The sequence below is a fragment of the Cryptomeria japonica genome, chromosome 11 (assembly GCF_030272615.1).
Source record: "Cryptomeria japonica chromosome 11, Sugi_1.0, whole genome shotgun sequence".
Lineage (NCBI taxonomy): Eukaryota > Viridiplantae > Streptophyta > Pinopsida > Cupressales > Cupressaceae > Cryptomeria > Cryptomeria japonica.
In genome coordinates, this window is record NC_081415.1 from 495,503,051 (window position 1) to 495,575,139 (window position 72,089).

At 34.4% G+C, this 72,089-nt stretch overlaps 1 long non-coding RNA gene across 2 annotated transcripts; it reads left to right on the forward strand.

The window, feature by feature from the left end:
• Positions 1 to 30,768: 30,768 nt before the first annotated feature.
• On the forward strand, positions 30,769 to 36,928 carry LOC131068252 (uncharacterized). 2 transcript variants are annotated; one of them, XR_009111962.2, is made up of 3 exons: positions 30,769 to 30,940; positions 31,906 to 31,988; positions 36,656 to 36,928. It is a non-coding gene; the product is annotated as an uncharacterized LOC131068252 (long non-coding RNA). The 2 variants fall into 2 exon arrangements; XR_009359531.1 differs by lacking the exon at positions 30,769 to 30,940 and adding an exon at positions 30,980 to 31,298.
• The last annotated feature ends 35,161 nt before the right edge of the window (positions 36,929 to 72,089 follow it).

Consider the following 72,089-nt stretch of genomic DNA (forward strand, 5'->3'; position numbering starts at 1 on the left):
TTGATAATCTTAAATATTTCTTTATTCATCACTATAAATCTATTATGAATTTAATCTCAATATTGCAGAAATTTATTCTATTATGAATGCAATATTTAGGGATGTAATCTTTATATTTTTTTTTTAATTAGGAAAAGGTCCTAATAGAATCCCCAACTAATTAATCTAGAGAAAGATACCACTAAAGAAAGAAATTCAATCCTCACCACTATGGTCTTAAAGGCTTTTAAGACACTTGGATTCCTATTTTGGCCCGCTTTTCCTTGACCCTATGTTAAGATAGTAAACTAGTTTGAGAGAATCTATTGGGTGGGAAATTGTGTATGGTTGCAATTATTTTCATGCATGGAAAGTGATTTAAAGTTTGGACCAATAGAGGATAAGTATTTCTTGAACCTTCAAGGACATGTGTAGAGCACCACATGGATGTTTCTCCATTATTGAACTCTTTGAATATGTAAGTAAATTATTTTTGGTTGATGACACAGTAAGTGTGGTATTTGTATTTTCGATATGTTGTGGATAATATTAATCAAATATGGAATTTTTTTGATGCTATATACACTATGTTTTGGATTGAATTTAGGTAAGAAAAGAGGTAATGGAAGAATAAAAGAGGTACACAAAGGAAGAAGAGTGAAATATGTGGTTTGGGATGGAGGTTACAAGTATATATGATAATTCGTATGGATAATTTGTTGTCTATAAAGAGGCAAATAAGCTATCACAACTTCAACATGAATGAATGCCTCATCTACAGAAGCAAAAGGTACCTCTAATGGTTTCAAAATTTGTCAAAATAGTTATGATATACCAAATAATCAAGTGGAATATCCTTTAGGTAACTAATATTATCTTCAAACTATTTATTTTGATTTTCATCATATCCTTTCCATGTGCATTTCCCTTGGTTTTAGTCCCATTTTTTCTTTATTTTATTCAAAACAAAATTTATAGATGCCTCTACTTGTCTCACAACTCATTAATTGTTTGGGATTTTCATTCCATTCACCAAGGTTGGCATCTATTCTAAGACTTTGTGTCATGGCCAAGCTAAATGATTTGCCTCTAGTTTCTCTCCAATCTAGTCACCTAGTAGCATATGAAATCTATCTCTTCCTAATTATTATTCTCTCCATCTTGTTAATGACCATTTCATTAATGAATCCTTCCTCATAATTTTGGATAAGTGAGACAATGTTAGCTCAAGGAATCTTTTCAATCCTCTTTCAAGATTCTTTCCCAAGTAATAATCTTGCATATTGGAAAATAAATTACGCTTCTATTTTTCCAAGCTACTCTTCCTTATAATGTTTAGATTTATTCTAAAGTGCTCATTGTGACTCATGTTTACTACTCTTCCTATTAGTCTCATTCCAATATCTCCTACAAAAATATGGAATGATTACATTTATATTTTATTTGTGTCTCCTAAATATCCACAAGATTTGGAACAATAATACAATTTTTTAATAATATTTAATTGTAAAAGAAAAGATTAAAATGGAACTAAACACTCTAAATAAATTAATTAGGGTTAAAGGGATAAACTAGGATCAATTCATGAAGTCAAGATCTGTTATCTCAAAATTAATAGACTCATGCAAGAAAAGAAATATTAAATCTAGAGATAAAATTCTTGAAAAATTTAGCTAGCTAAAAGAGAAAGAATGCTGTCAAGCTCTCATTTTCGCACAAACTGGCAAAGGTTGTAGAGGAGAAATCACTATTGAACTTACCCCTGTCTCATATAACCATATGTTGGCTAGGCCCCACAATAATTAGAAGATCCTAATTACTATTGTCCTAAACCTTGCATTGACCGTCACAATTTCACAGTGAATTGAGTTAATTAGTGCATTAGCGAGATTGGGAAAGAGTTTGGTATTGAGTTAGGTGTTGGTGGAAGGTTTAAGGAGGTACACTATCATCATAATTAATGTTAGAGAGTGTTGTGTGAAGAAGAATGGCCACGAAAGGAGTGACTGTCCTAAGTGCTTGAGACTGTCAAAAAAAGTGAGTGTTGCAGTAGTGAATCTTCCTTTGACCTTTGTGTGTTTGGGAGGGTAAAGACCCATGGTGGTATATGTTGAGTGGTTTGGAGGGTAAAGACCCACATATCAACTATCTACTTTGACATCCTAGCATGGTGTCCACCTACTCTAAAACCTTGTGGGCACTCTCTATCTAATACTAACATATACATAACATGTGCCTCTCATATAACCCTATGTTGGCTATGCCCCACCATAATTAGAAGATCCTAATTACTAAAAACACTAGATTCTCCCCTAAAAGGTTGTTGAGTCATAGAAGGCCTAGCTTGATAGCCCTATAGTCTCTCATACCTAAAATATCCTTGTGTCTATGATAGTCAAATGTGACTACCCTATGGCCCCTACTATGCTCTAGTAGACCTATGTCCCTAATATTGATACTATTGGGTTTTTCTTTGTAAATCATATAGTAAGTCTAAATTATCCTTTGAAGGATGGGGAGGCCTATGGACACTTTATTCCCTTAATCAAGGTTACAAACTTCTCTCATGCCTCTTGTGTCCTCCCATGTACCTCCTTTTCCATAAGAGACTTTGCCATAGCAACCCTAAAGTCATTTGGACTGGCCATGTGTAGGAAAACTAAAATTTTGGGCTTTCCACCCCTAATGAAATAATTGACAAGTAACTTGTCTTGAATGTAATCTACAAACTACAAGAACTCCAAAAACTAACTCTCATGTTGAGCCACTATGAAACCTTATTATGTAAATTGTGAAACTCATCTATGCATCTATGTCAAAAATATTTTGAAATAGAACACACTTTGAAGCACTCCAAAATGGTATCTGGAGAGGGTTTCCAATGTGAGTTGGTGCATTTTATCCTCCCAGTACCACAAGGTGGAAGCAAGTCCTCTCAAAAATTGCATTGAAAATTATGCCTTTAGGTTGCTCACATATAGATGCAACCCAAAGCATAAGTCCAAGCTAATTAGTAAACAAGACTTATCCTCAACCCCATTTGTGGATCTTAAAAATGTAGAGGATTGGAGATGAAGCAACTCTCGAATATGATCCTTTGGCTCATGATATGTGCTTGCTATAGTCTATACCTCTTGTATTTATGCATGATGAGGCTAGGTAATGTGTATTGATCAATATTCTATCTCCTCTATATGTATTTCCCAAATTCAAGGCGAACTCCTAATAAGCTCCCAAGATGCAAGTATATGCTCCTCTACTACAAGTGGATCCTCATGGCTTGTAAGATTTCAGGTCCATACTCGAGCTACTCATCTTGGTGAAAACTCTCAAAGTGATACGACCCTTCCTTCCATTTCCTACACCCTATTTTCTAACCCACACCTCATAACCTTTACCTCACTTCCTATCATTATTACCTTCCATCTACCTTTCATATCCCCTATCTTAACCTCCTCCACTTTCCTACATCATATCCTACACCTTAACCTCATACACACTTACTTTTACTTCACCTACCTAACCCCATTCCATCCTTCACATCCTTTTATCTCCCCCCATTCACTTTCCTACCTTCCAAACCCCTAACATATCCTAACTTACTCTTTTACCATTACATCCTTCATCACTTACCTCCCTATCTTATCCTAACCCACACCTCATAACCTTATACCTCTCAGCTTCCATTTTATACCACCTTCCTAATGGTACACTTATGCTCCCCTCCAAAACACCGAGAAAAAATAGCACTCGATCACTACACATTCCTCTCACGATTCTGTAGCGGGGATTTTCTGTCACTACCATATATACCAGCATCCATAATTAGGATATATTTTACATAATGGCACTCGATCACGTAGATTTAGGTCATCCATCCCCTTAATTAGGATATATTTTAAATATAAAAAGTAGTGTTAATATGTTTCAGGCTAACTATATTGTTCATTATTTAAAATGCAGTGTTTAAATAATACATGATTGTAGGATTGTTCAACGGTTTAGGTCTTGTAAGAAATTATTCTTTTAAATCAATCATATCATATTACAGAAACCTCTCACCATCTCTGTTATTGCCAATTAATTTGATAAATATATAATAAAATTTGAATCTAAATATTTGAATATGTATAACAATGAATTTGTTGATTATACCCTACCTTTTTCCTGCAACGATTAAACCCACAGGGAACTATGTCCACCTCCCTCCTTCGTGTTCATCGAGGGACAACCCCTACCTGCATGTTCCCTATTGTGATCCCCATTGTGATCCCCTAATATGCCCCGAGACAACGTGAACTAAGATACCTTGGGAGGGCCTTTAGGTAGGCAGTCGTTCGCTCAACCGAGAAGGGACGCTTACGCGAATAGTTTTGGTTGAAGCCAGTGAAGATGGATAGAGATTCGATAGTGTGGTATATATGTTTGCAAAATGTGGAAGCATCCGCAAAGCGGGTGAGCTGTTTGATAGAATGCCTCAAAGAGATGTCATTTCGTGGAACACGATGATGGAAATGGTGAATACTCAATGCTAAAGGAAAAGAACCATAAAATTTATTTATCTACTTGATATTGGAGCACAAGTCTTAGGATAAAAACCTATCAAGAGCCTAGAATTGAGGGTTAATCATTTTGCCAAATCACTTGGAGTTGTGATCCAAGCTTCCTCTATTTTGAACTATTTTGATATTAGGGCCTTGCTCTTAGCCTCGTCAAAATACTTGATCCCAAATAGACTCATTCACCTCTAAACCAAAAACCCAATAACACTTCCAACATCATTAAATATTTAATAAACTTTTCAAAAGATCTTTTTGTTATTTATGGGAATTTTTTAACAATTACATAATTCTCATATAGACTGGAATAGAACAATAAACATATGTAAAAGATTTGTCCACAACAACATCTACTATTGAAAGTTTGCACCATTACATGCACCTGCAAATTCATATTTTAACATAAACACAATACAGGACAATAATAATTTGAAATAAATGTCCACCACACATCCGATCTCCTTCAAGATAAGCATTAAAATATGAAGTACACAACCTATCTTCCCTACAATGAGGAAAATACAAATTATCTAACACCAGAATATGCAATCAACTTCACTCCAATGGCTTCCTGAAAACCAAAGCAGGATCTATCTAGCCATAGTTGGAAATTTTTCATACCATTTAAAATAATGTCTCCCATTACCAGCGACTGATTGATCAATGTCGGCTAGTGTCTGCCTCCACTTCCACCGAATCATACTCCATCGCCACTTCAAGCCTGAGCTACAGAATCGGCTGGTTTCACACCAATGATCTTCCCTGCCATGATTAAACCCACAGGTTTGCTACAGAGGTGGGACGAATGAGAGGCAGGATTTTGTAAAGAGGCGGGATTTATGAAATGACTTGGTCTTTTCTTTTTTTTAAAAGTAATGCACGCGGTCATCAGAATTTCGATGAACGCAGGCACTTTTTCTAAAAAAACCCAAATGTCATTGCCAATTCCTTCTCTATCGAAACCAAATGTTGCATTACCGTCGAAATTCCGACGAAATCGAGCATTTTTTCAAAAAAAATCAAGTTTGATCACAATATACCTTCTCCATCAAAAACCTCCATCAGAATTTTAGGCTAAATGTATTAGTGACACTTCCCCTCACTCCATCTCTCTCTCTCTCTCTCTCTCTCTCTCTCTCTCTCTCTCTCTCTCTCTACATCTTTATCCCTCCCTCTTTCTCTCTCTCCCAATCTCTACCTATCCATCTCTTTGTACTTTTTTATATCTCTACTCTCCATCTCTTTATCAATCTAACTCCCAACCCACTCTATCTTTATAAAATTAGAGAGGGGGGGAGGAAGAGGTGGGTAGAGTGCATGGGAGGGGAGATAAAGAGAGTGATTGGGGATATAGATAGATAGAAAGAGAGGGAGATGGGAGATAGATATAAGTAGAGAGAGAGATGGATAGTTAGAGAGGGGGAGGTGAAGTGATAGAGAGAGAGAGAGAGAGCTAAGGATGTGAGAGAGGTAGACAAATAGGTCTAGTTTTTGGGAGTTACAGGAGAGAGTGGGATAGAGATTTAGAGAGAGGATAGAGTTGAGATAAAAGTAGATATGGAGGCAGGGAGAGGAAGGTAGAGAGAGAGAGGGGAGATACAAAGTGTTTGGGAGATAGATGGATAGAAAGAGAGGGAGAGGGGAGATAGAAAGAAGTAGAGAGAGATGGATATGTTGGCAACAATACAACAAACTGAGAGGGGGAGTGAATCAGTTTGCATAGAAACTCTACACAACTAAAACTTAAATTCAGATCTGATGATTAACAGTTAAAGCATAAATCAATACCACATCAATAACACACATAACACAAAGATTTTTGATGTGGAAAACCTGGTTAAGGGAAGAACCATGATGGGAACCTACCCACAATGAGATAATACCTTGTTAGGAGTAAATAAAATATTACAATGGGGAATGCATATGCATTCAAGCACACTACCTAGAGCTCACTACTCAAATCACAAAATAAGAAGGGCTACAACTCTGAGGAGGACTCACTATCTTACAAGAATATTCGGATTACATTCGAATGAAAAATTATGAACTGATGAAATAGCATCTCCTCATTCCTAGTTATAGTTCGGATTAAGCACATATGCTCAAACTCTTCTCTTTCGTACTTCTGCACACTTCTTCACACTTCTCCTCTACTACTGAAAGATCAAATCAATGTTCACATAGGTAGATACATCTCTCAAATGTATATTACATATATCTATACAAATAATCAACCTATGTTTCAAGGTTGGTTCAACCCTCAACACAAATTACAAAATAATAACCATACACGCTACATCAACACATGCAGACCAAAATAATGTCAACTAAGACATAGTCTGGACCCAAATCAACACTGCAAACATGAAACACCTCCAAAAATTATGCCTTGAACATCCACAACACGCTACAATCACCATAAATGTCTCATAACACGACAAAAACCACTGGATCAATAAAATGATCAATAATGGGCACAACGATCAATGCGGACCATCAATATGGATAACACATGATCTAGAAACATCCACAATCAATGTGAATCACCACAAAAACAACCACAACATCACACCTTACTAGAATCTTCATCATCATTATACCGAACCTCAAGAACATACATCGAACTGACTGTCAAACTAAAAAATTCACTTGCAAACCTCCAAATCATGAACCAGTAAAATTGAAGACACACCATAATGTCCCAAACACTTTTCCAAATACGCAAACCAAGATATTTCAATTCTGAAGCAATGCGAAGAAAAATCTAGAATATTAAATAACATGAACAACTAAAAACCAACCTGAATACTGGATCACACAACTTGATCAGATCACCATGTGGACCATAGAAACTTCTGCTAAATCAACTAGATATACTTATCTCAAAACCCATTAATTCACAACTCAACTGCAACACACTGGCCAAACCAACTCATTTAATCTGACTGCAACACTAGAACACACAGAAGAATATGTTGACATCAATGACAAAACATTATTCCAACAAACTTATCAACAATATCCACTGGGATAGGTAGAAAGCGAGAGTGAGGGAAGGAGGGAGGGGTAGAGATGGAGATAGGGAGAGGATGGAAGATAGATGCATGTAGAGAAAGATAAGTTGGTAGGGAGTGAAGGGAGGTGTGTCTAGAGAGAAAGGAGATAGAGAATATAGAGTTAAGGATGTGAGAGGGAGAGGTAGAGATATAGGTCTAGATTTTGGGAGAGAGAGGAGAGAGTGAGACAAAGAGGTAGAGAGGGGATAGAGGGGAGATAAAAGGGTAAAAGCATGGATCTGTGTCACACTTTGGGCTGACTAAATAGATTTGGCCAGAATATCATGAGATATCATAGGATGCCTTAATACATCCTGGGACATATTTTGACCCTGTAAGACACCTAAGACCCCTTAGTACATCCTAAAGACACCTAGGACCCCTTAATACATCCTACTATGTATCCTCAAACCCTTTTTTAACCTAATGCTAGACGTTTAATTGCTATACATACATGTATAGTTAGATGTCTAAATGCTTAAATTTCTTTCTAATATATTTAAATGTTATGTATATCTTCTAGATGTTTTCAATGTTATGTATAAATGTTACACATGTATAGTTATATGTTAAAATGTTATCTTAGGACCCCTTAGTACATCCTAGGACCTCTTAAGATACCAAGGGTCCCTTAAGATACTTAGGACCCCTTAGTATATCCTAGGACCTATTAAGACATTATAGGACCCCTTAGAACATTCTAGGACATCTTTTGACCCCTTAAGATACCTAGAACACCTTAGTAAATTCTAGGACCTCTTAAGAGATCATAAGACCCCTTAAGAGGACCTATTATGATATTATATCCCTTAGTAGGACCCGATAAGGGGTATTATGATATAATAGGACCGATTATGACATAATAGAATTGATTATGACATAAGAGGACCTATTATGACATGATAGGACCGATTGTGTCATAATAGGTCCTATTATGTTACAAGACCCCTTAAGGGAACCTATTATGCCATAAGACCTCTTAAGAGTCCTCATATTATGACTTTATACCCCTTAGTAGGACTTGTTAAGGGGTATTATGTCATAATAGGACCTATTATGACATAATAAGACCTATTATGTCATAAGACCTCTTAAGAGAACCTATTATTACATTATACCCCTTAGTAGGACCTATTATGACATAAGACCCCTTAGTAGCACCTATTATGACATATGTAGAGAAAATAAGAAGGTAGAAAGAGAGAGAAAGTATATTTAGAGAGAGATAGAGAGGTATATATAGAGGAATATAAGTAGGTAGGGAGTGAGGGGAGGTTTATAGAGAGAGAGGAGATAGAGAATAGAGAATTAAGGATGTGAGAGAGGTAGAGACATAGTTCTAGATTTTGGGAGAGAGGGGACACATTGAGATAAAGAGGTAGAGAGAGAGAGAGAGAGAGAGAGAGAGAGAGAGAGAGAGAGAGAGGTATACATAGAAAAAATAGACGTAGGTAGGGAGTAAGGGGATGTGTAGAGAGAGATGAGACAGAGAGTAAAGAGTTAAGGATGTGAGAGAGAGGTAGAGATATGTCTATATTTTGGGAGAGAAAGGAGAGAGTGAGATAGAAGGGTAGATAGGAGATAGAGGCAAGATAAAAGTAGAGAGGGAAGGAGGAAGGGGTGGAGAAGTAGAGAGAGAGAGAGAGGGGTATATATGTAGAGAAATAGAGGTAGGTAGGGAGTGAGGAGAGGTGTGTAGAGAGATAAGAGACATAGAGTAGAGAGTTAGGGATGTGAGAGAGAGATAGAGAGATAGGTCTAGAGAGAGAGAGAGAGAGAGAGAGAGAGAGAGAGAGAGAGAGAGAGAGAGAGAGAGAGAGAGAGAAGAGTGCTATGGAGAGAGATAATTCTTGAGATCAAGGAAGATAAAGAGAGCTAGAAAATGTTGATAGGAGCCTGTTGATTACTAAAAATTGATTGTCTAAACATTTATAAGATCTTCTAAAATGTAGAATTTGCATTATAACTCCTAGAGATTTGAAACTACTTTCAAACAACTTGCCAATATAGATATGGAGAGAGATGATTCTAGAGCTTAAGGAAGATAAAGAGATTGAGATAAAGAGAACTAGAAAATGTTGAATTGCTAATTACGAAAAATTGACTGTCTAAAAATTAATAAGATCTTCTAGAATGTAGAATTTGCATTATAACTCCTAGAGATCTGAAACCATTCTCAAACATCCTACCAATATATACATGAAATATAACTTAAAGTATAAGAAGGGAAAAAGAAAAACGGAATACTTTAAAATGTTTTAATAATTTTTTTTAAATTACTTGTTTTGAAATTAATATAGTAATGTTTCATGTCTCTTGATGTATTTGTAGGATTGGATCCCTTTTATGTCTATAAATTTTATCAAAATTTTAAATAAAGATCAAAATAAATGTTATTGAGTTCTTTATGTTAGATATATGGTCTACATGATCACATCAAAATCCCTCTTGGTTTATTATAGGCACACAATAAATATTTAATTGGCTCCTAAATGCATTCACCATTCTTGCCTTTCACATTTCTTTGTATCCAAATGCCATGAAATAACATCCCTTTGTCTTTTTCCTTTCTTATACTTAAATGTTATATTTCATGTTTGTGTATGTTATTTTTAATATTAAAAAAACAAATGGGATCCCATTTAGTTTTTGAAATGGGTTCCCGTTTTGTTTTCAAAACGAGATCCCGTTTCTTAGATTTAGACTCGAGATCTCGACGTGAAACGAGATCCCATTTCAAATTTTGGCTTGGGACCCTAAACCATAACGAGATCGTGTTTTGTTTCCCATGCACTCTATGTGATTTGCCATTTTTTTCTAAGTGTAAAACTTCCACACTAAGTGGACTCAATTTCTTGCACTTACCCCATTATAGACTATTAGAATTTTGTTTTCTAGTCAAAATTTGAGACATTATGTATTGTAATGATGAGTTTCATGTCAAACGTGTAATGAGATACTATAATTCTTGATGAGTAGACTAAATATGTAGGTTCAACATTATCTAAATATCTCTATGTACATAGTTTGTATTTCTAGATGTTATTCGTGATTAGTTACCCAACTAGATGATTATGAAATACTTAAAAATATTTTGTATAATATAATTTTAGAATAATATAAGCTATTTATGGGTTTATGCATGGATTAATAAATTATATTATCTTAATATTCTATAATTTTGTTACATTCTTTTTGTGTTTAAAATTCGATACTCCTTCACCTAGCTAGATATAAGAATCTGCTTCTACATCATGCTCAACCTCCCATTGATAACACAAGAAATAAATCAAATTTAACTCCATTTCATATTTTGTTTTAGATAGTATTTCTCACTAACATGTCTAGATGTGCTTTATAGCATTAGGCCAATCAATAAAGTGTCCTTAAGATCTTAATGCGGTAGTTTGTATACTTTATATAGGTGCAAAACCTACGTAAGCTAGTAAAACAACTTCCTACATTAATCTTGAGACCTAGAGGGTTATTCTAGAACATTTACAAAACCTAAACAAAAATAAACATAAATATCCTTCATACCACAACACAATGATTTATGTAGGAAAAATCCTTTCAAAGAATAAACCCTACACTTTAAAAGCCACCCAACTCATTATTCAAAAACCATAAATATTACAATATATTTATAGATAAAACTTTCATTGGGGTATCACCAACCAAAGATCCAAAGACAACTCGACATCTTTATGATTCTCCCACACAACCTCCATCTCAAGCACCTAATATATAGGAGATATGATACATGAAACTATCAAACAATGTTTACAAAACCATGTGTTAAAATAACCCAAAAAATGGTACCCAACTTATCTCTAATCAAATATTACCTATGATGTGTCAAAACACACACCAACACATGTAGCACCCCCTTCACAACTCTTTTCTCTAGCTAATAAATATTCATATTTTCCAATATGAGACACCCAACTTTTAGAGACCATAACTTTTGATTTGGGACTTTGATTGATGACAAGTTTGAATAGTTGAAAAAATCATGAAGTTCTTTGTCAAGTTATAACCTGATTAATTATCTATGACCACTTTGGAGCCCAAAATCAGCTTCTAAGAGCCTCAAAATCTACTTTGAGCTTTTTAAAATGAAAACTTTTCTATCTTGAAATCTAAACATGATTTTGGATCAAAAATTTATTGGCATTTTCATAGGAAATTCTCTAGCTCTGAGAAATTTTTTGAACATCTGCGCTCAAATATAAATTACTATAAATATTAACATTTTTTTAATTGCAAGGTTGTGACACTTTTTCTTAACAAAACCTTGTATTGTCAAACCAAAATACATATACAAAATGACAACCAAATAAGAGTAGACTTGTATAAGGTATAGTTTATGTCAAGATATATATTCATTACCTATGGTTATATATAAATTAACACATTAAGGAAATAAATTTGGCTTACCAGATCCTAAACCTAAAGAAAGTCTTAAACCCACCTTAGTAAGTAGGTTCGTTATTGTCCAACTTAGTCGTAAGTTTGAGATCTTTATCTTGAGTTTGACACTATTGGTGCTTAGGAAAAGATATAAATTTAAAGGGATTTGGGAAATACAACACTACACACCAACATCTTGGTGTCATTGCTAGATTAGAGTTACTTTATTACATTTTTCAAAGACCTCAGTGATTCACCACTTTTAAGTTGAATTGATATTTTCGCACAACTAGGAAGATGAAGTCCTTGGTTGATACCAATAAAAGAATTTTCTAAAAAGAAAAGTTTGTGTATCTTGATTAGAGAACGATAACTCCATGCAAGATCAAATCCAAAACAAGCTTTCACATTCAAGAATAAAACATAGAAAGAGGAAGGCAAGATAGAGATCGACAATGGAAAGAAGATGTTTCAATTTTAAGGTCAAAAGACAACAAGCTACATGGAGAGCTTAAAAAATTGGTAATACATCTAATTAGTCAGTACATTAAGTAGAAGGTGCAAATTCACAAATTTAATAATTCAACATTAATACATTTCTATTGATTTAGCTAGTAACATGGTTAGAACACATAGGGGAGTTTATAGGCCTAAGCATGGTACAAGATATTTCTAGATAGCAACATAAATTTATTAGATGGGTTTATGAGAGATTTCATATTATAGTATGGAGAAATTCAGTCAATCCTAAGTTTACAAACCATTAGCTAACTACGATAAAGAAATGAACAAATGAAATAGTTAATGATCACTTTAATAACAAGTTTGGGATGACAATGGAAAAAGTGTCTCCTTATTTAAGGTCAAAGTGATCAATATTTTTGGTCCCAGCTTGTGAGGCATTTGATAAAAGTTGGGATAAAACCTTTGGGATAAGAACCATCAAAGATTAAGGGAAGATTAGGCCATGACAATTAACATTGAGAGTAACGCGAAGGCTTCTGATAACAAAATTAAGATAGGTAATGTGAAGCTCTTAAGGTCTGATGCAATCCCTTTGAAACAAAACCTCTCACCACTAAAGATAAACTTAGCCTTGAGTTAATGGGGGGAAATAATGATCTCTCATATCAGGTTGCAAGAATGAAAAGGGATTACCTTTGAATGTACTATTGCCACACACTTCAATGAAGGTCAAAGATTGTGTGATAGGGCAAGTATAATCATGGCTAGCCCAAATAGAACGAAAATAAAATAATTTATAGACAAGAAAATAAATGACACCAAGAAAGATAGATTAAAATAATCCCTTAAGGAAGGATCATATTAATCTCCAAGAGGATTCATTATAGTGCACAATATATTCTACTTTACTTGTAATATAGTGAAGTGTGTTGTTGCAACAACACTCTAGAAGAGAAATAGATCTCAATTGAATATGGTGCAGCTAAATATTACGAATATGATGATGTGGACTATCTTTATGCTATCATATCCTCATTTGGTACATCCACCGTGGTTGTTAAAGGAAAAAAAATTGATAAATAAAACTACATAAATAATAAATAAAATAACAATCAAATGAATTTAATGAGGCAAGTAGCCACGATATGGGCTAACTGGAAAATAAATTAATGGGAGTATGGTGCTAGCATGGGAACCATGTGAAGGTATGGGACTCCATAGCCTTTACCAGCATTGTTTTATCTTGTGTGAGAGGGGAGGTTCCAAGAGGAGGAGAACAATAAAGAGGATGACAGATATGGGAAAAGGGGATTTCGGTCAAATGTTTCGACATGTATGTAAAATGTGGAAGTGTAGCCAAGACACGGGAAGTGTTCCACAGAATGCCTGAAAGAGATGTGGTCTCCTGGACTTTAATGATTGCAGGATATGCACAAAATGGGCATGTTGAAAACGCCTTAGAGATTTTTCAGCAAATGTAATTAGCAGGTGTAAATTCTAACTCCACAATCTTTGCCGGCGTATTGTCATCCTGTGCCAAGTTGGGAGGTTAGGAACAGGGAATGAATCTCCATCGAAGCATAATTGAGAGAAGATTTTCGTCTGATGTTGTATCTATGAGTGTCCTCATAGACATGTATGTGAAATATGGAAATGTACACAAGGCACAAAAACTGTTATGATAGAATGCTTGATAGAAATGTTGTCTCATGGACTACAACAGTTTTATGATATGATATGCATGACGAAGAGTGATGGAGGATAGAGGAACAAAAAGACACCCTGATGTAGCTCGATTTTGATAAAATTATAAGGCACCCTGATGTAGCTGGATTTTGATAAAATTATAAGGCACTGAGAGGGGGTGAATCAGTGCAAGCAAAAACTTAATAAATCTGATAACACCTTTCACCAACTTAAAAATTAATATGCTTCCAAGAAATATAACCACATAAGAAAACATCCAACAAAGCATACAAACCATAACAATGATTTTTCACGTGGAAACCCAACTAGGAAAAACCATGGTGGGAATTAATACCCACAAATATCAACTATCCACAATATAGAGATCTGATCGGTTAAGGTCATACAACACCCTATTAGGGGTACACCCGATTAAGAGTGTTTTAGCCTGGTTAAGAGCTATACAATAAGGCCTGTTAGGACCCAACCCTGATAGGAGCTACCCGGTTAAGGGATTTCAAAACACAAGCTAATGTGTCACCTTGTTAGAGGATTTCACCTTCAGACCTGCTAGGATCCTACTTCACCCTGTAAGGAGTGACCTTGTTAGAGGATTTTCTTGCCGCAATTGTTAGGAAGACAACGAGTTCAAATGATCTGAAGTTAGTACCTCTGTGCCTGATTAGATCCGCTTATGCTCTGCTTCTATCACTGACTAAACATCAAACCCTAACTTCTCCTTCAACTGCACGATCAAATTCTCACTCTTGATCTATAAAATCATACAACTTAGATCTCCTTATAAGGAACTCTGTTAAGTCGACTAAGAACCTTGGAACAATTCCCTAGATTCATTGAATCTAGTCACCTTTTACATTTTCCCACTCATTACACTTTTCTCATGTCGGCCAAACAATTCATAACTTAAAAACATAACAATAAGTCTATTGATTACCGATCAAAGTAACTCTGCTTTACCGATTCTCTATTTCTTTTTATCATAACTCGCTCAATACATTGAATCTATTGATGCGGTTTGGAACATAGGTGCATGTTCCTGTCTCCAACACTCCTGTAAAACCGCAATGTCTAACTCTTCACCAATCGTTCGTACCGGTTGCTTGATCATCTCACTATTCATGTTTACCGATTGACAACAACTTAACAGTTTTGTTGTCTAACAAATTTCAGTACTGGTTAGGCTATACCGGTTGGTCTAGATGACTCAGATGACTAACAAAACATGGTTGCCATCAATGACAACACAAATAAAGTCATCAAACATCCTATTATAACAATATCATCATCATCAAGTCCACAAAAACGATTCCAGGCAAGGAGGATGTGAGCTAAACTAGCTGACGTACTAAGGAGAGGATTTCGACACAAACACATCAACAAGCTTGAAGATATCAATAAGTAAGAGATTTGGCCAATTTTTTTTCAAAATTCATGTTTCTTTTAACTATTGAGTCGTGTATTCTTTCCTTAAATAATTAAGAAAAAAATTGTCTTAACTTAGTGTGCAGACACTTAATGAACACATTCTAGCATTTAGAGATTGTGCAAAAATAAATTAGAAAGAATTCGTAGGAGATTCAACCTTGTGCAATTTGTCTATATGAGGAACATGTGACGTTTAAGGGGAATACAAATTAATTTGATATTGTATCTATACATGGAATCTTCATAAGAATTCTTTTGATTATTGAACTACTAAGAAACCCTATTGTTGCATCTACCATAGTAGATCATGGCTATAGTGACATCACTGTTAAATTGCTATGTAATATTATTTGTGTGGTGATTTGAGAGTAGTAATATTAAATATGATGTAGTGTAACACCCTTTTGGCCTTACATATAAGAATTGTTTATAATACCATAGTGCATGTCAATGGTAAACACAAATGAGCATGTCAAGAATAAATTTTATTACATTGGGAATTGTAAATGTATAGGACATGTTCCTTATAAAATGTTGCAAGCGTATGCAACTCTCTCCTTGATATTCTAAACTATGCAATTAAATGTTCTTTAGGTAAGAATATATATATTAATTGATCATGGAATGCTACTATCATTAGAATCTTAGAAGTACTGTGAAAGTTAAATATCAATAATGGTTTTGGTTGGTTGAATAAATTGATTTACCTTCCTTATAATAAGACATGCCATGAAGGCATATCAAGGATTTCTTGATAGGGTTATTGCGAAGATAGTTTAGTTGTAGTTAAAATGTACTATGATATCCCCTTAGTTATAATATCTAGATATATAGGAAAATACTATTATTAGTTTGGGCCAAATATGTTGATCTTAGTTGAAGGAATTATATTGTAAGAGTTCCTTTAAAATCATGAGTAGAAAATGGGATATGGAATTGTATGTTATCATTGTCCATTAGATACTCATCAATATAGTATCACTACAGAGAAATTAGTAATCAATTATACTATATCTATGCACATGGTGGTGTGAGCATTCAATTTGGTATGATATACCAAATTGTGCCATTTGATCATGTATTTATACATTAATGAGAAGTTTTGAACTTGTGAATAATTTTTATGCTTGAACTTAAGAGACATAAGAGGGCATTAGAGTTATGGATCATATCTTTAGATAAAAGATAACCTTAAAACACGATCCAAGAGTAAGATATAATTAATATGAGCCTTGGCTCTTAATTGCATAATAGAGTAAGGTTGACTTGATTTGTGGTGCTACAACCACACTTCACTAATCATATCTTTAATTATGATAATATATTGATACCATGGTAAATACTTTATAAGATTACATGATGTCTATAACATTCTTAAGTATGAGAAACTCGATAGAAGAACTGTCATGGGAGCGAAGAAAAGTATACTATGATTGTGTAAAAATCATGGATAAGGCGAGGATAAATCTATGTTGTAAGGTCTAGGAGATTTCAAAAAATTGTGAAAATATTAGATGTAGCAATATGTGAAGATATCAAAATGCCTAAAATTATGGACTATTGTGAGTAATTATATTGTAAAGAAAATAGAGAACTAAGTTCCTTAACATCATTTAATCCTCCTTGTTTAGTGAAATAATAAGATATGCTATATAATTTTGAAATGGCATTTGGGTATTGAAGAAAAGACTTTTACATGATTGCAAGATATCTATTGACCCTTAAGTAAAAGAGCCTCCACATTGAACATATTATATAAAATTTTAAATGAAACTAATTCCCTATGGGTTTTTATGAACCAAGGTAACTTCGTGTTGAGTAATAAGTCTAGTTCCTTGTTCAATTATTTGTGACAAACCTTGGAAATGTGTGTGTTGGAATCCTTGAGAGAATTGGTAGGAGAACTACATGTGACTTTGACCTGTTTGGAAGTGGGAACGTAGGTGGTCCTTGGGCGAAGGATGCCCCTGTGACCTCAAGTCCATAGGCGTAGGGTCTAGTGGGGAATAACACTAAGGTTCAGAGCTGTTCCTAATGTTTTGACCTTACCTCTCTTGTAGGCTTCAAATGAGGCCGATTAGGCATTACAAGATTATGAAAGATTTAAGAAAATCATTAAAGTGTATATATTATGTAATGTGCCATCAAATAGAAAGTTCAAGGTAGTGAACATGGGTTGACTATCATATAGAAGGTATTGGCTTAAGGGTACAAGACGAGACGAGGCCATCTTTTGTTGGTTCTTATAATTATATCATGTGTTTGTGAAGCTAAACCCTAGATTTATAGGCTCCGCAATTACTTTATTGTGATGTACTTATCTATTTGTCTAGTATTGTGAATTTTGATGTTTATGACCCCCACAAGAGTGAACTATTGGGATATGTGTGCAGAGATAGGCAATCGTTGGACAGTGCAATTGGTTGATATCTGGGCTACTGCAAGGGATTAGTCGGCAATCACGCGGTTCACATAGGTGATGTTTCCTAGACTACCCTAGACATGATATGATAACAGATAGCAATTTGAGTCATTGGACCATGCCAATGGGGGAGGCTAGAGTTACTGTTGTAATGTTGGATTAGCCAACACTCACCAGGTTCACAGAGGTGAAGGATTGCTAAGGGCTATCTAGGATTTGATATGGTAATGGTTGCATGGGTAGTTACCTTACCATGCAGGTAGCAGTAACCGAAGCTAATCATCGTATCAAGAGGTAGCTGACAATATCTCTAAGGTCACTACAAGTTATATGTCGGAAGCTACTTCTTCCTAGATGGACGAACTCGTCGCCAGTGGCCTATAGGCGACTGAAGTTAGAATCCATTAGGTGGGGTTGGTTAACTGCTTGTGGAAATCCTTGGGATTGAGGACAGACCCATGGTGTAGCATGGGATGCACTGAATCCTCTTCCTGGTTGTTTGAATACTTGACCCTATTGGGTTGAGGATGGACCCACGGTGTATGGGATGCACTAAATCCTCTATGGGAAAAACTGTTAGTGCAAAAGACCAGGGAAAGGAATGGGACCCACAGTGTAGTGCGCAGTTCACTAACATTCCTTCTCCATCTGGTATGCACTATGGATGGGAAACAGTTAGCCATTGAGGATGATTCATTCATGTTGTTTTACAATGCCTATATGAGCCAGATGCTATTATCAGTGATACTTGTACTTGAGTCAATCAATATTATCTATTATTTAATGTACAAGAGCCAATCACTATTAACTTGTGATGCATAAATATGAACTGATCACTTATCTATGAAGCTTGTAAATGATCCAATCACTTATATCTTGTGATGTATATATATGAGATAGTCACCGTGATGTGTAATGCATGTATGAGAAAATCACTAATGTTTATGTGATGTATGTGTGAGCTACTCATTAGGTATTGATTTATGCTAGCAATCATGTGAACTTGTAATGTCTAGGAAATATTTCCTTGTTTATACGTGATTGTGATAATCATCGAGTGTAGGAGATGTGATATGACCCCTATGTGTATACGTCCATATTGTACACCAATTATCAACTACTCTTGATTATGCAACCAACACTTGATGGAAATGTGTATCTCTTCCTGCATTGAGACTAAGTTAATAGGTTCACTTAATTAGTTGAGAAGTTTTAGAGAGGGATCAAGATCTCATCAAGGGAAGAGAGAAAACTCTCTCTCAATTTTAACCACAAAGCCTCTGACTCCCTTTGAGAATATACGTAGGTTGAATCATTAGGAGTGAATCCTCAAGGCTTAGGCTTGATAAATCTAGAGGATCTGGTTAATACTGAGAGGGGGATGAATCAGTATTAACAAAAACTGAAACTTTTAACACCAAAACAGACTTATCTCAGATCTAAAAACATTCAACACTTAAACCAAATCTTCATAGCAGATTTCCTTATCAAATCTAGATAATCATTTCCTCTTATGCAAACTTATTAATCAGATCAGCCATCAATTCAATATCAGATCAACAAACATAGTTACCAACTTATTAACTGATCACAATGCTTCATCAATCACATAATCATCAATACCAAAAACAACTTTAAGATCTCTGATAAACAAACATAAATTGTCTTTACCAGTCATCAGAAATAAAACATGAACATCACAAGAAAAGCATACCACACATGAACACCATGTTTTTCACGTGGAAACCCAAATAGGGAAAAACTACGGTGGAAATTGGTACCCACAAATATTTTGCACTCTTTTGGAATGTGCCCTATTAGGAGCCAAGCCCCGTTAGAAGCTTACAATGATGCCCTCTTAGGAGAAGACCCTGTTGGGAGTCACCCGGTTAAGGGATTTACCTCGGCCCTATTAGAAGCTTTGATTTGTTAGGATCAACCTCGCAAGAGGATTTAGATCTCAGATATTGAATCACCCTATTAGGATATTTTACAATGTGAGGCCTGTTAGGGCCTACTCGGTTGAGGGATTTTAGCTACTGTAATTGTTAGAGAACAACAGTGAATGATCTATGTTTAGCACTCTACTGCTTGCTTGATCAGATCCAATTAAGTTCTAAGTTTGCATCTCTCTGGAAAATCTTCTCACACACATTGGTTTGGCTTCTCACACTTCTCAAAATCACCGACACTTCAAAACATCAACCTTGCTGACATAAACTTTTACAACTAGGTCGGCATCAAAACCCTAAGACTTACCACATAGATCATCATAGATCTTTACAACTCATTACAGATCATCATAGGGATCATTACAATCAATTACAAATCAATATTGGTTGTTGAATGATCATATATCGTCACAACAAGTCGATCTGGTACAAATTCAAACCCTTAGCACATCCCAATAAATTCAATCTCCAAACGTGCCAAAACATCTTTCAAACTCATCATGTGGTTTGTGTCGCATTATCATCAACACATGAACTTGATGTAGATCACCGCCAAACCAAAAATCATTACCGGTTAAGAGAATTCTTTACCGGTCCTTAAACCCTGACAAAACTTCATCAGAAATTCAAAACATGCCTTCTAATAACCATCATAGGATGTGGTTTTGGTTAAATAATCAAATCCATCATAAAAGATTATGTATCAAACCACAAGTCACCAAACATTGCCAATCACCCGATTCCATCAAAACTTATCTGCTTTACCGGTTAAGGCCCTAATTCACAGTCTTTTGGGTAAACTCTGTCAAACTATCAAACTCTTACTCTGGTAGACCAAATCACTTAGCCAACAAATCAATCACCAAAAACCAACTGTAAACATCATTAAACATTAGTTGAACCTGGTTTCCATCAGTGACAACATAAATAACTGATCATGCCATCTTCCTCTATCGGTACAGTCATCAACCATCATCTCATCTTCATCAGTTATGCCAAACATGCCAACAATCTCCCCCTTTGGCATTGTTGGCAACACTAAATATCAACATACTCAACTCATATTGTTCTACTCTGTTATGGACCTTCTTTGCAACTCTCCTCTTTTCTATTGCATCTCATCTGTCGGTTACACTATATCTACTCCAACTAATAATATGTCTTCTCTTAATCATATTTCTTCTTTCCCTTTGACATAAATGCCAAAGATGCATAAGCATCACAAATCATCAAGTCTACTGCAGTTGTTGTCTTCAACATATCTACAAACACATCTAAGCTACTGCCCTTGCGGTGTAGCCTGCATCTCATCAATCCCAAGAGAAAAATAGTCATGAAGCCCATTGGATTGATGCATCTTGCATTCTAGTTTTGTCTGAGTAGGGGTCTAACCCCTAATTTACCTTTGAGATACTCAAAGGTTGTCTTCGGCAATGGTTTTGTGAAAATATTTGCTAGTTGCTCTTTTCTTGTCACATACTCCATCCAGACTTGTTTTTCCTGTACTCTTTCCCTTAGAAAATGATATTTCAATTCTATGAGCTTTGTTATTGCATGTAACACATGATTTTTTGAAATATTGATTGCACTAGTATTATCACAGTAAATAGTTACCGGTTCAGACCTATCAAATCTGAATCCTTCAAGCACATGTCTCATCCAGATTGCCTGCGTGCAATTCATTGATGTTGCAACATACTTTGCCTCTGCAGTTGACTGAGAACACAAGTTTGCTTCTTACTTGTCCAAGCAACCAATCTGCCTCCAACAAGAAAATCTCCACCAGTAGTGCTTTTCCGGTCATCTACATTGTCTGCCTAATCTGCATTAGTAAACACATCCAAAGAGAAATTTCCTTTATAAGGATACCACAAACCATAATCTATTGTGCCTTTCAGGTATCGGAATATCCTTTTCACCACTACCAAGTGAGTCTCCCTGGGATCCTTTTAAAATCTAGCAACCAATCCAACAACATGTGCAATATCTGGTCTTCTATGAATGACATAATTCAATTTACCAATCATAGACCTGTATTCTTTCTCATCCATAGATGGTGAGTCATCTTGCTTAGACAACTTGCAGCCTGTCACCATCAGAGTACCAACCAGTTTAAAATCTTCCATGCCAAATATTTTCAACACCTCTTTGACATACTTACTCTGACAAATAAAAATTCCACCATCCAACTGCGGGACCAACAACCCAATAAAAAATTTAATCTCTCCAATAAGAGGCATCTCAAATTTCTTTTTCATCTCCTCAGCAAAATCCATGCATAATTCATCATTACCACCAAAGATAATGTCATCCACAAATACTTCAGCTATCAATACTTTCTCTCCATCAGTCTTTAGATATATGTTACTGTCCTCACTAGTACATTGGAATTGTATCTTGATTAGGTGTGCATACAACCTTTCAAACCATGATCTTGGTGCTTGCTTCAATCCATACAGTGCCTTATGTAGTTTTCAAACCATATCTTTGTCTTCAGACAAAGCAAATCCATCTGGTTATTCTATGTATACTTCTTCTTGAAGGATTCCATTGAGAAAAGTTGATTTAACATCCATCTGATAGACTTTAAATCCTTAAAATGTAGCATAAGTAAGTAGCATTCTTACTCCTTCCAATCTTGCCACATGTGCAAAGGTTTCACCATAATCTTCTCCTTCTTCTTGTGCATAGCCTTTGCAAACCAATCTTGTTTTATTTCTCACAACCTTTCCTTCTTCATTTAACTTGTTTCTAAAAACCCATTTGTTTCCAATCACATTCTTGTCTTCCGGTCTGGGAACAAGTGCCCATGTCTTGTTCTTCTCTATCTGATATAACTCCTTATTCAATTCACTAATCCAGTCATCATCCTTTAATGCCTCTCTTACTATTTTCGGCTCAATAGTAGAATTCAGACAAGAATTTTCTCTGATTTTCCTCCTTGTTTGTACTCTACCATGTTTATCTCCAATTATTTGTTCTTCTGAGTGATTTAACCTGACGTACCTTGGAATAACCGGTTTTGGTGTTGTGCTTCCTACTTCATGTTCTTCATCTTCTTCATCGCTCTCTGCATTTACCATTTGAGCACCTATTTCTACAACATTTTGCTCACCAATCTTCTGCACTTCCGGTTCTATGAACACAAGTCTTTCTTCATCTTTCGCAGGCTCAAATTTGGTGGACTCACCTGATTTCTCAAGGAGTTCATATATCTTCACATTAGCACTCTCAATGGTCTTCTTAGGTCTCTTGTTATAACATTTAAATGCCTTACTCTTTATAGAGTAACCAAGAAAAATGCCTTCATCACACTTAGCATCAAATATTTCAGTGTAATAATTTCTCTTAATATAACACTTACTCTCAAAGATTTTGAAATAGCCTACACTAGGAGTCTTTCCATGCCATAATTCATAAGGTGTTTTGTTTTTACCTTTTTTGACAAGTACCCGATTCAAAGTATAGGCATTAGTGTTGACTGCTTCTCTCCCAAACATCTTCGGTACTTCACCTTGAATCAACATGGTTCTAGCAGCTTCAACAACTATTCTATTCATTCTCTCTACTATCCCATTTTGTTGTGGAGTTCTAGGAGCTGACATTTGCCTCTTAATTCCCTGTTCATCGTAGAACTTCACAAACTCATCAAAAGGAAATTCACCTCCCCGATCAAATCTCAAACATTTTAGATTCTTCCCAGTATCCTTCTCAACAAGAGATTTAAATGCTTTAAACTTACTAAAATCCTCAAACTTTTCTCTCAGAAAAGTTGCACACGTCATTTTGAAATAATCATCAGTAAAGATAATAAAATACTTGTCACCAAAATAGCTGTTAGTCCTGATAGGACCACAAATATCAGTATGAACCAAATCAAGAATATTCTTTGAAGAAAAATACTTACTCTTAAAGGATACAAAGGTCATCTTACCCATCTGACAATCCTTGCATAACACATTGTCCGGTTTCACAAGATGGGGCAAACCTCTAACAATACTTGACTTACTAAGTTTAATCAAATTGTCAAAATTGACATGACAAATTCTCTTGTGCCACAACCAGCTGTCTTCAATCTTCGCCACCAAAAAATCATTTACATTAGTATTCAGATGAAATAAATTACCTCTAGTCTGCTTCCCAGTAACAATCAATTCTCCATTATTTCCAAGAATCCTGCACACCCCACTTTTGAATTCAAGTAGATATCCCTTATCATTAAGCCGTCCAACACTCAAGAGGTTATGTTTTAGTCCTTCAACCCAAAAGACATCATCTGCATTACCCTTCCCATTTAATGAAATTGATCCTTTACCTTTAACCATGCAGGGAGAGTTATTACCAAATCTTACAACACCTCCATCAAACTCTTCAAGGGATAGGAACTTACTTTTGTCACCGGTCATGTGGTGTGAGAAACCACTATCTATTATCCATTCATCGTTGTTATCCATATGAGACACCAAATCCTTCTCATCAGTCAGAAACAAATACTATCTCCTCATTGCCATCTTCTTTTGATTCATCATCGGTCACACCTTCATCCACTGCAACATAACAATGTTTCTTACTTTTTCCTTTGAATCTCCTAAACTTATCTTTCTTATCAGCATTAGGGCAGTAAGCAACTATGTGTCCAATATTACTACAAGAGAAACACTTCAAGGGTAATTTACCTTTATATTTACTTGTTCCTCTAGGGAATCTTCTAGCCACTAATGCCTCAAGTTCCATTAGATGATCTTCATAATCACCATCACCTCTGCTACTACCATGACCAGACCTGCAATCATGATTATGACAAACATCTTTTCCTTTCCTTGCTGATGTACCAGTTACTGAAGCCTTAAAGGAAGATTCGAAAGATTTGGAAACACTTATCAAAACTGTCAAGTTCAAATGCAATTAACTTTCCAATTAAAGAATCAACTATAACTTTATCTTTTGAAATGGATCTCAGTTCTTGAATAGAAGACACTCTGATAGAATATTGTGGTAAAAGAGTTCTAAGAATTTTGCTAACAATAGTATCATCTTCAATCTTACCTCCGGCGCTCTTTATTCCACCCACAACTTCCTTAATCCTTTGTCCATATTGAGTTATGTTCTTGCCGTCAACCATTTTCATATCATCAAATTTTCCTCTCAGATTCTCTTCCTTTGCCTTTGTACATGTTCATCTCCTCCATAGATTAAATTTAATTTCTCCCATACTTCATTTGCAGTTTTTAATCCATGAACATCAACATATTCAGAGTCAGATAGAGTACTTACAATTGCTTCAAGAGCCTAAATGTTTTCCTGATGTTCTTTGAGCTCATCTGGTGTCAAGGGACTGGTAGTAGGTGCAACATACTTGGTTATCACATGATTCCATTGTACTGTGAACCCATTCCTTTAATATAGATCTTCATCCGATCACTCCATATCCAGTAGTTGTCCTTGGTAAACTTGGGACCCTCCTTCTTCATTATCTTTCACAGACTCTTTCCCTCAAGCTGTTAGGCTTTCAGCACACAGAGGACCAACACTCTGATACCAGTTGATAAACCTAGAGGATCCAATTAATACTGAGAGGGGGGTGAGTTAATATTAACAGATAATTGAAACTTTTAACACCAAAATAGACTTATCTTAGATCTAAAAACATTCAACACTTAAACCAAATCTTCATAACATATTTCCTTATCAGATCTAGATAATCATTTCCTCTTATGAAAACTTATTAATCAAATCGACCATCAATTCAATATCAGATCAACAAACACAGTTACCAATTTATTAATTGATCCGAATGCTTCATCAATCATATAATCATCAATACTGATAAACAAACATAAACTGTCTTTACCGGTTATCAGAAATAAAACATGAAAATCACAAGAAAAGCATACCACACATGAACACCATGTTTTTCACGTGGAAACCCAAATAGGGAAAAACCACGGTGGGAATTGGTACACACAAATATTTTGCACTCTTTCAGAATGCACCCTGTTAGGAGCCAATCCTAGTTAGAAGCTTACAATGATGCCCTATTAGGAGCAGACCCTGTTAGGAGTCACCTGGTTAAGGGATTTACCTCAGCCCTATTAGAAGCTTTGATCTATTAGGATCAACCTTGCAAGAGGATTTAGAACTAATCAAATATTGAGTCACCCTGTTAGGGGATTTTACAATGTGAGGCATGTTAGGACCTACCCGGTTAAGGGATTTTAGCTGTTGTAATTGTTAGAGAACAACAGTGAATGATCTGTGTATATAAATCTATTGCTTTCTTGATCAGATCTAATTAAGTTCTAAGGCTGCATCTCTCTGGCAGATCTTCTCACACACACTGGTTCGACTTCTCACACTTCTCAAAATCACAGACACTTCAAAACATCAACCTTGCTGACATAAATAACTTTTACAACTAGGTCACCATCAAAACCCTAAGACTTACTACATAGATCATCACAGATCTTTACAACTCATTACAGATCATCATAGGGATCATTACAATCAATTACAAATCAATATTGGTCATTGAATGATCATAAATCATCACAACAAGTCGGTCTGGTACAAAGTCAAACCCTTAGCACATTTTGCTAAGCACTTTGCACATTCGCAAGAAATTCGTTCTCCAAACGTGCCAAAACATCTTTCAAACTCATCTCGCGGTTTGTGTCGCGTTATCATCAACACATGAACTTGATGTAGATCACTGCCAAACCAAAAATCATTACCGGTTAAGAGAATTCTTTACCGGTCCTTAAACCCTTCTTAAACCCTGGCAAAACTTCATCAGAAATTCAAAACATGCCTTCCAATAACCATCATAGGATGCGGTTCCAGTTACATACTCAAATCCATCATAAAAGATTATGTATCAAACCACGAGTCACCAAACATCGCCAATCACTCTATTCCATCAAAAATTATCTGCTTTACCGGTTAAGGTCCTAATTCGTAGTCTTGCCGGTAAACTCTGTCAAACTCTTACTTTGGTAGACCAAATCACTTAGCCAACAAATGAATCACCAAAAACCAACTGTAAACATCATTAAACATCAATTGAACCTGGTTTCCATCAATGACAACATAAATAACTGATCATGTCATCTTCCTCTACCGGTACAGTCATCCACCATCATCACATCTTCATCAGTTATGCCAAACATGCCAACAAGGATTGGGTCAGGGAATGACCCTAATTATGGAAGGTTAATACTTTGATTGCAAGTATATAATAATGTTGTGTCATTGGGTTGTTACCACTGTGGTGAATGGAGGAGTAGTAGAATTGACGCTATAATAAACGAAAGATGATCATTTGATCAATTTTGCAATGTATGCAAAGTGCAATTAAAAAAAAAAATGTAGTGCCCAAGGGGCGGATCTTACATATGCTTATCAAGAGGACATGATTTAATTATATAAGATCGAAATAGCTATCATATTTAGTATGAGTTTCCAAGTAACAACAACTTAAATAACTTGTGTAGTAGATCTATAAAAAAACTATTTACCTTCCCATGAGGATATGAAATATCGTAACAATGTATCTATCTTGTAAGTATAAGTATATACCAACTACTAAAAGGGCAAGTGGTTGCCAACGGTCACATTAGAAATGCTACTACACCTGATACATTTGTTGCCTATACTAGCAAAAGAAAAGATAAGAAAGAAAATGCTAAGAGAAATATGAATATATGTCCGGAAAGAGGTTTCAACCAAAGAAAAAAGGTGCACATGTAAGAGGCTTCTCTACAAAGTCCTAAAAAATAAGTGTTTGTTAACTAGCATTATGAAAAGATAAGTTGATACTCACTTGACTTATTTTTAATGTCTTTGAATCATTAAAAAATGTAGATTTCTTTTGCCACCTCAATTAATATTTTATTAAAAATTTGGGTCCTTATTTGCTAAATTGATTAAAAACAAGAATGAGTTTTGTTTTCTCGATTGCCCATAACTTATTTTCAAAATTATATTTTAATCAAAAATAGCCACCCACTCTATCACTTAGGGTCAATTTTAGGTGTACATTGTCATTAGGATTATGTCTCTACATATGGAATTCACAAGTTTTTTTAGAATTTTCTAGCGATCAATTCTTGTTTAAGTATAGCTTGTTTTATCCCTAGATTTTATATATAATTTCCTCTCCAATTTCAACAAATGTCTTTAATTATGATTTTATATCTTTTTTGAATTTAATACCAAGTCATCATTTTACGCTCCTCAAACTACCCATTCTTGATTTTCTTTCATGCCATCATTATTCTTTGGACTTCTTAGATACTGTAAAACTTTTTTTCCTTTGTGAATCTCTATTTGTAGAGGTAACTTCTTATGTTGTTATTGGCACTCTACCACTTTCTTGGTCCTTTCATATTTTAGTTGACCTTCAATCTATTTTTATGTTTTCTTCAACATTTAATTATCTGGGTTACTATTCTTGATTTCCTTAGTTCACTATTCTTTAATTTCCTGCAAGGGAGGAAACTATTGCATTGAAGAATTTAAAATTTTAGACAAAAATTCTATAGTTTTTATTTGATTTTTATTTTCAATAATTTTAAAATTTTGTTTTTCTATATTTTAATTGATTATAGTAGAGAATTTAATTTATCTGCCAAAGAAAAAAAAAAATACAACTTATCCAAAAGACATTTTAAAAACGAGTACATTTTATGTTTTTTTCCCTGTTACCTTCGTACATTCCCTGACCAAGGCCCCCCTTGCCCTGTCAAAATTGGAGAAAAAAATAAATGCAACACTTCTGCTGCGAAACCCACCTCTAAGAAACCCATAAAGGAGCCCAAAATCCTCCTTGTTGAGTCTGATGTTGAGGAGACCATCAAGGAGGATATCAAGAACACCTCCCCTCATTCTAACACTTCTCTGCCCCACACCTCTAAGGGGGATGGTAGACACTCTGACGGCGGGAAGACTGTTGCTGAAGAAGGGGAGAAGGAAGAGGCGGTGCAATGTTCGGGTTGCAGTGTTATCTCTGAAGATCTAAATGGTGTTAAGAAAAAGCTGGAGCACCTGGAGTCCTGTGTCAACAAGATTGGGAAATTTGTTGTCAAAGTGATGCACTCGTCAGCTACCTCTCTGTGCTTGCTCCACCATTATAAGGCTGATTCAGAAGGACTGGGAAGCGACACCACTAAGGAACTGTTCCAGTTCCTGGCTGATGACTGAATTGGGCTTATGCTCTCTAAGCACACGGGTGCTGATAATTAGGTTGTATGTTTGGTTTCCTTCCTTTTTGTTTTAGTTTTTCTCGCTGGAACGCCTGTTTCCATGGTAATATTGCTACTTTTAACAGTTGTTATAGTATTGACATTATGATGGTTTGCTGTTGGTTATGGTGCTTGTTGGACGAGATTGGTTTCAATCTCGGGTTATCTAATAGCAACAAACAATTTTTGTTTTTGATTACTAGAGTAGGGATTGGTTGACTGTCGTGTGTCTACAGTGTGTGCTTTATAATAAAAAAAACATTTCAATTTTGTACACGTTCATTTGATTCATATGTTTCAATTATAATAATCCAACTTCTATCATACAGGTGATATTTTATTTATTTTATTTTTTCTATAATGTTTTTAGTGTTCATTAACTTAAATTAGGTTATAAATTTAATTTTTTAAGTTAAATTTAAACTTTTAAGTATAAATAATTTTAATATAATATATAAAAAATGTTTTTGTAAAAACCAATTTAATTTTAATTTTTAATTTTTATTATGTTGTATTTAATTTTATAATAAAATTTTATTTGTTAATATCAATCAAGTTTATGTTTTAATTTTACAATATAACAAGAAATATACTACTAAACATCAATAAATAATATTCTTATAATTTCATATAATATATATTACAATAAATTAAAAGTAAAAACTTTAATTTTTGTTGATGTTTTTACATACATAGACTTGCAAATTATTTTTAAAATAAAAATATATTTATTTTTATAATATCTGTATTTTTATATAATTACTCTATCTATCAATCTTCTTATCTATATCTCTCTATTTTTAGCATTGACTCTACCTCTATTTCTCTCTCTTCCTCTCTTCTCTATCTTTATCTTTATTTTTATCTACTCTAAACTAATCACCTTAATTATATTGCATGTTATTTTTCAATTTATTTAATTAACCATGAAATTTAATTGGAGCAATTCTTATTTAAATTAAACATAATAAAAAATTCTTTTGCATTTGAATTAAAATGAACAATTTGGAAGTAGATTTTAAAAAATTCTTTTGCATTTGAATTAAAATGAACAATTTGGAAGTAGATTTTTGAAAGTGTTCAAATTTACAGTTAGTTTCAAATTTTATCCTCATCCCACAAAGGGAGCGTTTCCAACGGCTCTCAAACTACAGGCATGGAGATAATGGCTGTTATTTTTTCTCTGTTGGAAAAAAGCAGATTTCGCCTCTTTTAAATGGGCGGATTATCTGAGAAGTAGCGCAGACTGTTCTTTCTTTGTTTTTGTTTGCTTGTTTAATTTAGCCTCTGTTTTGAGTTTTGCTCTGTTCTGTGTTTTGGTTTTAAATTTTCGTTGTATGTTAATTTTCATGTGTTGTATGTTTTTGGGCATGGCCATGCCTCTGTTTTGAGTTTTGCTTGAGTTTTGGTTTTAAATTTTCGTTGTGTGTTTTTATTTTCTGATCCTTACTTTTTCTGTTTGTATTCTATGTTTTCATTTGTTTACATTCTTATGAGCATAGCTGCAAACAGACTTGAGCAGGCCAGACTGTGTGTGTTACAGGAGCAGCAGGAGGATTTGTTTACATTCTTATGATGAATGAGCAATCCAGGAGGATTTGTTTTCATTTGTTTACATTCTTATGAGCATAGCTGCAAACAAACTGGAGCTGGCCAAACTGTGTGTGTTACAGGAGCAGCAGGAGGATTTGTTGCTTCATGGCTTGTGAGGCTGCTATTCCAGGTTTAATTCTTCACACCCATTTGATCATATTCTATTCTAGACTTGAATTTGGATATATTGACAGTTTTTGCAATTGGGTTTCGAGATGCACATTTTCCTGTATGTGGGTTTCAAGTGACAGTTTGACACAATTTGGAATTCATATTTTGTATGCACCTGTTTCTCTTAACAGTGGGTTTCATATAGGCATCAACATTTGCATAGTTGCTTTGCTTCTCATGATACCTGTTTTGAATTTCATATCCCTCTCTATGGACAGCTGTTTCGATTTTCATATTCTTCTCGATGCACAAGTGTTGATTTTCATAGATGATAAGACTTTTCCACAGCTTTTACTTTTCTCTATATAGATATCTGGGTATGTGGCATCTCGTTGTCCTTTACATGGAACATATTTGGATTATAGCACTGAATTTCTTTTGTTTGCATATATTGAGTGGGCACAAAAAGTTTGGGGTTCAAAGTAGCGACTACTTTTCTACAGAACTTAACAATTGGATAGGACCATCGACCATGATTCTGCTTAATCTAGTTTTCATCCATTCTTAACCAGAAAAAGTGAGATTTCTTATTTCTTTCTTCATCTAGTTGCCAAGTTCTTACCTAACTTGTTTTGTATAAATAATCTTAAAATCATGCTGTATTCTGATTTTCTGGCAGTGAAATCTTGCTTGGGTAATCGATGACAGATTCATTTCAATGATTTAAATGAATGTTTGGAATGTTCTGTTTACCTCTCATTCAATATTGTTGCTTTCTTTGTCTATTATTCTATTTTTATTTTTTTTTGTTTGTCATGCCTCTGTTTTTATTTGTCTGAGAGCTCTATTTTTAAATGTTTGTTACATTTTTTTCTTTAGCAATTCTTGTAATTCATGTGTAGATTTTTTTTCCTTTTTTAAAGTTTTATTGGTATTATACTATTATGCATTTATCTCTCTCTATGGGTCATAATTGTTCAATAGGGTACATTATAAGCACTGGCAATGATAAGGAGGAGGAGAAAAGAAGCATATTTACACATCACAATTATCAGGAATTACACCAGGTACCAAGTTGAATCAACATTTGAATTTGTATATTACAACCACGATTTAGATTGAGCAATGAAATTTCCTTCCACAATCAGTTTTAAATGCTTTGATTCATGTAGAGTTATCTATTCAAGGTCAAACTTTTGAAATTAATCTACCATATTTGCCTCTTCATTCACTTAATTTAGTTCTATTTAAAACATTTTTTTTTAAATTTATCATATTTTCTTTTATCAATTGGGTTTTCAATTATTTGAAAACCCTTCCGCACCATCCCTACAGATAATATAATTTTTGATGAAAAATGATAAATAAATAAATGCTTAGTACAATGTAGGTTGGGTAAATAATAGGGTTTCTATAATTGCTGTGTTAATTCTTTTTTAATGGTGGTGCATAAGGCTTGGCATGATGACCTTGCACTTTACCTTTTACACTATTTTTTCTGCTCTTAGCTGAAATCTTATAGTGACCTGTAAAAGGCAGCATGATACTGTAGCAAATAACATCCTCATCAAGAAAATTAGATAAGAGACATGTTTTCAATCTACTCCCCTTTTTGAATGGAAGTACTTTTTGATGGGAATGGTTCTCCAACCCATAGAATGCATCAAAATATCTATTATAATGTATTTATAATATATAAAGGACAATAATGTCTTTGTGCATTCTAGGGACTGGATAACCATCTCCCTTTTTGAAAGTCTCATGCATTGATGTTTCCAACCACATCAAGAATAGAGTGCTTACAGAGCAAAGAATGGCAGCATGGATCCCACATGATTTTAGGATGAAGCAATTTCATGCACCCATTCCAAATTCCATAGAGGATAATGCATGATTAATTTGAGGCAAGATTTGTGGTTATTATCACAAAGTCCTAGTTGTAATTTTATGAGAACAAATTCAGGTTGTAGTTGTAGTTTTTATCATGAGGTTGAATTGAGGTCATAGCTGTAGTTCTTAGTATGAAGCCAAACTGGTGCACTAGTTATTCTTATTATGAGTCCAAATTCAGAGCAACATTAGAATAGATGATGTATTTATTTTTAAAGGTAAGACAAAGAAAGATCCAAGAAAAAGCCTATTGCTATAAAACATAACAACGTGCATTACAACATGAACTAGACATGTTCTCTTACCCTCTTTTCTTATTTTCAAGCTCCCATATTCTAATGAACAACAAATCAATAATGATACAGGTAGGAATGTACATTGATGTTCTAGTCTGTCAGGAGATAATTTAACTTTACCCTAAGCATTCAGACACGGAGTAAGTGGGAGCTGGTCCTTTTATCCTAGGAACAGCTATCAGGATGTGGCTTACCTTAGGAACCCAGTTCACAGCAACAGTAGAAGAAGTGGAACCTTTTCCAACAATTCCAACAGAATGAAGCAATGAACGTGTGGTAAAAACACTCATTGCTCCATCAAAGAAATCCTGCAAGTTTTATAAAATAAAACAATAATGAATTTCATCATAGATGGTATTAAAAAACTCTGTAGGCCACCAACAAAATTTGAGGAAGAACAGATACAAACTACATTTTAGCATGCACAGTGAATTCATGCATGCATGAAAAAAATGGAAGTGGGAAATGCATACTTTAAGAGCCCTCCATTGCATGTAAGGCGCATACGAAGAAGTGACACTCTCTGGATATACATCTAGTACCACCCAGGATCTTATAAAGGTGCTCAAGTCCTGCAAGATAAAGTTATAAAAAAATGGTTTAAAACATTATAAACTCCAACCATATCCTGCTTTGAGAACATCTACATACTATAAAATGCTATCTGACGCACATCCAGTGGACCAATGTTTGATCTTATTACTATGGCAATTGGAGACTTTTCACAGGATGTAAAAACCCTAAAATTTAAAAGTGGCATTACAAAATCATAACACTGTCCAAATTGATGAACTTGCCACAGGATCGGAATCATTGTAGAAATACATGTTGAGGTCAATAACAGTGTAAACATAATGCACACTTTCTAGTGCAAAAAAATGTAATTGGAAATTGATCATAAAATCTGTGGCTAAGTAGGCTTAGTGCACCACGCACTGTAATCAGAGTGGGATTTCCCATATATAATTTGATACCTATACTTGCAGTTAGATCTAAAACTGATATTTAGAAACCAGCATACATCTAATGATATGGTTAGGAGCTTTAATATAGTCAATTACGTATTTTAAAAAAATGTTAATATATAATAATTTTGAAAAATACAAAGATAAAGCTAAACTCAAAATAATCAGAAGTAGTAACATTAAAGAGGTAAATGACAAAATTTGAAGATTGTGTTTCTTATTGTAGAGAAAGTGCACTCCCTGACACACTTGCACCTCTTGTTTTGTGTCACTTTGGGCTGACAACTTAGTCATGTTTCTAGCACATTCTAGCACATTTCTGGACTCTATTGGTGCATGCATTGGCCAAAACCCATTTCATCACTTTGATATGCCTCATTAGACTTCTCAGAACACTTTTTTACATCACATTGCAACATTCCCCATCCCAGAATGGATCACACCAGCAATTTTGTCCCCTAAACAGAATCGCAGCTGCAATCTCATCCGCCTTTCCCAAATTTCAATATTCCAATTTCATGGCCAACATTCTCAAAAATGACTGTTGCCCGTTGTCAGCTGCACTAAACAATTAGATTCAAATTTGGTGTCTATAGGGCATGTATTGAACGAAATAATCCTTACTATCATTTTACAAATGCCAATGCATCATTGATCACATTGAAAGGATAGCACATTTACACATTTGTCTCTAATTCTGTTATATTTTTTAGGTTCGCAGTGACCTCTATGTCTACATCAGAATCAGCATCCAACTGCACAATCTATCTCTTTCACTTTTGTTGTCAACTTAGTCTGAGTATTGCCTAAGGCACAAACAAGTCTTGTATAATAACCCTTGCGCAACAAACTGTTGTGCTCCTTAACAACATCATCTTCTTCCTTCCTTCAAATTCCAGTAAGCGAACAGGTCGTGACAAGTAATGCAGATCAAATTTCAAACAAAACTCTATTAATTTTATTTCAAACTCTCATCTTTTCATAATGCAGTTCCAGAGTTAAATTTTCAAAGTTGTGTCAGCATGTCATCAATTGCAATTAACGTTTCAAGGTACACAATCATAACCCTGTTATATTTCAGCACATGTCAATTTATCAGATGCATCCCCAATACCTAAAGCGATAATTATGTTTAATCAATTTATTCCTTTGCTAGATTTGTAGTGTGTGCGTTTATCCCTACATAAATTGGTGAATGCATAACTTACATGCTTATCCCTTTAAGTTTGGATCTCTAATTTTTATTATCATTATTTTTCAGTTTTGCTCTTTGTGCTTCACTAAGGGCTATGCCCTTAGCTGAATGTTATCTTTCGGTATTCCCTCCCACCCTCCATTGATTGTTTTCGAGAGAAAGCCCTTGTCCTTAGGCTTCCATTTCTACTTACCTCAAGGATCTTATGGTGTTTTCACAAGCCCATCAAACCCACCCTTCAGCCTTTAAAGATCTCATTTACTTTTATCAAAATGAAAGTGCTCTGTGTTTTCTAGAGATACATTGGATATTAATTTTGATTGATTGCATAACTCAAATCCACAGTTTGACTGAGGTTTGATTGAGCATAAGTTTGTAAATGTCCTAAATCATAGAAGTCATAATAACCATATTTCAAACTCCTAGTAAGCCTTTAGCAAGTGTGGAATATGGCTATGACCTCAGGGCTAAGAAGTCTAATCCACTTAGCTGATGGGGTGAAGTCTAGTTATTTTAAACTTTAAGTACATAAATGCCATGCCACTAAGACTAACACAGTCTGCAGAGTGATGCTTAGAGTCTAGATTAATGAATGGAGAATAAGAGATTTTAGTGCGGTTAACACAAAGAAAAATTTTAGTTTTCATTTTCAGATTTCGCCTTGCTTTCCTTTTTCCTATTCAATTTTTTGTTGTCCTGTTTTGGACTGTTACTGGAAAAGATACAATTGCATCCTTTAGTTTTGGTTTCAAATATTTCATTGGAGGCATAAACTAGGGCCATTATTATCAGTGCTTGGATTGGTCCTCTTAAGAAATTAGCTGATACTGCAATCGAAGTGGACGGATTGCTGTTGATAAGGTTTAAATGCACTTAAGTTTCTTTGTGTTTCAGTTATAAACTTATAATTTACTACTGTAAATTTTTTTTTAATTGCTCTTCTTCTGTAGATTGCTTTAATTTTATTCTCGTGTAATGCAGCACAATGATATTTTCCTTAGTTAATCAAAGATACTAATGTAAATTATCTCTATGTAATTTCAATGGTTGGAAAAAATGAAATTGTAGGACCCCTTGACATTAGTTATGTTTTCAAATACTGCATTGTCATTACTATCTTTGGAGTCATAAACTAAGGCCATTAAAACAGTTCTTCTCAGAAAATGATACATAAATTTATATTTTACTGCGGTAGGATTTTCAATTGTAAATTGCTTTAATTTTACTCTCTTCTGTAATGCTCTTAAACTTTCTTTGCTATTGCTTTAATTTTTCTCTCTTCTTTTCAAAGAATGCTATGACCCTTTCTTATGTAGATTGCTTAAATTTTACTCTCTTCTTTATTTTGAATGGATTGCTAACACCATTTTTTTTTGTTTCTATTGTAGGTGTTTATTGTGTAGGTAAGTGTCTATCATGGGATTTATTATCTAGGTAGGTGAAATTTAACTGTATACTGTTAGGTGGGGTGTGCTTAATCATAGAGAAGTGCTGTTTTAGAGTTGCATTTGTATTAGAAGATAAATGTTTTGGGCAAGTACTCATATATTTCTATTAAAATTATTGTTTGAATCTTTTTTTTTAGTTTTATTTTAATAAATATTTAATTGTTGTATATTTTATTGATAGAGAAATTGATATAAATTTAAATCATAATTTTGAGTGCGTGACAATGTGGTTCCCAAATGTTTGGAAAATTGATGAGTATGTTGAAGTCAAATAATAAATATAGTGTTCAAAGTTTTTTTTAAATGTTTGAAATCTTGTAATTGAGTATAATATAATATTTAATATCTAGCAGTTGTTCAAATAGGTCAACTTCAAAATGTAATTGGTAAATTGATATGTAAATGGATTTGTAGTTTAATATAAAAAAATTATTTGGAAGGGGTTGAATTGGCCTCATCCCAAGGCTAAGGGGAATGGTCATTGGCCATGGCCATTCTTCTTAGTCTAATGTCTTTGTGCTAATTTTATATTATTTTTTATGATATAAAATTTGACATTTTTTTTTTAATTTTTAATTTTTATTTCCTCACATTTAATGATTTGACATTTTTAGTGTAATGTAATTATTTAAGCATTACATTAATCATTTTGAGTGTAGTGTAATGATTTGACATTTACCCTTTAATTTTATGTAATCTCGTAACATCATAATAAATAGTGTTGTGTTGACAATTGCAATTGAAACATGTCTATATAGTGTGTTTTATTTTGGGAATCCATTTATTGTTTGTCTAAATTGTGTTTTTGAACAATGATTCACTTATTTTTTACTAGAGTATGAGCTTGAATTTTGGCAAACTTATATTTGATTCATTTTGAAACTTGCTTTGCATGTTTGAACTTTGAAACTTTGGTATTCACCTTGGTTGCATTTATTGTTTATAGGAGGTTTGTGTTTCAGCTTTGGCATACATTAAAATTATTTCTTTGAAGTGATTTCCAAACGTGTTTGTTTAGTGTGTTTTGGTATTTATTAAAATTGAATTAACATTTTGACATTCACTTTGTTTGTATTTGTTATTTATATGGTGTTTGTGTTTGAACTTTAGCATAGATTAATTGTTTGTTTGAAGTAATTTTCAAACTTGTTTAGTGTGTTTTACTTTAGCATCCACTGGTTGTTTGTTGGAAGTGTGTTTGAACTATAAGCATTTACTATTTGACTATTTGAGCTTTGAGATTCAATTTGTATACATTTTTTAATTTTGACATCCTCTTATTATATTTTTTAATTTTGTGTGAAGTGTGTGAGTGAACATTGACAATCCCCTTACTGTTTGAATGAATTTTGACATCCCCTTATATTATTTGTTGGCATTCCTTTTGTGTGTGTGATAAAGAGTGTATTTGAATTAATTTCCCATTCACTTGTATTTTTGGTAGTTTGTATGGGTGAGTGAGTTTTTTTGAACTTTGAATCTCACTTTGTGTTCTAAATTTTGGCACTCTCTTTATGTCAAAAACACTTCACTCAAAGTGCATGTTTAAACTTTGGTGTATTTACTTTGTAATCGTATGAAGTATGTATGTGTTTCAACAAGTTTTGTGTGAAGTGTATTTTAACTTTTCACATTCACATTGTGTGTGTTTTTGTTGTATTTACATCATGTGTGGTTGAGCTTATTTTATGTGAAGTTTTTATTAATCTTAGCATTTACTTTATGTGTATTTGAACTAACTTTGTGTGTGATGTATATATATTTGAAATTTCGCATACACTTTGTGTAAAATATTTACTAATTGACATTCACTTATGTGTGAAATGTGTTTGAACATATTTTGGCATGTGTTGTTGAATTAATTTTGTGTGAATTTTTTTTAACTTTAGTGTTTACTTTGTGTGGGATGTGTTTACATTTGAAATTTCACATTTGCTTTGAATAAAATATGTACAAGTTGACATTCATTTATGTGTGAAGTGTGTGTTTGAAATTTCACATTTGCTTTGTATAAAATATGTACAAGTTGACATTCATTTATGTGTTTACATTTGAAATTTCACATTTGCTTTGTATAAAATATGTACCCATTTTGAAAACTCTTTTTGAGTACCCATTTTTATGACCCACTTTTATGATCCATTTTAATGACCTATTTTGATGGTCCATTTTTATGACCATTTTGAGTATCTTTTTTTTGACCAAATCTAATGATTCATTTTTAGTACTCATTTTTATGACCCATATTAAGTACCCTATTTTGATGACCCATTTTAGTACCAATTTTTTATTATCCATTTTTTAACACTCATTTTTATGACCTTTTTTTTGACCCATTTTCGATATTCATTTTTATGACTCATTTTGATTACCTATTTTGAGAACCCATTTTTATGACCAATTTCAAATGAATATCCATTTTAATGACCTATATTGAATACTCATTTTGACTCAAATTTATGACTTATTTTGAGTACGCATTTTGATAACCTATTTTGAGTGCCCATTTTTATGACCCATTTTTATAACCTATTTTTAGTATTTTATTTTTATGACCTATTTTTAGTATCTATTTTTATGACCTATTTTGAATAGTATTTTATTTTTATAACCTATTTTTAGTATCTATTTTTATGACCTATTTTGAGTATCCATTTTGATGACCTATTTTGAATACTTTTTTTTATGGCATTTTTATTACCTATTTTAATGACCCATTTTTAGTACTTATTTTTATGACTCGGTTTTAGTATCCGTTTTTGGTGACCTATTTTGAATACTCATTTTTATGACCCATTTTGATCACTCATTTTTTATATCCATTTTTATGACCCTTTTTATTGAATCATTTTTAGTATCCATTTTTATGACCCATTTTAATGAACCATTTTTAGTACCCATTTTGATGAACCATTTTAATGATCCATTTTTAGTACCCATTTTTTGTAACCTATTTTGATGATTCATTTTAATGACATTTTGATGATCTATTCTGATGACCCATTTTTTGTACCCATTTTTTGAATGTATTTTTGCAACCTTTTTTGATAACCCATTTTTAATACTTAAAATAGCCACCAGTTTTTATGATTCATTTTGACAATCCATTTTGATGACCTATTTTAAGTACCCATTTTGATGACCTAATTTTATGACTCATTTTTAGTACCCATTTTGATGACCCATTTTTAGTACCAATTTTGATGACCCATTTTTAGTACCCAATTTGATAACTTATTTTGAGTGCCTATTTTGATGACCCATTTTTAGTACCCAATTTGATAACCTATTTTGAGTACCTATTTTTATGACCCATTTTAATAACACATTGAGTACCCTATTTTGATTATCCATTTTAATAATCATTTTTGTGACCCATGTTTAACACCCATTTTTATGACTCCTTTAATCACATTATTTTAGTATCCATTTTTATAACTCATTTTAATGATCCATTTTGAGTACCCATTTTTTATGACCCATTTATAATCAAAGTGAGTTCAAAGACATACCACACAAAGTGAATTCAAAAGTTCGTTAAAAAACACACTACACAAAGTGACTATCAAACTAACTTTCAAACACAACACATGGAGTTTGTTCAAACATGTCAAATTAAAAAAAATATGCACTATACAATGTGAATGTCAATGATATCTCAAACACACAAACATGATTCATATAAAATGAATTTCAAAGGCACAACACATTTCACACAAATAAAAATGAACATATTTTAAACTACACATGAAATAAATAGACAAATTTTCTCAAACACATCCAGATTTTGATCAAATATACCATATTCAAGTATGTTTCACAATAATTTTCAAACACACAAAGTAAATACTTGATTTCAAACATGTTAATGTAGAAAACACATACACAGTGAATCCTGAAGTTCAAACACACTTCACAAAAAGTGAATGTGAAAGTTTAAACATGCATACACATGCAAACGTATAAACACAACAAAATGATTATTAAAGTTAAAATATATTTCACATAAAGTTTGTTCATTTCACAAATGGTTTGTTCAATAATACACACTAAAAAGAAAATACTAAACTTTAAACACACAAAGTTAAAAAATACCAAAGTACAAACACAAAAGAGTGAACACATGCCCAATTTATAAATATTGAACATAAAAAGTTACTTCAACCACAAGTTAAAACTAAACACAAATATGTTCAAACACAATTATTTTATTCAAACATGCCAAATTTAAACATGTTTCACAAAAAATACTTCACACACAAAGAAAATACAAAACATGCACAAAGTGAATCCAAAATTTCAAACACACTTACCCAATAAAAAAATAAAGATTTCAAACAAACTTCACACTAATGTTCAAATATACAACACAAATGACTATCAAAATTAGTACACTTCACACAAAGTGAATTTGAAAGTTAAAACATGCACACATATGCAAGATTATCAAATTTAAAACACATTTCACATATCGTTTGTTCATTTTATACATAGTTTATTCAAACACACACTTTGCACATATATAAAATAAATGCTAAAGTTTAAACTTACAAAAAGTTAGTTCAAACAAACCAAAGTACAAACACACAAAGTGAACACATGCCCAATTTAAAAATGTTTCATAAAAAAATATTTCAAAAGAAACTAAACATTTAAGTTCAAACATGTTAAAATGTGAATGCTAAAAGGAGTCATAAAAATGGGTTCTCAAAGTGGGTCATAAAAATGGTTACTCAAAATAGGTCATAAAAATATGTCATCAAAATGAGTATTAAAAATGGGTACTCAAAATGGGTCATCAAAATGTGTTATCAAAATAGGTCATAAAAATGGATACTAAAAATGGGTACTAAAAAGGGGTCATCAAAATACGTTATCAAAGTCAGTAATCAAAATGGGTACTCAAACTAGGTCATAAAAATGGGTCACAAAAATGGATCAAATTGGGTACTCAAATAAGTCATCGATATTCAAAATGGGTCATAAAAATGGGTACTCAAAATAGGTCATAAAAATGGGTACCCAAAATGGCTACTAAAAAGGGATATTAAAAATGGGTACTCAAAATGGGTCATAAAAATGGGTACTAACAATGGGTCTAGGGCGGTGATGAGGTTTGAGGCAACAAGAGAATTTGCAGGCTAGGGCCAAGAGGCCCTACCTATTAGCAGGGGTTTGTTTTTGGGTTGCATGCATAGGATCAGATGTATTATAGCCAATAGGGGGTGCATGTAAGGGGTGAAGATCTTATTACACCCCATTTTGACATTACTATTTACTTTTACCTGTTTTGGTTAAAACAATGTAACCAAATGAATATGCTTTGAATATATTTAGAAATTGGATGAATGAATGTGCAATCATTCTTATATTTTGAATATTTAAAGATGAAATATATGATGTTTTAATAACCGTTGACTACTGTTGTAATGTGTTGAGTTGGATGCAAGAAATGAACGATCCTCCGGAGGGGAGGAAGAGTATCACTTAGGAGAAGAATTTGGTTTGATAATCTTGCATATGTGACTTATTGAGCTATCACACACACACACAGCCTAGTTGGTCAAGTTGAGTTAGAATAGATGGTGTAGCAATAAGATGTCTTTTGTCGTTTGGATGATGTTTTGTATTAGTGATGATTAGTGAAGTGTTAGTATGTCTTGGTTTAAGTATCCTTGTTTGGAATATTGGGTTGAAATCTCTTTGATAGATCTTAATCTTTGTGCTTCCGTATCTACTTATGTTTATATATATCATTCGATAATTATAAGTACTATTTGAATTATCGAATAATAAATTATATATATATATATAATGTTATTATCTACCTATTGGCTTGCATGTTTTATTTCGCACGTTGCAGGTTGACTCGGTCTTTTCCCATTCACCTCGACCTCTACATGGAGGGAGGGAAGTAGCGAAGAGGGGCAACGTCTACCCAGCCCCTAGGATGCACCAGCATGCAGGTATGCAGTTAGATATATATGTAACATGTAATGTATGGGTAACATGTATTGTATGCATAGGATGTGGTAGATGTAGCCATGCAATTATATGTATGTATAACATTTAATGTATGTATAACATGTAATGTATGCATAACATGTAATGCATGCATAAGATGCCAGTGCATCCTAAGGGCTGGGTAGACGATGCCGTGAAGAGGAGGGGTGCCCACCATGGAGGGTGGTGTACCCTACTCTTAAGGAGGGTGGCTCGATGGTAAAACCACCACCTCTCCCTTTTCTTTGTTAAATGCATGCGTTGTTTGTAAAGTGCGATACATATATCAACCCCCCCTTCCACTTTGTAAGGTGGTGAATATAATGGATCGACACCTTGGATTATATCGACCCATTCCACATTGATGATGAAAACATAGGGAGACTTGGTCGATAGGAATATATTAAATAGGATAGAAGTTGAAACCAATTAAGTATGTGCAAGTTAATTATATTTGACTTAGTCGACCCCATATTTTAGTGGGAGAATGTGTGTAAGCGCTATCCAAGGGGAAAGCGCGTGAATATTAATATGCCAAGTGTTATCGACACCCTTTAATAAGAGAATGGTAATGTGAATACGTCAACTAGGCATCGACCTAGTTAGTAACATTTGTATTATTTATAGGAATTGAGTTCTATTTGATAGGTAATTAATCAATGGTAATTAATTATTGTGACTTGGTAAGGAGGTGATTCATAGTACCATTTTAGTGAACTCTTATGTGTCGATCATAGGATAGTGAGTTAATCAATGGTGGCAACCTAGTGAGCTTAATTTTAGCCTTAGGTTTCTCGTATTTAGTATAAATAGATGAGTGAACTTGGAGGTTATGCACTCATTTTCCATTCTCATTCGTTTTCAATTTTATTTAGTTAGTCTCATTTCTTCGAGCTCATATTTGTTGAACAGAAGTGTTAGTGTGAGGGAGAATTAGAGGAATATTTGTAGTAGGATGTGGAGAATTGTATTCCATCCCATCCCATTTTATTTGTCTTATTGCTTAGAGATTATATCATCTCTTGCATTTTTCTCCCACTCCATCTCAGTTATCCATTGACATAATATTATTCATTATTTATTGTTCTTGTTTCAAAGTTCTTCATTGAGAGAAGAAGATAGTTCAAGAATTGTTAGGAAGTGGGCTAGTTTCTATTGGGAAAAGCTTTGAAATGTCTACATTAGTGGATATGTTGTGAAGCTAGAGTCATGGAGGAAGGAATCAGAAATGCATGGTAGATATAATCCAGGAATGAGTATTCTACCTCTCTTGTATATTGATATATTATAAATAGATTATGATGTTGTGTAGGATCAATTGAAGCCATGATAGTAATTGTGCACTTGAAGTTCATGTATTCTTGTGTGATGCAATTTATAATCTTATGATTGGATTCATTTATATGATTAAATATGCTTTCTTAAAGCAATACTTGAAATTGAGATACTTATAGGATATACATTATGGAGTTGATAGAAACTCGATAATCCTTAATATTAGATATACATTATGTATGGAATAGCTAAGATAGAGCTAATCTATGATATGTATCTATAGTACATAGGAGTGATTGATTAGTTAATCCTAGGGATAAGATAATCCATAGATGGGAATAAACCTAGATAGACATTCTATTATTTGACCTTATGAGAAAGGTGTGTATCTATAGTATATAGGAAGGAATGAGTTGGTAATCTAGGGTTAGATTAAATAGGGTTGGGAGAAACCTAAATGTTTCCTATTAGAAATCATGGGATAAATATGAGATAGTTAAATGGTCAGTTTACCAATTAGAGCAATGAAGTTGGTGGACATACAACTCTCACTCAAAGTACTGGGTGTGAATTCTTAGGCCTAAGTAGTGTAGGTTGCCACTGTCTACATTGTCGGTTCACTATGATCCAGGTTTACATACTAGGCGATGTCATCCATGTAGGTTGTAGCCTATGTATGGTAGCTCTTGTTATGTAGGACACAACACTATGCTCAGAAGGCTATATTATATTATGAGGTTACCAAACCAAACTCTTCGTCGAAGGGTCGGGTTGCTTCAGTTAGAAGAGGCACGAGGGTTAGAAGAGGCACGAGGGACTGCTAAGTCTTGGTTGGGTACAAAAGCACTTAAGTGATGCTCTTCCTCATGTAGTTGACGACCAATATTTGAGGATGTATGCCATGAAGGACATCTAGACCACTATGTTTTACTTATGTACTCTTTAAGCTCAGTTGAAGCTTTATTGTTATCAAATATTCCTAAAGAAAATGGAAGTTTGAAAAGGATATTGTAAATGCATTTATATTTTATGAATATGACATTGTATATGTATTCATGATGATTGAAAAAGAAAAGTGATTTATTTCAATTATGTATCTTGAATTGAAAAGGAAAAGAAAATTTTATTATTGGTATTTTGGCAATGTATATCTTTTTACTTGTGGGTTAAAATTTTGTAAAATGAAAGGGTAGAACAAAGGTGATGTTACATGTGGTATCAGAGCTACCAAGTTTAGCACTGGAACCTATGAGCTCACTAAAATTTCCTTCCAACATTAAAAGAATATAATGTTGTGAATTCTTGTGTCAGGATGGTGTGTCTCAAGAAACTGCTAGGAAGTCAGTAATTGGGAATGAGCACTACCTTAGGTCAAGAAGGAAACCATTGTCAAAACCATAGAGGGAACCAATTATGACAACCCAAATTGGCTAAGTGACACTGAGACTTTTTGTTGATGTCTTACCTCGTGTCCATCAAAGCGGATGCATAAAGAAGATAACTTCATACCTCCTATCTCTCCTATCAAGTCGGACTCTTGACCACTTTCCAAGGAAATGCCTATGGAATGGAGTATTGGTCATATGATTTTGTAGGGACCCTCGTTTACCCACATTGTCTAAATTGATTGTTAAACCATCAAGTGATGAATCAAAGGAATATAATCACCATGATTATGTATCAGAAAATGAGTCTATAGGTTATATACCTTTCAATCATGAGTGTGAACGCAAATATGAGGGATATGTTCCACTAGATCATGTATCAGAAAGTGAATTCAAGGTATATTCTTCCCTTGGCTATCTAGATAGTGATTTTATGAAAATATAAGGATAGTTGAAATCCTCATGAGAGTAAATAAAATCATGATAAGGCAAAAACTCGTGAAAAAGTTTCTTAAAACTTTTATGATCGAATATTTATATTTTTCAGAAGATTAGACAATACAAATGAAACCTCCAAGAGAAACAAATGATTAGGACAAGACCCAACTAGGAGGTTAGCCAAGAGAAAGTCCAAGGTGAGGAAAACACAAAGCGAAAACTAGATTGAATTTTGGCTATGATGAACGAAAGTAGAGAGAATTGAGAACCTAGAGATAAAGGCAATAGAAAGAAAATGCCAATGATTAGAATAATCATGAACAATCACAAGGAAGTGATCATGATAAAGATAAAGCACAAAACTTGAGAAGGAATTAGTACAAGGAAAAATCTTGCAAGAAAATTATGAAGAAAATCATTCCTCTAAAGTTTGAAGGAACCACTAGAGGTGATGTAGCTGAAGCATGGCTCACTGAAAAAGAACACACACACACACACACACACACACACACACACACACACACACACACACACACACACACACACACATATTGAGATTAGGAATACCAATGCTATTTTGGAAGTTTATCAATTAGCTGGTGAAACATCCAATTGGTGGATGAATAATAAAATAGAACTTGAGTTCTTTAAAGCCTTACTTGGAGTGAGTTTATGAAAATATTTCATAATTGATGGATACCACAACTATTTTATGATCAAAAGTTGATTGATTTTTAGAGATCAAGGCAAGATGATTCTTTTGTGAATAAGTATTGTGAAAAATTTATTGTCTTTAGAAGTATGTACCCATGTACTAAAAAGATGACCAGTTTTGCATAAGAAAGTTTATGATGGGATGTATATGGTCCTACAACCATGGGCTTAGTGAATAAGAAAACTACTAAGAAAGAGAAAAGGCTTAGGTCTATCTCAACTATCGAGAAAGGAGTCAAAAAAGTTTAAAAGTCATCACAAGATAATTAGTTTTCCAAAAAGCTAAGTGGAGGTCAAGATTATCAAAAAGAAAGGAACCAAAGGATATTGTAACAATAAGAATGAAACAAGAAGGGGTTACAAGGGATATTTTTTTTCCCTAGAATATCTAGTAAGATTTCAAGTTGTCTATATGGAAAAATATTGGATTGATGAATATGGAAGCCAAATAAGAGACTAAGGTGTAAGAAATGATTATTGAAGCTAGAGTTGAACTTCCAAGTTATCATACGTAAGTGAACTTGTTTGAAGTCCTAGGTTCTTATGATGTTATTTTAAGGATGAATTGGCTATGCAAACATAGAGTCAAAGTAGATTGTCATGTCAAATCTATAGAATGTCTAAATGATCAAGGGAATTGGGTATCTTTTCAAGGAACCATAGAGAAGTTAAGATATGATAAATATTTATCGTACAAATTCTTAAGAGCCAAGAAGAAAGGCTGTCAAATTTTCGCTAACAAGATGGAAAAATTTGAGGCAAACAAAGAGTCTATAACTCAACATGATGTAAAGTATTATGGATCCTAAGACCATGTAGAAGTTGAGGATGGTAAGATTGAGGAACTTGGAAAGACAAACATGGAGAAGTATACCATACTTAAGGATTATGTGGATGTAATTCAAGAAGAGTTACTTGGACTGCCTCCTAAAAGAATGTTCGATTTCTCCATTGACATAATCGGAACCAATATCAAAGATTCCTTATATGATGCTTACAACAAGAGTTAATGAAGTTGAAAACTCAAATTGAGGAACTATTGACTGCAGGATTAATTATACCTAGTGTTTCACCTTGGGGAGCATTAGTGATCTTTGTGAAGAAGAAAGATGGTGCATTGCATAGATTATCAGTTTCTCAATAATTTAATGATAAAGAACAAGTATTCATTTCCACATATTGAAGATCTATTTGATCAAATGCAAGGAACGAAAGTGTTCTCAAGAATTGATTTATGATCAAGATATCATTAATTAAGTATCAAGGATGAGGTCATTTTAAAAATAGATTTCAAAACTAGATATGGTCATCTGTGTTGGATATTGTTGGCATATGATGAACCGATATGTTGATATGATGATAATGTATGTTATCATCAATGTCAATAAGTACAAGTAAACTGGTATACAGATTAAAAGAAGTTAGTGAACCGGTATGAAGAGGTATGAAGAGATGTTGTGAACCGGTGTCTGGGTTTCACTAAGTGTGACTACTGGTTGGTAGTCTCAGCTCTAGGGTTACCGATTTGGCAATCCATCTTGTGTGATGTAACCGATGATACTCTGTGATGAGTCAGCTAAGAAATAAGAATGAGATTGAGGTGCCACGTCAGTTTTGTGCGTGCGAAGGATTTCCTTGAGGATCTTGCATATGAAGATCGATTGCATTAAATGTCTACCTCGAGAATGAACATTCTTCTTAGCGGTATGAGAAGAAAGCATGAAGGGTTACTGATTCCCATATGCGATGAAGAATGAATGATGTAGATTGTCTTGTGATCTGCTTAAGATTGTATTGCTCTATGCAAAGTGTTTGGATGGTTAGGATTGGACCGCTTGTATTGTAAACCTAAGATGCTTAGGGTTTAGGGTTTATGCTACCGACCTAACTCTTGTCTATAAGGTCGATGACGTTTGTTGTTGTAAGTTGTTGGAAAATGTTGTGTGTGTGTATCCGAGTGATGAGATACTTTCCAGACTAGTAAGAGCAAAATTGCAGAGTAGAGGAATTGAAAAGGATCTGCCTTGGCATGTAGTGCTTCTATCAGATCAGAGTTTTACCTATTGTTTTCTAATCATTTCAACAGTTGGAAAATCCCTTTACCGGGTAGCTTTAACAGGCTTATTGTAAATATTTTAATAGGGTAACTCAAGATCATTCAGTTCTTCAAATCCTCTAGCGAGGTAACCTTTGACAGGGTTTCAACCTTTAACAGGGTATATAGCCATCCCTTAACCGGGTGATCTCTAACAAGATCAGTTCCTAGCAGAACCTTATTGTAAAGTCTTTAACCAAACTAGGATCCTAACAAAGCGAGCTTCAAAAGAGTTCAAAAACAAGCTTGTGGGTATTCATCCCCACCGTGGTTTTTCCCATTTGGGTTTCCAAGTGAAAAATTTGCATGTCATGATTTATGCATTTTCCATGAGATGATTATGTATTCTTTGTTTGAAAGATTATGCATGTAGAGTTAATAGGTTATGGTATTACTGGTATACCACATGCATATGTTTATGGGTGAATTTATTATCAAGTATTGAATGTATTTGAAGTGTTCAGACTTATCAGTTTATGGTGTCTGAAGTCTTGCTGTGTTTAACCGGTATTGCCATGGTTAAGTTCAGTATTGATGACAACCAGTTGGTATTGCTTTAACTTGATAAGTTGTTGAGAAAGTTTTTGTCTGTACTGATTCACCCCCCCCCTCTCAGTACCAGTTAGGGTATCTGTTGTTCATCATTATTCATCAATTTGGACTAACAAATATACCTACAACATTCATGAACTTGATGAATAATGTGTTTAAGGATTGTTTGGATATATTTATGTTAGTCTTCTTGGATGATATTCTCCAACATTTGGGAATTGTCCTATAAAGGTTATGAGAGAATAAGTTGTATGGGAAACTCTTTAAAATATGCATTCTTTCATAAGAGAGTACAATATTTGGGACATGTGATTTCAGTTGATATATTAGCAGTTAATCCTCCTATGATTTAAGCAATACTTGAAATGGCCAATCCCAAGAATGTATTAGAAGGGAGAATTTTTATGGGACTAGTTGGGTACTATCGTAAGTTTGTGGAAAAATCTTCTAGGATAGTTTTTCTCATTGCAAAGGAAAGGGAATAAGTTTGAGTGGTAAGAAAAATGCCAAGTAGCATTTGACCAACTTAAGGAGAAGTTGACTACAACACATATATTAAAAGTACCAAATCCAAATGGTGATTTTGTAGTTATCACAAAAACATCGGGAGAAGGTCTAGATGAAGTATTGATGCAAGAAGGATGAGTCATAACCAATGAGTCAATGAAGTTAAAGCTATATGAGTAAGATTATGCTTCACATGATCTGGAATTAAATGCGGTTGTCCAGTGGTGCAAGAGCACCTACATATGAAGGAATGAGTCAAAGACAAGATGATTTTCTATTAGTCCAAGACAAATGTAATAAGACACCATGGGTCCTTTTTTGTATTTCACTGTCCTAGGAGTATGACAAGTTTGTCCATGTTTGGGTCAAATTGTCATCTAGGGTCTTGTAGAGCAAATTGAGTCAATAAGGGTCACAATGGTCTAAATTGAGGGGTCAAATGGCCAAAGGTTTATTTGAGTCATTTTTGATGTTTTATAATCAAATGTAATCATTTTGGGGGACTATGATGGTCAGGAGTCTAATTTGGTTGAATAATGCAAAAAATGTCATATTGTCAATTTGTTGTCATGACAATTTTGCACTTTTTGTAAGTTGTGATTCTCCAATGGTCTGTTCAGTTTGAAAAACAGTTGGAGGGGGTTGTGTTCATTTGGGGTGACACCTTTAAGGACCCCAAACACCAAAATATGTAAAGGGTGTTGATTTGGTTGTTTTTGAAAAGGAAATTGAAGCATCAAAACTATTGGAAACTCATATAACCGTCTAATTTATGTTGATTGCATACTGAAGATGGATTGGCAAGAATGATCATCACATAGATCTTGAAACTAGATCATTTTAACTTTGTTTTTCATTCAGTGTGAAGTCTTGAAGTGATCGATGCCCCATTCTACAAGCAAATCTCTATCGAGTAGCCTAAAACCCTCAAACCCCTAGGGTTTGACTGCAATAATGTGTTTTGGCCTATCAATCTTTAACTAAACACTCTACCGTTATAGGAGATGATAGGCCACTATATCATATTTCAATTCCAAAATATATTAAGAGGACACAATAGGACGAGGAGGATGGAGAACTAACCCTACGTCTGGCATCTCTATGTGACAGATCGGTTTGATGAGTGTAGTGCGTGAGAATTGAGTGGTAGAGCACTGGAAAGGGGTTTGAATGTGGTAGAAGAGTACTTTGGAGGTCTACATAAAATTTCATGGTCAGTGATGATCACCAATTAGGAGAACCAAACAAGTTTGTGAAAGGCATTTAGTCAAATAGGTCTAATAGCCTTATTAGGTCTGTTAGTGCAGTATTGGTTGGGATATCTGCAAGTTGGTCTAGTACCGAAAAATTGAGATATTGTTGAGAAATCCCAAAAGGGTATTTGAAAATATAATTTGTTTGCCTAGATCCTCAGGGTGTCAAAAGTTATCACCCGATTCCTTCAAATGGAGGTCTAATTGCAACCGGTTTTGTTTGTGGGCAAGTGAGTCAAAATTGGTGTTCTGGTGGGTCTAAACCATGAAATCCTATTTCGTTTGTGTTAAGGTGTTGTGAGAACACCCCTTCAAGGGTTGTGTATTGAATTGGTCAAGTGGGTCATTCAAACCCCTAAAGCCTAGTAGGAGCCCACATATAAATGCAAGGGTACGTGTAGTCACACAAGACTTGAGAGTGTTAGTTGTTTGTAAGTGGATATATTGGATCCTTTGAGTCTTCCAAGGTATTTTTTAGTATCTTTTGAAACATTGTTTGACTTGGTGTTGTATAAGGATCTTTGGAAGTAGGGATTTGGTTGAGTTTGTGAGCCTTAGAGGTTGGTTGGTTCAAGGTTATCCTTCCAGTCTGTTGCCTCCTCATCATCCAGGCATTATAAATGTGGAGATGCTATCTTTTGAAAAATCCTTTGAATTGAAAACCAATCATCACAGTTTTAAGTATGTATTTACCGATCAAAAATTGAATGTTCAACAAAGAAGATGGTTGGAATTGATTTGGATTTCCACATCGATTACATTAGAAGAATGGAGAATAGAATTATAGATGCCTTCGTAGAAGAAGGTATATCTGCTCAAAAGATATCTATTCAAACTAACTTCAAGGATCAAGTGATACAGAAATTCAAAGAGTGATGAGTACCATGAGTAAGTCGATAAGACACTCTTTGATAATATAGAGGAGCCAAAGTATGAAGGAGTTCATTTTGAACCAATGAGTTATTAATGTTTAAAGGAAGAATCTATTACCTAACTCAAGGGATACAATAAGAAGTTAATCCACACCATATTTTGGACATTATGGAATAAAAAAGTTGTTGGCTGATGCTAAGCCATTATATTTTTGAAAAGAGATGCTACAAGATGAATAACAAGATACTTAGAATGCTAAAGGGTAAAATCAGAACATCATTTTGTTGGATTGATGTATTTACATGAAATTCCAGAAAGGAAATGGAAAGTCAATAGTATGGATTTTTCTCAAGTCTACCTATGTGAAGGAATAAGAATTGTCATTCTAGTAATAGTGAACAAGCTTACCAAGGTAGCACATTTTATTCTAGAGAATTTAAATGATAGAGTTGTTGATATAGCACAAAAATTTATTAAAGAGGTGTTTAGATTACATGGAATCCTTGAAAGGATTATTTTTTATAAAAGATGCTTGAGTGACATCTAGGTTTTGGTAAACCTTATTTTCTTCACTAGGGACTTAGTCGAATATAAGAAAATATGGTCGAACTGAGAGGGTAAACCAAGTATTGGAAGATATATTGAGAATGTATTGTATGGATTACCAATAGAAGTTGGAAGATTACTTACTTTGGGTAGAATTTATATATAATCATTCTTATGAATCTACAATTGAGATGGCTACATTTGAAGCATTGTATAAAAGGTAGTGTCGAACTCCTGTAAGCTAGGATAAGCTTGAGGATAGGGTAAATCTTGGACCTAAGACACTAATAGAAATGGAGGAGCAAGTTGGTAAAATTAAGTAGCGAGGTTCTGCAATGCAAGGTCCAATGGGATCAGAATGCAGAATATTTTGTTACTTGAAGGATTATGCTTAGATGAAGCAAAAATTTCCTCATGTTTTGCTTGAATATGAAAAATTATGAAAACAATGCTACTATGATTATAGTGTATGTTTTATGACATTGTTGATACTTAAAATCACCGAGGACAATGATTCTCAAGGGGGGGAGTATGTTACACCCCATTTTAACAGTACTATTTACTTTTACCTGTTTTGGTTAAAATACTATAAGCAAATGAATATGCTTTGAATATATTTGGAAATTGGATGAATGAATGTACAATCATTATTATATTTTGAATATTTAAAGATAAAATATATGATGTTTTAATAACAACTGACTACTATTGTAATGTGTTGAGTTGGATGCAGGAAATGAACGATCCTCAAGAGGGGAGGACGAGTATCACTCAGGAGAAGAATTTGGTTTGGTGATCTTGCATATGTACCTTATTGAGCTATCACACACTCACAACCTAGTTGGTCAAGTTGAGTTAGATTAGTTGGGGTAGCAATAAGATGTCTTTTGTCATTTGGGTGATGTCTTGTATTGGTGATGATTAGTGAAGTGTCAGTATGTCTTGGTTTAAGTATCATTGTTTGGAATGTTAGTTGAAATTAATAAATTAAGTGTTTTGGTGTGATACTTTATGTATTCAATATATATATATATATATATAACGTGGTCTTTTCCCATTCACCTTGACCTTTACATGGAGGGAGTGAAGTAGCGAAGAGGAGGGGCGCCCACCATGGAGGGTGGCATACCCTGCTCTTTAGGAGGGTGGTGCAGTAGTAAAACTACCACCTCTCCCTTTGCTTTGTTAAATGCATGAGCTATTTGTAAAGCACGATACATACATCAACCCCCCCTTCCACTTTGTAAGGTGGTGAATATAATGGATCAACCCATTCCACATTGATGATGAAAACATAAAGAGACTTGGTCGATAGGAATATATTAAATAGGATAAAAGTTGAAACTGAATAAGTATGTGCAAGTTAATTATATTTGACTTAGTCGACCCCATATTATAGTGGGAGAATGTGTGTAAGCGCTATCCAAGGGGAAAGCGTGTAAATATTAATATGTCAAGTGCTATCAACACCCTTTTATAAGGGAATGGTAATGTGAATAGGTCAACTAGGCATCGACCTAGTTAATAACATTTGTACTATTTATAGGAATTGAGTTCTTGTAGTGCCCCTCCCTGATTCATCTTTCTTTTTGTGCATGGATAGACTATATTGCTATAGCATAGACTACTTTGAGATGTTTTTGATAGATGTTTATGGGTTTACTTATGATTGGATGCTTCATTCTTGTTGATAGACATGTTGTATATGCACTTGACATTCTGATTTCATGAGGATGATGATATTCATTGACTTTTATGATGATGGACTCTTATTTGATGATCTTTATGTGCTCATTTCATATGCATGATTTATAGTCGTTTATGGTGATTTGATGATATCTTATGTTGTACTAACTTTATATCGTGATTAATTTGGATATGATGATGTTCATGATAACTTCCTTGATTTGTTGTGACTATTTTTTAAGTGTATTCGTGAATAGAGATGATGTCATATCACTCATAGTGAGCATGATATGTCATTGCGATTCTCTATCACATGTCTATTTATTATGATATATATGTATTGTATATGTTGTGTTTAGTGTTTGATGCAGGGTTTCAGGTACCAGACATTGACTCCACCTGGCCTTCATAGGTCTGAGCATGTCTTTATCCCAATGGCAAGTTGTTGGAGATGACATAGTTTCCCTCACACACTCTAGGTTTAAGTTGTATACCTTGTCAGTTGCACCACGGTGCAAGTTGGTGTTAGGGTCTTGATTTGTTGTTAGACCTTTGTCAATCTTCTTGAGGTGATATATGTGTGTATTATTTAGTAATGTTGACTTGTAAGAATTATTATAGTTGAGTATTTATTTATTTATTTGACTTATTGTTTATTAATCATTTATTTAATTAGTTTTTTATTCATCTATTTATTAATTGATTTTTTATTGATATTTATTTATTGGGGTTTAATGTTATTTTATTTATTTATTTGCACATTTTGGATTTATTATTGTTTATATTTATTTAATAATTGATATTTAATTTATGTTGATGTCTAGGCTTATTCCTTTATTGAATGGATAAATATTATTATTATCCATGATTATTATTTAATTATGGGATTTTGTTTTATTACTTTATTAATTGCTTTTACCCCCTCATTTTGGTTATTTTAATATTATCTACCTACACTTTTATTTCATTGGCTGGTTGGTGGGAGGTAGGAAAATATTATATTTATTTAATATTTGCGTTGAATTTATGTTTGGGTAGGTATAATGTATATTTTTTGGATTATTTTGATTGGTTGATTGTTGGAGTTGATTTTCGGGAATATATTGAGCTTCCTGTGCATTCACGGGGGTTGGATTTCAGTTGAATTTTTGGGAGATTTCTTAGAATTTCTTGGAGAATTCTTGCTTTGGCTTTGGATTTGGATTGCTTGAGGATTCTTGTGGGATTTTAGAGTTACTCTTCATTAGATTTCAACTTTTTGCTTCGATATTTCCAGGTTGGCTTCAATCCCTATTCTCAGTTCTTGATTTGGAACGATTGTTTTCTTGTGCTTGTAAAAGGTTGTATTGGGGATGATTTGGGTTTGAGATGGTTGTTTATTACCAGCATGATTGAAAAATTAGATTGGGAAAGTATTGCATTTGATTTGGGGATCTTGTTTTGCACCTTGCTGGAAATGGGTGTTGTTGGATTTTGGTTGCTTGCAATAATCTTCTTGTGAATGTCTTATGGTATTGTTTGGGTTTTGTTTGGATTTTATTTGCCTTTGTAAACCTTATTTCAAGTCCTCTTTATGTCATGTGTTTATCAATTTGGAACAGGTTGTGTCTGTTGTCATTTTTGTGTAAGATGTTGCCGATAGGAGTTACGATCTTTAAGTATTTGGATTTGATGACATTTCTAGGGCTTGGTATTGATTGAAAGTTGGATCTTCGAGCCTTCTAGGCCATACTTATGCTCTTTTAAGGTCTGTACTTAATTCTGGGCAAGTCTACAACTTGTGTGTTCCCGTTATCATGAATTTTTCTCTCTAATACAAAAGTGCTAAAACAAAGAATGAAAGTACTAAAATAGAGAACAATAGTGCTAAACTGGAGTCAGTACATGTTATGACAATTTTACCCCCTCTTGACTGGTTTTTATAATTTGTTTTAACTCCAAAGGCTTGCATATGATGTGTTTTATGGTTTTGGGCACTGTATCATTCATTTGTGATATGTTTGAATCCATTTGTGCTACGACAAGTGGTTTTGAGCTTGTCCATTGAGGTTTCGATGTGTTGCTCGAGCAAGTTGAGTGGATCCTTACTATTGAGGAGAATTAATTGAAGCTCCAATGAGAGGTTATGATGTGCCTTGCTGTAGAGGATTATGTGATGATATTGGATTCATGTTTTTTCCCTATTTCATGTGTTTATGTTATTCTTGAGGCTTATTTTATTGTTGCATTTTGGGCATTGTGAGCTTGTGGCCCGATTCTTGATATGTGGCTCTTGTTGTATGTTGATGGCTATCATTTATGTTCATTTGTGTCAGTGGTGTTATGGTTTTTGGATGCATTCCATGTTGAGCTTCATGATTTCTATTGTAATGTCCTTGTGCTCATGAGTTACCTTAAAGCCTAGGAGCATGGTTAGGGAGAGTGGGCTTTCATGAGTTTGCTGAGGTCATGAGGAATGGATTGCTAGGATTCCTTGTGTTGTGGAGCTGGGGTCTAGACTATATGGATAGCTCATTGGAGGTTTATGGTAATAATAAAGTTCAATAAAATAATAAATTAATCATAGGTGGGTTGGGTAGTAGTAACTCATCTTAATAAGATAAGAAATATGTGTGTGTCCTCCCATCTCATGGCTGGATTGCTAGTGCAGTCAGAGTGAGGTGGCAGATTAGGTAACCGGATAAACCAAACTCCCTTGATTTCCTCAAAGGTTGAGATGGTTTCACACGTGTATCATGGATGTCGGGACTAACTTCTAGGATATCCTTTGATAGCATGTGATGGCACTCTTCCCTACATGTGAGTCCTAGCTCCTTATGCTTTTCTTATTGATTTTCCTCTAGAGGTTTCTATGCTTATGAGTTGTGATGTGATTTGATTGTTATATTCTTTATAGTGTCTTGTGATGTCATGTTGAATCCTTTGGTTGTTAGATGTTAGCCTAGGTCTAGAGTGTGAGTTGGAACCTTATGTCATCTCCTAGCATGGGGGTGGTTCCTTTTTGGTTCCACATGGTCGGGTGGTTTGATGTCTTCTTCCATTGGGATATTCTTCTTGGATTCTAGCATGCGTGGATTAGTTTTTTGGATTCTTCATGTGACTATTCATGGGAGCTGATTTTTATGTTCATGGAAAAGATGACTTTGTACCATGATGCTATGTAATTGTAAAAGAAACTATGTATTCACATTTTATGTATCTCCATATGATTGGTGATGTGATTGTGAGAGGGACATGATGTAATAGTTAGGGAGAAGTTCTCATTATATATTCATGATGGTTTGGATATCCATTGTGTAATGATAGACTATAGTTCTATGTGAAAGGAAGAGAAGTATTAGTACATTCAAATTGTGTTGAAATTGCATGATGAATGTGTATATGTATTATCTTATGGGAAATTAAATTCAAAGAGTAGTAGTTGTTGTTATAAATTTGGTTATAGTAAAGGAATTGATTAGGTGTGAGGGTTTATGTTACTTAAGAAATGGAACTTCTTGTCTTAGATATTAGTGATGAATTTTAAAGAATGTTCTAGTCTTATTAAAGAGAATGGTTATGTTATTTATGTTACTTTCATAGTGGATGAAATGTTGGAGATTAGGAGTATTTGATTTGGTAGTTTCTAAAAGTATCAAAGGACACGTTATGTGATTAGATTATACTTATGTGTTAATGATTTGATATAGTTGTATGGAAAGTAAATGGATAGGTTGTATGTTATATAATGATGTTCTAAATGATTATATGGTGTGTTGGTTTTATGTCAAGTAGTGACGTTGAGATACCCTAAGGAAAGGTTATGTGTTGAATGGTTTAATCATGGAGTTAAGTTAATGAATAAATGAATATTCTGCTTGTGTAGTATGGTTCATATTTATGTTCGTGTATTCATGTATATAGTTAATGATGCAATTATGATTAATGGTAGTAATGTTATACTCTAGATGTTAGTGTTTGTGTTGTAATGAAGAATAATCTAAAGACAAACAAAATTTATCTCCTTTTTGCTAGTAGATTTTTTTTTGTTTATTTCTCTAGGGTATTTTGGCGGGCATTTGAGTTCTATTTGATAGGTAATTAATCAATGGTAATTAATTATTGTGACTTGGTAAGGAGGTGATTCATAATACCATTTTAGTGAACTCTTATGTGTCGATCATAGGATAGTGAGTTAATGATAAGTCATAGTTGTGGCATTTTGCATGTGAATGGTGGCAACCTAGTGAGATTAATTGTAGCCTTAGGTTTCTCGTATTTTTAGTATAAATAGATGAGTGAACTTGGAGGTTATGCACTCATTTTTCATTTGCATTCGTTTACTCACTCATTCTTTTTCAATTTTATTTAGTTATTCTCATTTGTTAGAGCACATATTTGTTGAATAGAAGTGTTAGTGTGAGGGACAATTAAAGGAATATTTTGTAGTAGGATGTGGAGAATTGTATTCCATGCCATCCCATTTAATTTGTCTCATTTCTTAGAGATCATATCATCTCTTGCATTTTGTTCTCATTCCATCTCATTTATCCATCACGATAATATTATCCATTGTTTATTGTTCTTGTTTCGAAGTTCTTCATTGAGAGAAGAAGATAGTTCAAGAATTGTTAGGAAGTGGGCTAGTTGCTATTGGAGAAAGCTTGGGAATGTTTGCATTAGTGGATACGTTGTGAAGCTAGCATCATGGAGAAAGGAATCAAAAATGCATGGTAGATATAATCCAAGCATGAGTATTCTACCTCTCTTTTATATTGATATGTTATAAATAGATTATGATGTTGTGTAGGCTCAATTGAAGCCATGATAGGAATTGTGCACTTTAAGTTCATGTATTATTTTATGATTCAAATTTGTACTCTTATGATTAAATTCATGTATATGATTAATTATGATTTGTTAAAGTAGTGATTGAAATTGAGATACTTATAGGATATACATTCTGGAGTTGATAGAAACTCGATAATCCTTAAGATTAGATATACATTATGTATGTAATAGATAAGATAGAGCTAATATATGATATGTATCTATAGTACATAGGAGTGATTGATTGGTTAATCCTTGGGATAAGATAATCCATAGATGGGAATAAACCTAGATAGATATTCTATTATTTGACCTTATGAGAAAGGTGTGTATCTATAGTATATAGGAAGGAATGAGTTGGTAATCTAGGGTTAGATTAACCAGGGTTGGGAGCAACCTAAATGTTTCCTATTAGAATTCATGGGATAAATATGAGATATTTAAATGGTAAGTTTACCAAATAGAGAAATGAAGTGGGTGGACATACGACTCTCACTCAAAGTACAAGGTGTGAATTCATAGGCCTAAAAAGTGTAGCTTGCCACTGTCTACACTTTCGGTTCACTATGATCCAAGTTTACATACTAGGTAGGGAACACCATACATATAGGTTGTAGCCTATGTATGGTAGCTCTAGTTATGTAGGACACAAAACTATGCTTAGAAAGCTATATTATATTATGAGGTTACCAAACCAAACTCTTCGTCGAAGGGTTGGTCTGCTTCAATTAGAAGAGGCACAAGTGACTGCTAAGTCTTGGTTGGGTGGAAAAGCGCTTGAGTGATGCTCTTCCTCATGCAATTGGTGGTAGATATTTGAGGATGCATGTCAGTAAGGACATCTAGACCACTATGGTTTACTTATGTACTGTTTGGTTTACTTATGTACTCTTTAAGATCAGTTGAAGCTTTATTGTAATTAAATATTCCTAAAGCAAATGGAAGTTTGAAAACGATATTGTAAATGCATTTATATCTTTATGAATATGACATTGTATATGTTTTCATGATGCATGAATAAGGAAAGTGATACATTTCAATTATGTATCTTGAGTTGAAAAGGAAAGGGAAACATTATTATTGGTATTTTGACAATGTATATCTTTTTACTTGTGGGTTAAAATTTGGTAAAATGAAAGGGTAGAACAAAGGTGATGTTACAGATCTATTTTTTAGTGGTGGAGTTTGTTTGCCTTCAACTAGGTGCAAATAGGGGTTGTTAATGGTAGTGCAAGCTTTGGCTTGTTTTGTGCAGGTGAGAGGTGTCTGGTTTCCCTTTCTTCCTTTTGTGAGGTTTTCTTGTTGGGAGTTTTGAGAGCCCTAGATCAGGCATTTCTTCTTTTTCTTGGCCTAGGGTTTGATGACTCTTATTTTTGGTCTGCATGGCTTTGCATGTTGGGCCTCTTTCAAATCTAAATTCACCTTTCAAGGACGTAATTCTAGGGGGCTCCTCCTCTTCCAATATGGTGGATAACCTAGGAGTTGGATTGAACAATGGTAGTGTTAAGGAAGGATCTTCCTTCAACGATGATTTTCAACTTTCTAAAGTAAGTGGCTTCCTAGCTAGAAGTGATTGCAAACTAATTCTATCTATCCAACCAAAGACAATAGCTGAGGATGTTAACTATCTATCGAACCATGTTATGATTTGCAAGTTCATGGTAATCCAAGCATCTCTTCCCTTTTTGGAGTCTTGGGCCCATTGAAAATGGAATTTAGAGAGTGAAATAGAGATAATGTTGACATTGAATAATTATTTTTGGTGACTTTCTTGAATTCGATATATAGAAATAAGGTGTTTGAAGGGAGATCCCACTTCTACAATCAAGTTGGGCTTTTCATGAAGTCATTGCATGTTGGGTTCAACCCTATTGAGAAGATGTCATCTTGAGTTCCAGTTTGGGTTCGTCTCCCATGGTTTTTGTTGGAATTTTGGAGATACAATATTTTCCACTCAATCGCATTATTGTTGAGTAAGATGGTGGGGTCATTAGCACAAACGATGGATAAAAAGGTAATCACCTATGTCTATATCTGCATTGAAATTGATCTGAGTAAACCTTTATCAAAACCTATGGAAATTTAGTTGGGTTCTTCCTCTTGGATCCAAAAAATAGATTATGAAACTTTTCCTTTTAGATGTTACATTTATCATGAGTATGGACACCTACAAATAATGAGCCCCAAATATAAATTGGTAGAACCCTTAAGTAAGGTTCCAACTAATTAATCTCCTAAGAAAGATAAAGGGAAAGCTCCTATGGTAGAAGATAAAGATGGTTTTACACAAGGTAAGGCTAAAAATAAAGGAAAAGGGTAGAAGCGAACCTAGAAGGAGACCTATAGACTAATGAAATATTTAATTGGTTTGATGTTTTAGAAGAATTCAACCAGTTCAATAAAGTACTTGTCAAGATGCCAACAAGATAAGAACCTTAGAGTTTGGAGCTTCCATTTGAAAATCAAATTAGTGATCCCCCCAATGTTCTCTAGGAGGGGTACATGAACACCAAGATGGTTACAGATACCCCTCTTGTGACTTCGCTTGAGGTGGAGGAAAGTGGTGACATGGAAATAATACCTATTGCAAAGGTACCTAAGGTGACATGAAAACTGAGGAAAAAATAAAGGCTAGCATTCCTACTATGGGGATTCAACAAAAGGTTCTCAAAAAGAGCGTTCCAGAGAAGACGTCTAAGTTGTGAAGAAAGAAAGACCAATAAAAAGTGAAGTTAATTGGGGAGATTTTGGTTGAATCTAATTATGTGAAAACCATTAACTCTCATTTTAAACCATCTAAAAAATGATTGTTCTCTAATGGAATGTAAGGGGTATGAATAGTGTCCCTCAATAAAAATCTATTTGAGAGTTGATTTAGATTCAATCTCTTGATATAGTTTTCATCCAAGAGACTAAGATCCTAGTTGAAGGTATGCTAAGTTTGGCATCTAATATTTGGGCTAGAGAACAATGTTAGTGTATTGGGGAAGCTGGTAATTTAGGTGGTGTGGCTTTCTTTTAGGACCTACGTAAGATAGTGTTGATGCAGTGGATTTTGAGTAGATCCACTTTGACCTTGACTGCTACTAGTTTGCATACTAGTGAGATTAATCTTCTCACTAATGTGTATGCTCTGACCAATATAACAAGAAAATTGTTGCTAGTTACATATTAGATTTGTTATATCTCTTGCTCATATTATCCCTTATATCTTGGTAGGAAATTTTAATGTTATTCTAAGTATGAAAGAAAAGAGGGGTGGGATGGGCAGGCTTGAACATTCCTCAAAGATCTTGAGAGATAGTATTAATTATTTGAACTTGGGGGATATGTAGCCATCTAATGGTATGTATACCTTAAATAATGGAATAATGGGTAATGAGGTTATTTCTGAGAGGCTTACAGGTTTCTTGTTTCCAGTTACTAGGTGGTTGATAGTTGGACTACTAGCTCAAATATTTTGGATTGGAGAGGCTCGGACCATTGGTCGATCAAACTCTTTGTTATGTTTTTTTATACTTCCAAAAACCTTCCTTTTAACTTTCAATTAATATGGCTCTAAGACTCTTCTTTACAAGGTTTGATTATTGAGTGGTGGACTAAGGGGAAAATGACTTTTGGGATGGCTATTTTATCTTTTACAAAGCAACTTTAATTTGTAAAGTATATGTTGAAGCATTGGAATAAGCAATATTTTGGGAACCTTTTCTCGTCTAAGGTGGTTGCCCTCCCAATATCACTTGGATGAGATCACCGATCAAATTTGAGATTAGGGACTCACTGAGGATTTATTTAGTCATGAAGCTAAAGATATTAAGGATCTAGAGGAATGGGAATTAAGAGAGGAAATTTTCTGGAAATAGAAGTCTCAAGTGGATTGGCTTCAGGAGGGGGATAGAAACAAAAATTTCTTCCACAACTATGTTAGGGATATGAGGAAAGAAAATCTTATAAAATTATCTTGAATCTATGGATGGGAGTCAATTATCTTCTACCAGATTGATTTCAAATCAAGATACTCACCTTTATTCCGCTCTTTTTATAGACTGACTAGTGGTTGAGGAGGAGGAAAATATAATTTTAGACTGCACTCCTTCTTTGGTCTTGAATGAGATGAATGAACTAATAATCAAACTATTCACTATGGAGGAATTGGAGAGGACTGTGTTCCAAATGAAGAAGGGTAAAGCTTCTGGTCTGAATGGCTTTCTAGCAAAGTTTTTACAGGAATAGTAGGACACGATTAAGATGGATCTCTTGGAGGTGGTTTTGGAAGCTCAAAGAAATAAACAAATTCTAAAGGTCATGAATGTGACTTTCCTTGCTCTTATCCCCAAAACATGTGGTTTTGGTTATTTGGATATTTTTAGGCCTATTTCTATGTGCAATTTGGTTTATAAAATTATTACTAAGCTGATTGTTGAGAGACTTAAGCCATGCTTAGTCTTCTCATTTCAGAGGAAGAAAGGGGTTTTGAGTTTGGTATATAGATTCTAGATGGGGTGGTTGTGGCAATAGAGGCTATCTATTCCATGGCAACTTCAAAAGAGAAAGGCATGTTTATCAAGTTGGCTATGGCCAAGATGTATGATTGGGTCAAGTGGGCCTTTTTGTCAAGAATTCTAGAAGATTTTGGATTTAAAAAAGAGAGGATTAAGTAGGTAATGAGTTGTGTCACTTCTGCTTGTTTCTCAATTCTTACATTAATGGTGAATTGTCAGATCTATTTGGAGATACTCGAGGCCTTTGACAATATGATCCTCTATCCCCATACCTCTTTATTCTAATGGTTAAAGGTTTGGTGAAATTTATAAAATATCATGTGAGGGATAGTTTAATTGAGGGATGTAATTGGGGTAATAAAATCCATCCTCATTCACATCTAAAGTTTGTGGATGACACTGCCTTGATGGGCCTTACTAAAGTTAAGGAGGTTGTTAATTTTAGAATGGCTTTGAAGACTTATATGGTTGCTTCAAGGAAAGGATCAATGAGGAAAAGTCCTCAATATTCTTTTTTAATACTGCTAAGCTTATCCAAGATAGGATTGCAAGAATTTTTAAATTTTAGATAAACTGGTGCAGTCACGGTTAGGAGGGACCTTAATGAGATCTATCCAGACCGTACAACAAGAGTAAAACACAACAAAAAGAAAGACAAGATGATGGAGGCAATGCATAACTGATTGATTATATCATGAAAAATAGTTTACAATCTGTCGACAACATGCAGGCTACAAGATTTGGCTCACTGGCCTGATATAGACATACTCAATTATAGTCTCCATCAATACTGAACCTCTTAACCTCTAGATAGATCTTCTCGGTTCTCCAAAAATTACTTCTAAAAACTAAATTACATTGATTTATATGGTCTAGAGGGATTCAGTCGGCCCAAGAAGAATCAAACAATGATAAGCATGATGAAGCATGTAAAACCATCAGGTCGACCTCCACCAATGAAAATCCTCCAAAAAATCCAAAAGAAGAAGTGCGGATCAAAGAGAAGGTCAGCCATACACCAAGGAATACTGGAAACAAGGAATTGGGGTTCTCCAATATAAGGAAAGGATCCACAAGATTCTCTAATAGAAAATAGGTCCAAGCGGTTTGGTGTTCTAAGCCAGAAAACTGTCTTGGAATCTAGAAGCAATAATTTGTCGAAAAATTGATGTACTCACCGGTTAGGAGGGACCTCAAAGAGATCAATCCAGACCAGGAAGCAAGAGTAAACATAATGAAAACAAGAGGATATGATGGAGGAAATGCAAAACTGAATGAATTAGATCATGAAAATTGATTACAGATAACCGATAACATCCGAGATACAAGATTCGACTCACTGGCCTACTACATACATGCTCAATTACAAAATTGGTCAACTCTGGACCTCTAATTCTTAAGATATGCCTTCTATATTCTTACTAGCTGAATTATGATTCTTAATTACATTGATTTATATGGTCCAAGGAGATTTGGTCAGGCCAAAAGGGATCAAATTCTGAAGAACAAGATCAAACATGTAAGACAAATAGGTTGGCCTTCGCCAAAGAGATTCCTCCAGAAAATCCAAAGGATGAAGTACAGATCAAAGGGAAGGTCGGCCAAATGAAAAGGAACATTGGAATTGACAAACTGGGGCTCCACAAGCTATAGAAAGGATCTGCAAGATTTGCCAATATAGGTCCAAGGGGTTCTAGTGTTCTAAGCCAGAAAACAGTCTCAGAATCCAGAATCGATAACTTGCTAGAAAATGATCCAAATGCTCTAAGGTTTAGGAATAATGAAGATAATCATGTCCTCAAGCAAAATTCAGCTCCACAAGATCCGATGAGATAATGCAAGAAAATGCATAAAGAAATGTTAAAACTGCAAAACAAAAAACAAACTAGAAAGGAAATGTTTTCAGTTGATGCAAGATTGCCAAGAACCAGGGATGCTCCTGCATCAGACATCCAGGGTTGTTGAAAAAGAGAGTCTCTCATTTTGCTGGGGTTAGAGGAAAACCAAGGCGATCTACCTCTACCTAAGAAATCCAAGATGAATCTTCAACTGGTCTGTCCTTCCATTTTGCAAGATACTCCTTATACTAACTGCTCTGGGTACTTCACCCAATCCTTCTGTCCAAAATGTCTTTAATTTGTTCTAGTTCCTTCTGGGGCAATTGTTTCTCTAAGTTTACAATATTATCTTTATTAAATTCTGATTCATGATACTGATGTAGATCTGCAATGTTGAATATAGGTGAAAAACTCAAACTATCCGGTAGCTCCACTTCATATGCATTTCTGGAATTGAACTTCCTCAAGATCTTATAAGGTCCAAACTTCCTCATCTGCAACTTGTTATAGGTTCCAACTATAAATCTCTCTTTTCTCAAATATACCATCACTTCATTGCCAACTTCAAATTCCTTATGTTTCCTCTTCTTGTTTGCTTTCTCCTTATATTTGTTGTTCATATCCTCCAAATGTTGCTTAACCTGAATATGTAAGGCCTTAATGTGATTTGCAAATTCTTCTACTTCTGCACTCCTCTTGTCTTCATTACTAATATCTCTCAATTATGATATACCTCTAGGATGTGGTCTGGTAACAATCTCAAAAGGTGTTCTTCTGGTACTCTTGTTCACAGAATTATTGTAGGCAGACTCTGCTTGTGCAAGAATCAAATCCCAACTTCCAGTTTTCTCTCCAACTAAGAATCTCAACAAATTTCCCAAGCTCATGTTTACTACCTATGTTTGTCCATCATTTTGTGGGTGAAAAGTAGAACTGAACTTCAAATCAGTCTTCAACTTCTTCCAAAGTGTTCTAAAAAAATAACCAACAAAATTTGTGTCTCTATCTCAAACTATGCTCTTAGGTAATCCATGCAATCTCACTACCTCCTTGAAAAATAAGTCAGCTATATGCACAACATCTGATGTCTTCTTAGAAGGTATGAAATGAGCCATCTTCGAGAACCTATCCACCACCACAAATATAGAATCATTTCCTCTATGTGTCTTAGGCAATCCAAGTATGAAATTTATGCTTATGTCCTCCCAAGGTCCCTCCAATACTACCAAAGGTTTATACAATCCCACATTCTGACTACTACCTTTTGCAATTTGACAAATTCTATAGCTCTACACAAAATTCCTGACATCCTTATGAATCTGAGGCCAAAAGTAATGTTCACTCACCAATTCTACTGTTTTGTCAACACCAAAGTGTCCGGCTAATCTTCCACTATGCTTCTCCTTTATCAGGTTCTCCCTCATAAATTTTAGGTATACACAAATGAACTCCTCTGAATAAAATCCCATCCTAAATGAAATAATCCAACCATTTGCTTCTATCTACCATAGCCAGTGCTCTACATGCTTTCCAAGGTTCTGCAAAATCTGGGTCATCATCATACAAGGTCTTCAACTCATAAAATCCTAATATTGTCACTCTCATCTCTGTCAACAAATTTCTCCTTCTACTTAATGCATCAACAACTTTGTTTGACTTCCCACTCCTATGCTTCAACACAAAGGTGTAACTCTGCAAAAATTCTACCCATCTCATATGTCTCTGATTCAACTTACTCTGACTGTTCAAATACTATAAGGCTTGATGATCAATATACAACACAAACTCCTTAAGCAACAAGTAACGTCTCCATTTCTTCAAGGCTTGAACTATGGCATAAAATTCCTGATCATACATTGAATATCTCCTCCTAACATCATTCAACTTCTCACTGAAATAAGCTACTTCTCTCCCTTCTTGACTCAATACTACTCCAATTGCATTCCCGCTTGGTCACAGTCCACTTGAAATACTTTCTTGAAATCAGGTAAAGCTAATGTAGGTTGTTCGGTGACCTTCTGCTTTAGAAATTTAAAACTCTTATTTTCTCTGGTGGTCCACTTGAACTCTTTCCTATCTCCTCTCATTGTCTTATTCATAGGACTACAAATTGAATTGAAATTCCTAATAAACTTTCAGTAGAAACTAGCCAAACCATGAAATGATATAACCTCCCCAATACTTTCCACTATAGGCCATTCAACAATTGCTCTTACCTTCTCAGGGTCCATCTTCAATCCATCCGCAAATATTACAAATCCCAAATAGACTAACTCTTCTTTCATGAAACTGCACTTCTTAAGGTTTATCAACAACTTTTCTTCTCTCAACCTCTGCAAAGCTTGTCTTAAATGCAAAAAATGCTCCTCTTTTGTCTTACTGAAAATCAGAATGTCATCCAAATATACAATAACAAACTTACCCAAGAGTTTCTTCAATACCTCATTCATCAATCTCATGAAAGTACTCGGAGCATTTGTCAATCCAAAAGGCATCACCAATCATTCATACAATCCTTGATTTGTTTTGAATGTTGTCTTCCACTCATCTCCTTCTCTGATTCTAATATGATGATATCCACTTTTCAAGTCTATTGTGGTGTAGTATTTGGATCCACTTAAACAATCCATTATGTCATCCATCCTAGGTAAAGTAAACCAATACTAGATTGTGATCTTGTTTATTTCTCTGGAGTTGATACACATCCTCCATTGTCCATTCTTCTTAGGTGCTAACACTAATGGTATTGCACATGGACTCAAACTTTCTTTGATCAAACCTTTCCTCAACAATTCCTACACTTTTCTATTCAACTCTTTATTCTTTGTTGGTGTAATCTAGTGTGCAACTTTGTTAGGCAAACTAGCTCTAGGAATCAGGTCCATGCAATGAATGATACTCCTCACAAGTGGTAATCCATCAGACACATTATCTAAAATGATGTCTTCATATTTTGCCAACAATTCTTTTATCTCCTCCGGTTCTTCTTCTTCATGTTCTAGGATCTCAGTCTTCTTAGGAACTAAAGCAAAAAACACATTTTCATGTCTCATTCCATCCAAGAATTTCCTTCCATCCACCAAATAGATTCTAGCATTCATAAAGAATTCACTCTTCAAAGGCTCTTCCACAGGTAACAAGGTTTGTTTCATCCCATTCGCCACAATAGTGTATATGTTCTTTCTCCCATCATGTATTGCCTATCTATCAAACTGCTGAGGTCTACCCAACAAAAGGTGACAAATATCCATAGGCATAATATCATACAAAACTTCATCATGATAATTCCCAGTTTTCAATTTCACCAAAAATTGCTCACTTACTAACAACTTATGATCATCTTGAATCCATGATGTCTAATAGGGCTTAGGGTGTTTCAATATTTCCAACTTCAATTTATTCACCATTTCTTCTGAAATAAGATTATCTAAACTACCATTATCAATTTAACTACTTTACAACACTTATCGGATACCTTACATTTGGTCTTGAACAAATTTTGCCTTTGTAAGGGCTCTTCATCTTCTCCGGTATGACACAAAGCTCTCCTCATCATCAATAGTTCTTCATCTTCTAGTTTGTTAGCTAATCCAGTGGGGTTTTCTTCTACCAATGTTGCTCTCCCAGTTTTCTCTATCTTGTTACATTCGAAAGCATGATGTCCTTCTCCTCCACATTTAAAGAAAGTTCCTCTAAACTCTCTCTTGTCTTTTCTTCTATCATCTTTTACAAAACCCTCATTCCGGTAACCATCAGAATCTCTTCTCCGGTAGAAATTTCTATCATCCTTTCGATATAAATTACCTTCCTTGTTTACATCCTTATCCTTATTATGATCTATATAGGTTCCTCTTCCTCTGGAATATCCTCATCCTCCTTGAAATCTTCCTCTGGAAAACCTTCCACCTCTACCTCTCTGTCTCTTCTCATGTCTTTTGTTCAACTTCTCTTCTGCTTTCAAGGCATATTGGTAATCTTCTCCAACACTCCACAAGTTGATCAAATTGAGTTTATCTTGTATAGACATCCATACTCCATTCAAATATATCAAAACTTGCTCAACCTCATCATCGATATGTCCGTATTTGATATTCAACTTGTAGAATGCTTCGGTATACTCCTTAAAACTAGATTTTTTCTGCTTCAAGTTCTGCAACTTCCGGAACATATTTACTTGATAATCAGCTGGCATAAACTTTGATTTTAACTTAGAAACCATCTACTCCCATGACTTAATCTTCTCTTTACCACTTCTTTGTCTATCAACCTGCAAATGTTCCCAGCAAAGAGATGCATGACCTTTCAATCGAGTACAAACATATTTCAACTTTCTTTCTTCTGTGGTGTTCTCAAAATCAAAATACTTCTCCATCTCGAAGATCCAATCCGTTAATTCATCTAAATCCAACTTTCCATCATACTCTGGTGGGGTAAAATATGGTTTAGTGTTCACCTTACTCAAAATTCTCAAGAACCTCTCTTCATCCGGATTGATCGCCGGTGGATTTTCTACTTGTTTTGCCGGTGCTTCTTCTTCTTCATCTTCGCTCACATATTCAATATGTCAGCCTCTTCTCTGGGCTGTCCCAATAGCTTCCAGCTAGGATAAAATTCCTCTCAACATTTTCATCACAACAGGGTTTGCATTCCCACACTCTCCACCATTCCTATTTCCTCTTCGCGTCATCTTTATGCCAGTCCTCTGCAACTACAAGTCGAATCCACAATCCTTCACCCCACAACAAAATCTCCGGAATGAAATCTCACTCTAATACCACTTGATGTAGTCATCGATTAGGAGGGACCTCAAAGAGATCAATCCAGATCGGGCAAAAAGAGTAAACACAACGGAAACAAGAGGATATGATGGAGGCAATGTAGAACTAAATTAATTAGATCATGAAAATTGATTACAGATAACTAGTAACATCTGGGATACAAGATTCGGCTCACTGGCCTACTACATACATGCTCAATTACAAAATTGGTCAACTTCGGACCTCTAATTCTTAAGATATTCCTTCTATATTATTTCTAACTGAATTGTGATGCTTAATTACATTGATTTATATGGTCCAAGGAGATGCAGTTGGCCCAATAGGGATCAAATGTCGAAGAACAAGATCAAACGTGTAAAACCAACAGGTCAGCCTCCGCCAAAGAGATTCCTTCGGAAAATCCAAAGGATGAAGTGTGGATCAAAGGGAAGGTTGGCCACATGTCAAGGAACATTGGAATTGACAAACTGGGGCTCTACAAGCTACATAAAGGATCCACAAGATTTGCCAATATAGGTCCAAGCAGTTCTGGTGTTCTAAGCCAAAAAACGGCAACGAAATCTAGAATCGATATCTTGCCGAAATATGATCCAAATTCTCTGCGATTTAGGAATAATGAAGATGATCTTGTCCTCAAGAAAAATCCATCTCCACAAGATCTGGTGAGCCAATGCAAGAAAATGTAGAAAGAAATGCTGAAACTGCAAAATAGAAAACAAACTGGAAATGAAATGTTTTTGGTTGATGCAAGATTGCCAAGAACCAGGGATGCTCCTGCATAAAAAATGATCCAAACATCCCACGGTTCGGTAATTAGGAAGATAATCATGATTACAAGCAAAATCCAGCTCCGCAAGATCCAGTGAGCAAATGCATGTGAACAGTGAAGGAAATTCTAAAACTGTGAGAAAGAAAATAAACTAAAAAAAAATTATTTTTTTGGTCGATGCAAGATTGCCAAGAACTGGGGATTCTCCTGCATCATAAGCTCTCTTCCTTTTATTTATTTTGGTAAATTCCTATTATTATTGGTTCACTTTCAAAAAAAATTTTGGCAAGATATCTTTGATATGTTTCACAAGAGAGTCTCTCATTGGACTTATAGTGTTACTACTTATCAAATTGCCATTAAATTTATGTTCAAAGTTATTCTATATGCTCTAGTCCATTATCTCTACCAAAATATTCAATCAGTATGCATAGTCCAGTCGGATATAGAAGAAAGTAGTCTCAGAGCGTAGTATGCACTGAGCTGTCTACCGAGTATCATTCTATGTCTACCAAGCAACAAAGATGACACACCGAGTTGATATGCACTGAGTGAAACGTGTTACCAAATTCATTGAACCTGGACATACATATGGAAACGTGCTACAAGATCAAGGAACATCTAATCGTTATCACATTGGAAATTGCACTTAAAGATTGTGTATGATTTTGAGGTCATCTAACCAATGAAATATTTTGCATGGTTATTCATTCGATAAAACATGTTTGTAAGATCGAAGCAATTAATGGATCACCATCATAAGAAATCTATTTATACAACATGGATTAAGATCAGAAATATACATTTAGCATGACAGAAAGGAAGATATAGAAATATATGAAGCAAGACATGTGAAAGCACTAAATGTTATGACTGTTACAGAGACACAGAGGTCACCGAGAAGGATTTCAGAGAACAGACAAAGAACAGAGTAAACAAAAGGGTTTACCAAGTTACTATATGGGTTACCGAGGTATGCTATAAGCAAGGTAATCTTATTTTGAGCACATAGAATCTGCTATAACATTCCAAATGTAAAGTTGCAGATATTTGTAATGATTTTATTGTAATATTTTGAATTTGTAAGAGAAACCTTTAACAGGGTAAAAGACTCTAATCAAGTCTATAAATTGTAAAGCCTCTAACCAGGTGCAACATTTAGATTAAGTGTTGTAAAATCTTTTAGCAAGGTAGATCTAATAGATCTTGATACTCCTAATAGGGTAAGCTATCAGAAATAGCTAAACATGTAGCTCTAACCGAGCAACCTTTATTATTGCAGTAGTGAAGTTGTGGGTGCCATCCCCATTGCAGTTTTTCTCTCTAACCAAGAGTTTCTGCGTAACCAAAA